Below are 72089 nucleotides of genomic sequence, written 5' to 3'. Positions count from 1 at the left end.
ACTCGGACTGCGGAGCTGGACCCTAAAAATAACCCCCCTCCCCCCGATCGGCCGTGTGCCCGACCCTGGCCGCTTGCACCAACATTGCCCGGCTGAGCTTAAGGCACCCCCTGCTCTCTGATTGGCCCACCCCTGACCAGGGTGGCCGCGGACTGAGTCCGCAGCCGCCGCACGAGTATCCCAAGCGGCTGAACCACATTAGATCCACACCGTCGGGGCTTTGGCCGCTTGGGGGCGGAGCGGGCCTCCATTAATGGCCCCAGACAGGTACTGGGCGGCGGAGAGTGAGCCGCTTTTCGGGGCCCGCAGAATCAGGGTACCGGCGCTGGTCCCGATTCCGTGCGGGGAAATGGATTCTCCGTCCCCGCTCCGGCCGCGTCGGGGTGCAGAGAATACAGCCCGTTATTTTATTTCGTAAATTGGTGCATGTGACATGAGATATTTGTGTCCAGGTTTTCAACGTGTTCCCTGTGGTTTAACCGAGGGAGCACGAATGTGGCAGATGGAATATAACATGGAGATGTGTAGTTATCCACTTTGATGATGCAGATTTTGATGGGTCTCTACGAAGAAAATGAACACTTACCTTCCCATCAACTCTATTTTTTGCAACAGCTGGACCTCAGAGATCAGTCCCTTAGACCACGATTTAATAATAATAATAATTTTATTATTGTCACAAGTAGGCTTACATAAACACTGCAATGAAGTTGCTGTGAAAAGCCCCTAGTCACCACATTCCGCCGCCTGTTCGGGTACACAGAGGGAGAATTCAGAATGTCCAATTGAAAATGAAAATCGCTTATTGTCACGAGTAGGCTTCAAATGAAGTTACTGTGGAAAGCCCCTAGTCGCCACATTCCAGCGCCTGTTCGGGGAGGCTGGTATGGGAATTGAACCCGTGCTGCTGACTTGCCTTGGTCTGCTTTCAAAGCCAGCGATTTAGCCCTGTGCTAAACAGCCCCTTTAAAATGACACGTAGTTGGCAGTATTTGAATCTGCGCGGGGAAACCCCAATGGATTTCTAGTCCATCACCTTAACCATTCGGCCACGACTACAATTCACCTAACAGCACATCTTTCGGGACTTGTGGGAGGAAACCGGAGCACCCAGAGGAAACCCACGCAGACACGGGGAGAACGTGCAGACTCCGCACAGACAGTGACCCAAGCCGGGAATCGAACCCGGGACCCTGGTGCTGTGAAGCAACAGTGCTAACCACTGTGACTTCCAACAAAAGAAAAAAAACGCGAGGGTTTAAAGGGACTTTGTACCTGTCAGTAACCAGTCCGAGCTCTACGACAGCCATTGATGTCTCTGAGTTTGTGACCCCAAAAGCACACCTCCTGACCCCACTGGGGTCATGACCCAAAGATTGGGTAAACCCTAATATAGATTGCAAATTGTTGACGCCCAAGTACTGATACACTTTTGCTAACGCGGAAGGGGCTCCCACATGTGACCCAGACCCCTTTTCCTGGGTTAAGGATCATTATCTGGTTGGAGGACAGTCCCTCAACATTTTCTCAGTTACGAGGATAAATTCTGCACCTGTCAGAGGTCAGCTAACATTTTTATTCCTGAGTGATTACTGTTCTATGTCTCTTGTGGTTTCACATATTGTAAAAGAAGCAGCCACCATTTCTGCTATTTTACTGTAATTTAGTCAAGTGCCAGATGTAGCAATTTTTCACACAAGTAAAGCTTATAAGAGCTTTATTTGTACCAAGCTATTTCCCCATTTCCTGCAGGCAAGTTTTTAGGGAACCAATTGAACCTTAAAACAGATTTTATTTGAAGATCCTCTTTGGGATTTACATCCTCATTTTAAACTTCTCCTTTAAGTACATTGGGTAAGAAATCTCTTCCTTAAAATTTGTTTTTCTTGACTGTGGAAAATTACCAAGAATTTTATCTTTTTTGACAGGTATCTATCCAAGTACAGCCCTCTCTCCCAAAATGGAATTATTGGTGTCTTCCTCTCTTAGCTTTCTTCAGAAACTTTTGCCAGTTCTCAGTGGCACAGTGATTAGCACGGCTGCCTCACAGCTCCAGGGTCCCAGTTTCGGTTCCCGGCTGGGTCACTGTCTGTGCGGAGTCTGCATGTTCTCCCAGTGTCTGCGTGGGTTTCCTCCGGGTGCTCCGGTTTCCTCCCACAGCCCAAAGATGGTTAGGTGGGGTTACGGGAATAGGGAGGGGGAGTGGGCCCTGGAGGGTCAGTGTCGACCCTAGAGGGTCAGTGTCGGCTCGATGGGCCAAATGGCCCCCTTCTGCACTGTAAGGATTCAATGGATGATCTGAACAGTAAAGACACATAGTGGAGCCAAAGGGGGTGTGGTGAATGTATTCACCCAAGTATGAACTGTCTGTATAATGCTGTGACCTATGACCTTGTACCCTGTGGGAGCCTCTGGCTCCGCCCTCCCCGGGGCGATATATAGACTGGCCACCTGTGGGTTGCGCTCCTTTGTACAGCAGACACTGGCAGGCGAGTTCCTGGATAATAAAGCCTTATATTCACTCATTCTCACAGTCTCACAGTGAATTGACGGTATAACAGGAGGGTTATAACCTGTCTAAACATTTTGCGATTGGTCACTGTAGGATAGCATCCATTTTGTTCCTTAGTGCCTCCATCTTGAGGCTCCAGATTCACCCTGCCGAACAGCACAGCTCTCCCGCTCCTAATTTGTATGTTCATATGTTCGTATGTCAACATTCCCCAGTTTCCCAGATCGATCGCCTTTCTGCCAAGTTGGCCAAATCTTAGGTTTAACCCTTGGACTGGTCAAACCTCAGACTGGTCAAAAATCAGACTGGCCACTGCTGCCTCTGGACGCTGAGGTCCCAGGTTCGATCCCGGCTCTGGGTCACTGTCCGTGTGGAGTTTGCGCATTCTCCCTGTGTCTGCGTGGGTCTCACCCCCACAACCCAAAGATGTGCAGGGTAGGTGGATTGCCCAGGTGGATTCCACTATGAACTAGCAGTGGCCAACATCCTTACCACAGCATGCTCTTGGGAAACTTCAGCTGTATTTTGCAAAATTATGTACAGATTTCCAAATGATGTCATTTTGTGTAGCTCGCGGCTTTAGACAAAGCTGAGATGATCGGGTCGGTGTGTAACTGGGACAAGAGAACCTTTCTTTGTGTGTTTAACTGTTAAAAACTCCGCAGCTAAGCGGGAAGGTTTGGGGTCTGTAACGCACCATGAATCATTTACCACATACTGCAGAACACAGATCTAATCAGCTAACTCTAATTAACTGACACTGAGGAGTTAAACAGGGAGCGAATCGAAATCTGGAGAAGGGGGAACAGCTGATTCCGCTGGAGCGATTCCGCTACTATTGATGGGCCAGCACCGGCCCCACGTGGAACACAATCGATTCCAATGAGAAATAGTGCGAGATTTGCCGGGTCCGTGATCGACACTTGGGAGGTTGGCAAGCTGCAGTCGCCCATACACATTACACTGACTCTAGAAGAAGCCCCTTGGCCAGCGGCACAACTGTCAGCAAATTATGGCGATGTTGGAGACTTTCCGTTCCCCTTCTCTCTCCCTCAGCAGCCACGGCGCCGGTTTCACTATTTATAAAAACACAAGTGAACCACGGCGTCGGGAACTCGGCCCATCGGAGGCGGAGAATCGCGGAGGCCCCGGAGAATACTGGGATCGTGCCCACTAATGATGTGCACACGGTGTTTCTGTATGTGTGTTGCGGAACGCAATGTCGAGTTGATGGAGAATTGCGATTTGGCGTCAAATCGGCGGCAGTCACAATTTTGGCATCGGAACCTATTCTCCGCCCAATTGCCTTTCCCGATTTCGGCAAACGGAGAATCCCACCCCAGACATTTGATTGGCCGATTATCCATCTCAATCCCCTCTCCAGATGCCTCACATCGGATCAGCCCACTGGAAATGGGATCTTGGCTGTTATTTAATTATTACAATGCCTTTAATTTTGTAAACATCCATGTTTTAACACAGCAAAATTCTTCGACATTTGCCAATTTTGAAAGCTGTGACTTGATTTAATAGATTTTAAAGATTCATCTCCTCTGCAATATTTTTAATGGGACAAAAGTCAAAGTTAGTGGTGAAACCACAAGCCTCAGATGAGTTTGGGTAAGAGTGCTAATCAAGGTTTACTTTTGTTTCCGGGAGTTTGGTGAATAAGCAATAATGAGCCAACATGTCATGGCTCTGTGGGTAATTTTGATTCACAAGGTTGCAGGTTCAATACCCAGTCCAGGGACTGAAGCACAAGATCAAGACTAATGGTCAGAGGGAGTGCTGGACTGGGCGATGCTGTCAGCTGCTTCCCCAGGTGGGATGGAGTGTCAGTGTCACTGGACCAGTAATCCAAGTCCCAGGGTAATGATCGGGGGGAGGAGGGTTCGAATCCCACCTTGGCAGATGGTGGAATTAGAATTCATTAAAATGAAACCATTGCTGAATGTCATTAAAAACTGATTCATCAATGCCCTTTATGGAAAGGAATCTGCCATCCTTAGCCGGTCTGGCCTACATGTGACTCCAGCAATGTGGTTGACTCTGCTGCCCTCCGAAATAGCCGAGCAATCAGTTCAGGGGCGATAAGGGGTGAACAACAATGCCAGTAATTTCCACATCCCATGAAAGAAAAAAGACGAAACAATAGAGAAGTTAAAAAATCCTGTGACACTGTGAAAAGGAGATTAATATTGATCCCTCAACCGACAACAGTGAACGAGATTATCTGGTCATTATCACGGTGCCGTGTAGGGGAGATGCAAACAGAAGCTATTTAACGCAGGACTTTGGGATGTGCCTTGTAGTGTGTTTACTGCAGCCACCATTTTTATTGGTTTACTAGCTGGTCTCCCGTGGCATTGCTTAAATTAAGCCAGAGAGTTTGGCATCTGGTAATGACTGAAGTATTGAGCTGTCCAACTTCAAATTTAATTAACAGTATGTTTCAAATTATAAGTGAAGTTCCTCTCTCAAGCTGCCTCAGACTGGAGGAACTTTCAAGCTAGTTACTATAAAACCTTTTTATGCAGTTCAATTCAAGTCAACTTAACCTAAATTCGGACTGTAGACAATGCAGGTGAGCTATCTTATGGTAACTTGCTTTGCTTTTAAGTATTTTGCATTTAATCTGTGCTGCCGACTCCAGTGTGTTGCTGATCCCAGTGATTTCTGTCAAAATAATAGGGGCAATGTTCAAAGGACACCATCTGACTCTGCGTGTTCTTCACTATTTATGAACTCAGATTGTCCCAGAACTGAAAGAAATGATCAGCAAAACTTAATTTAGATAGTTATGACTAACATTAGAGCAGTTACTGCAATTCAGAAGTGCTTGGTTGCCATAAAACTCTTTGACATGAAAACAGATCAACATTCAGACCATTCAGCACATTAGTCCTGTCCTCGGCCAAATATCTCTACTTTGATAAAAGTTCCATATGTTCTTGCTCAGAATGTCAGCTGTGACTCAGACTGGAGAAGCTCTGAGGCAGCAGGATATGGGTTTAGTCCGAATCCAGGAACTTGAGCACAAATGTCAATGCTGAGATGTTAATGTTATGGGCGGCGCGGCAGCACAGTGGTTAGCACTGTTGCTTCACGGCTCCAGGGTTCCAGGTTCGATTCCCAACTTGGGCTACTGTCTGTTTGGAGTCTGCACGTTCTCCCCGTGTCTGCGTGGGTTTCCTCCGGGTGCTCCGGTTTCCTCCCACAGTCCAAAGACGTACAGGTTAGGTGGATTGGCCATTGATAAATTGCCCTGAATGTCCAAAAATGTTGGGTGGGGCTACTGGGTTACAGGGATAGGGTGGAGCTGTGAGCTGAAGTAGGGTGCTCTTTCCAAAGGCCGGTGCACACTCGATGGGCTGATTGGCCTCCTTTTGCACTGTAAATTCTATGATTCTATGAGGCTCGCAGACGACCGTGTACGATATAGAGTATTACACCATACACTACACTGTACGGCAAGATCATAAGAAATAGCAGCAAAAGTAGGTCATTCAGCCCCTTCTGCCTGCTCCACCATTAAATTAGATCATGATTGATCAGAGTATGCTCCCTGGTTCTAGATGTCCAAGGTGGGAACATCCTCTGAGCATCTACCCTGTCGAGCCTCCTCAGAACCTTGTACGTTCCAATAAGTTCAGCTCTCATTCCGCTAAACTCCAATAAGTAAGGTCCAACCTGATCAACATTTCCTCAAAAGGCAAACCCGCTTCACCCCAGAAATCAGTCCAGTGGACCTTCTTTGAACTGCTTCCAATGCAAGTAAGGTAAAGTCGCCATAGTCCCAGGTGACCATAGGCTGCTTTCCCCTTTGAGGGGGGAGAGCTGACTGCTGGTGATTTAACCTGAGTATCACCCCACCTCAGGGGAGGGGCAAGGTTGAGAAGGTGGGGCATTCATGAATAACCTCAGCCGGTGCAGGAATTGAACCACCGCCACAGGCCTCGTTCAGCATCACAAAACGGCTGGGGCTGGTTTAGCACAGGGCTAAAGTACTAGCTTTTAAAGTAGACCAAGGCAGGCCAGTAGCATGGGTCAATTCCCGTACCAGCCTCCCCGAACAGGCGCCAGAATGTGGCGACTAGGGGCTTTTCACACTAACTTCATTTGATGCCTACTTGTGACAATAAGTGATTTTCATTTCATTTCATTTCATTTCAGCTGTCCAGCCAACTGAGCTGAACCAGTGGAATGCCCGGTGGCACAGTGATTAGCACTGCTGCCTCACGGCACTGACCCGGGTGTGGTGGTATGAATTGCATAGCTGTCTGCCATTGGTGCAGAACACTGGCTTACCATTGGCCCTGGTCGGTCATGTGCCTCTCGACCGATTGGTTGAGACCAGTCATGTGACGGCTCTCCGATTGGCCGAGAGGCTGAGTTAACTCCGCCTCCAGAGCGAGGTATAAATACCCAGAACGCCCGGCGGTCGTCCATTTACTGTAGTCGACCGCAGGGCTAACTTCTAGCTTATTAAAGCCTAACTTTTGTACAGCAACTCGTCTCGCGTTCGATTGATGGTTCATCACCGGGTTCAATCCCGGCCCCGGGTCACTGTCCGTGTGGAGTTTGCACATTCTCCCCGTGTCTGTGTGGGTCTCCCCACAACCCAAAAAGGTGTGTGGGGTAGGTGGATTGGCCACGCTAAATTGGCCCTTAATTGGAAAAAAAATAATTAGGTAATCTAAATTTATTTACTTTTTTTTTATTTTGACTCTCCAATCGCATATTCCTGACAACACTAACAATATCTATTTAACCTCCTTAACATTGTAGAACTCCAGCCATGTCTCAATTCATTCACTACTGACACCCTCAGCCATGCCTTTGTTGTCTCTAGACTTTGCTCTTCCAATGCAACCCTGGACTCCCTCCCACATCCTAACCCCCATAAACACGACACTGTTAGTCGTGTTTAATTATATGATGGGCATTAACTGGGGATTGACATGTGATCATAATAAATAGGAATAGGCTAGGGCAGGGTTGGGCAAACTACGGCCCGCGGGCCGCATGCGGCCCGCCAAAGGTATTTCTGCGGCCCACCAAGTCATTAAAAAAAAAAAAAAAAATTTATTTTTTAAAAAGAATTTATTTTTTTTTAAAATTTTTTTTTAAGGTTAATGGGGGGGGGGGGGGCGTTGGGTTACTTACTGGTATAGGGTGGATACGTTGACTTGAGTAGGGTGATCATTGCTCGGCACAACGTCGAGGGCCAAAGGGCCTGTTCTGTGCTGTACTGTTCTATGTTCTATATGAGGCGCCCAGAATCATAACCGGGTGAAGTAATTATTTTACTTAATATACTATGCGGCCCTTTGTGAATTGTGAATTTATGAATGTGGCCCTTGCACGGAAAAGTTTGCCCACCCCTGGGCTAGGGTTAGGAGGTAAAACCAGAGAATTCCTATGGTGCAGAAGAAAGCCATTTAGCCCACCGGGTTTCATTGACACTTGTAAAGAGCACCCTACCTGGGCCTACTACCCCACCCTATGTGCATAACCCCACCTAATTGTACATCTTTGGACACTAAGGGGCAATTTAGTGTGGCCAATCCACCTACCCTGCACATCTTTTGGGTTGTGGAGGGTGACACCCACGCAGACACGGAGAGAATGAGCAAACTCCACACGGACAGTGACCCGGGGCCAGGATCGAACCAGGGACCCCGGCTCCACGAGGCAGCAGTGCTAACCACTGTGCCACCGTGCCGGTATATATTTGTACTGCGAGGCTCTGTAAATAAATACAAGACTATAAAAGTGTGTAAAGATTGGGTCCAGTTGTATTCTTCACCATTCCGAAATCTTCCTGAGATGATTCAAGATTCTGCAATCCATGTCCTAATTCGCACCAGGTCCCTGTTCCCTCATCACCCCTGGGCCCACATTGATTCCCATTTTCATCGTACCTTGATTTTAAAATTCTTATCCTTGCTTTCAAATCCCTCTCTGGCCTCACCCCCCTTCCTATCTCTGTAACTTCCTCTTGCTACCCAACTCTCCAAGTTACCTGTGCCCTGACCTCCTGTGCATTCCCAATTTGAATCGCTCCAGCACAGGAGGCCATGGCTTCAGCTGGAATTTGGAATTCCCTGCCTAAAACTACAACTGTGGCCAGGTTTTTGGTAATTCAGCCTAAAGCTTCCTCAGGAGGCTTTGTGTTATATTTTGTTCTATAATGTTTCCGTGACATACCTTGGGATGTTTTATACATTTTTTTTTAAAAATAATTATTATTGAGATTTTCAAAAAATATCAAAAACAGAAAATAACAACAAGAAAACAGTATTAACAACAACAAAAAGAAAAACACAATAACCCCCAAAACCAACCCCCCCCCCCCCCCCCCCCCCCCCCCCACCGTAACTACAAAAAGAAGAAATAGATAAGCACCCGGCTTATTCAATAAACACATATTCTTCCCTCCCCCGAAACAACCCCCCCCCCCCAAAGAACACAGGCCTCTTTCGCCTCCTGCACTCCCGGCTCCACTGCAACCCCAAATATTGCGAGTCCCCATCCTGGCTTGACCCTGGATCCCACCACCCTAGACACTGTCCTTGCTAACCCCTTCCAAAATTCCCCCAGCGCTGGGCAAGCCCAAAACATATGGGCGTAGTTCGCTGGGCTCCCCGAGCACCTAGCACACCTGTCTTCGCCCCAGAAAAACCTACTCATCCTCGTCCCGGTCATGTGGGCCCTATGCAGCACCTTGAACTGTATGAGGCTAAGCCTCGCACAGGAAGAGGGGGAGTTCACCCTTTCCAGGGCATCCGCCCACGTCCCCTCCTCAATCTCCTCACCCAGCTCCTCTTCCCATTTACCCTTCAGCTCCTCCACCGAGGCCTCATCCACCTCCTGCATGACGTGGTACACGTCCAAAATCCTCCCTCCTCCAACCCACACCCCCGAGAGCACCCTGTCCTGTACCCCACGTGGGGGCAGCAGAGGGAACCCCTCCACCTGCCGCCTGGCAAACGCCCTAACCTGCATGTACCAAAACATGTTCCCCGGGGGAGCCCAAACTTCCCCTCTAACTCCCCCAGGCTCGCAAACCTCCCATCCACAAACAGGTCCCTCAACCTCCTAATACCTACCATGTGCCAGCCAAGAAACCCGCAATCGATGCTCCCTGGTACAAACCGGTGGTTCCCCCATATCGGGGACTCCATCGAGACCCCCACCTCCCCCCTATGCCGTCTCCATTGCCCCCAAATTTTGAGGGTAGCCGCTACCACCGGGCTCGTGGTATACCTCGTTGGAGAGAGCGGCAACGGCGCCGATACCAGCGCATCCAGGCTTGTGTCCACGCAGGACGCCATCTCCATCCTCTTCCATGCTGCCCCTGCCCCGTCCATTACCCACTTACGCACCATCACTGCATTGGCAGCCCAGTAATACCCACAAAGGTTGGGCAGCGCCAGCCCCCCCTATCCCTGCCCCGCTCCAAAAACACCCTTCTCACCCTCGGGGTCCCATGCGCCCATACAAATCCCGTAATACTCCTATTGACCCTCCTAAAAAAGGCCTTCGGGATAAGGATGGGGAGGCACTGGAACAGGAACAAAAACCTCGGGAGCACCGTCATCTTGACGGACTGCACCCTGCCCGCCAGCGACAGCGGCAACATGTCCCATCTTTTAAACTCCTCCTCCATTTGCTCCACCAGCCTAGTGAGGTTAAGTTTGTGAAGGGCCCCCCAGCTCCTAGCCACCTGGACTCCCAGGTACTGAAAGCTCCTCCCTGCCCTTTTCAGCGGGGGCCTACCAATCCCCTCTTCTTGATCCCCCGGGTGCACGACGAACAGCTCACTCTTACCCAGGTTGAGCTTGTACCCAGAAAAGCCCCCAAATTCCCTAAGAATCTTCATCACCTCTGGCATTCCCCCCACTGGATCCGCCACATATAGCAACAAGTCATCTGCGTATAATGACACTCGGTGCTCCTCCCCACCCCTCACCAGACCCCTCCAATTCCTCGACTCCCTCAACGCCATGGTGCAGGGGCTCAATTGCCAACGCAAAGAGCAAGGGGGACAGGGGACACCCCTGTCTCGTCCCCCGGTACAACCGAAAGTACTCCGATCTCCTCCTATTCGTGGCTACGCTTGCCATCGGGGCCTCATATAACAGCCTCACCCAATGGACAAACCCCTCCCCGAACCCAAACCTTTCCAGCACCTCCCACAAGTACCCCCACTCAACCCTATCAAAGGCCTTCTCCATGTCTAATGCTACCACTATCTCCGCCTCCCCTTCTACTGCCGGCATCATTATAACATTCAGAAGCCTACGTATATTGGTGTTTAACTGCCTTCCCTTCACAAACCCGGTCTGGTCCTCATGAATGACCCACGGCACACAGTCCTCTATCCTTGTGGCCAAGATCTTCACCAACAGCTTGGCATCCACATTTAACAACGAGATCGGCCTATATGATCCAGACTGCAGGGGGTCCTTGTCCCGTTTAAGGATCAAGGAAATCAGCGCCCGTGACATAGTTGGGGGCAAAGCCCCCCCCCCCCCCCCCCTCCCTTGCCTCGTTAAAGGTCCTAACCAACAGGGGGCCCAGCAGGTCTGCGTACATCCCTTTGACCAGCTCCTCCAGCTCAATCGGCGCCCTCCACCTGTCCCTCCTCCACCTTCGGAAATCTCAGCCTGTCCAAAAAGCGCCCCATTCCCCCCCCCCCCCCCTCCACCGGGGGCTCGGACCGGTAAAATTCCCCATAAAAGTCCCTGAAGACCCCATTAAAAAGTCCACCCCCCTTCGCACCACTTTGCCTCCCCTATCTGTCACTCCACCAATCTCCCTGGCCGGATCCCGCTTACGGAGCTGATGCGCCAGCATCCTACTCGCCTTCTCCCCATATTTGTACACCGCTCCCTGTGCCTTCCTCCACTGAGCTTCCGCCTTTCTGGTGGTCAGCAAGTCGAACTTGGCCTGAAGGTTACGTCGCTCCCTCAGCAATCCCCCCTCCGGAGTCTCCGCGTATCTCCTGTCCACCCTCACCATCTCCCCGTTTTATACATTTTAAATATGTTTATTCTCCATTTTCACATTTTCCTTCAAAATTTACACCCCACCCACAGACAGTAAACGGTAACAAATACAAAATCAATCCCCTTAACAATAACAACGATCCCATCCTCCCACCACCCCAAACAACGGCCCACCTGTCCATATACGCATCCAATAAAACAAACCCTCCCACGGTGGAAACAAATAACAAAGGAGAAAAAGAAAAAGGAGTCCGGGACCGCCCATGGTCACCATAGAGTCCACACCCCCCCCCCCCCCCCCCCCCACCGCCCCCGCCCCCACACTCAACGCCATCCAACCTCTGAAAGAGTACCATAAATGATACTCAAGAGTTGTAAACACCCCCCCCCCCCCCCCCCCCCCACCCCTGCGACTCCTCCCGCCCACTACCTTTTGTAAAACTCCTCCCCCCAGCCTCGGTTCCTTCCTCCCCCAACTTTCCACCCCGGCTAGACCACTCGGACCCTGTTCTGCCAGGCTCTGATGGCCACAGCCCCTCCTCCCATCTCACTCCCGTTCACTGGCCGGCTTAAACCGGCCAGCGCGGAGGCCCCCGCCCGGGTCCCTTTCCCCCTTGCCCGGCCCTAGGAAAGCCCAGAAATCCCCTTTTAGCACACACATCCCGCATATCCACCTACACCCCAAAGAGCCCTCACTTCGAGTGCAAGTCCCCCCACTTCCTTTGCCCAAATATATACAACATTGGCTCCTTTAGCCCATACACCCGCACGCAGTGAAACAATAACAAAGAAGAAAATACAGTCCTGAGGTTACATCGGCACATGGCCATTTCTCAATTTCTCAGTTCTGCCACAGTCCTTCTGCCTTCGCAAACTCTCCGCTGCTTCCGCCGATCCAAAATAAAAGGCCTTGAGCTTATAAGTCACCCTCAGCTTCGCTGGATATACAATGCCGCACTGCACCTTGCTAATGTACAGTGCCCTCTTCACCCGGTTGAAAGCAGCCCGCCTCCTCGCCAGCTCCACCGTAAAGTTCCGGTATACACGCATACCAGCTCCAGCCCATTGCACCACCCGCTTCTGCTTGGCCCAGCACAGGACCTTCTCCTTCACACTGTACCTACGGAAGCACAGAGTCACCACCCTTGGCACTCACTAGCCCTCCCCCAATAGTTTTGCCAGCATCGCAGCAAAACACTCAGTCGGCCTCGGCCCTTCACCTCCTTCGGGCAGCCCCACAATCCTCAAATTCTGTCGCCTGGATCTGTTTTCCATTTTTCCTCGCAGATCCTTGTTAATCTCCAGCACCTTCCGCATCTCTTTCCCCATCGAGGTAAGTTGATATTTCCTTGATCCTTAAACGGGACAATAACGTCTCCTCCACTTCCTTCAGCGCCTCCCCTTGCGCTCGCACCTCTGCCACTGTGCTCGCCACCGCCGTCGTCACCGGGGAAATCGCCTCCCCCACCAGCACACTCAAAACCCCCCTCATCTCCTTCCTCATTGTCTCCATGTATTTTGTAAACTGCCTTTCGAACTCTGCAGCCATCACCTTAGTTATTTCTTCAGCTGTAAGCAATGCGGCCTCCCCTGGAGCTCCAGCCTCCATTTTCCTTGGTGACCCCGCGGTGACCTTTCCACTGTTTTTCAGCTGTTTTTTTTGCGGCCGTTCTTTTGCTCACCCTCGACATTTTCCTTCACTGTGCCTCCTCTGTGCCTTCTCCCTGCTTTTGCTGCCTCCATGGACCCTGGGACCGGGGCTTGAAGCCCCGAAAATGCCGTTCCCGGACGGGGGCCCTCCATTGTGCGGCTTCCTCCCCCCCTGCCGTCACCGGAAGTCCCGGGATGTTTTATAATCTTTAAGGTGCTATCATCAATTTCAATTCTTGTTATTATTACTGCAGATTGGAGGGCTAAAGAGGAAAGGATGCTGTATGGAATACCAGCATCTCCGAGCTCCTTGGACACCCCTGAACACCAACGTGGCTGCTGTAAGCAGCGGAGACTGTAGTCCATCAGCTCCTGTCCATCCGAAAGTGTCTGCAGTGATTCACCACCAGAGGCAGTGTTGTCTACCAGATGTAACTCTTCCCAATGCGATACAAAATCTGCCTTTTCTGGGCCTTTTGTGCCCTCTGGTGTCTTTGAGCAGCACGACATGCCAATGATGCCTCTGAAAGGTAACGGCGATGTGGCCCGTTTATATTCTGCCTGGAACCATTTCTAGAAAATGCTGGCTCCTTCTAATTTTAAATTCTGCCATAAGCTAAGGGGGGGTTCACCATTTTATCCTTGGTCCCCAGAACAGCAGAATTATTCCAATCTTCCGGTACGTTCTACTCCTGACAAAGAATGTCACCCTTTAGAACAAAGAGACTTGCCTTTATCTACAGACTTTCACAACGCCTGAATATCTCAAAGCGCTTTACAGAGAATGAAGTACTTTTTGAAGTGTAGTCAATGTTGTAATGTAGGAATGCCCTGAAAGATGTAAATTATCCAATCATGTATATTAAACAATGCAACTAACAGCAATGTGGCAATTTGGTGCATTAAGTTACATTTTCAGAGATCCTGAATGCTGTTATTTATTATTCTTCCCTAACTGCCCTTGTGAAGCCGATGGACTGATGTCAATTATTGGAGATATGAGTGGGATAACTGTAACACGTTTATCTGGAAAAAGAAAGCCTTTCTGTAATTTCACCCCTACAAAATTAATAATTTGTCTTTTTGCCAAGACACTATGGACAAGGATAGCATGGCGACCAAGCATACCGGCATTTACACACGATAGCCTAGGGGCGTGATTCTCCGCTGCCCACGACGGGTCGGAGAATAGCGGGAGGGCCTTCCCGACATTTTTCCCGCCCTCCCGCTATTCTCCCCCCCCTCCCCACGGCCGCCCCGTTTTTTACGGCGAACAGCGATTCTCCCCAGGCCGATGGGCCGAGTTCCCAGGCCTTTACGGCCGTTTTCACAAACGCAATCACACCTGCTCTCACCGTTCATGAAAACAGCCGCAAAGTGCCGTCCCGGACAACCATGGCACCGATTGGGTGGCATGGGCCTGCGATCGGTGGGCACTGATTGCGGGCAGCGGGTCTGATACCTGCGCACTATTTGTTCCTCTGCCGCCCCGCAAGATCAGTCCGCGGAGCGGCTGAGGGGCATGACGGCCCGCGCATGTGCGGGTTTGACGCATCTGCGTGATGACGTCATCCGCGCATGCGCGGGTTGGAGCCGTCCAACCCGCGCATGCGCGGCTGACGTTATCGTGCGCGTCAGCCGCCGTGACGCTTGGCGCGCGGATTTAGCGACGGTCGCTAAGCCCGCAATGCCGTGCTTCACGGGGCTGCACTGCTAGCCCCGCCCGCGGGGGGAGAATCAGGTCCTGGGAGGGGGCGCGGAGGCTGCCGTGAAACACGGCCAGTTTCACGGCAGTCTTTACGACTCGCCGCATTTGCGGAGAATCGCGCCCTAGATTTTGCAGCTATTGCCTTTTTTCAATGGCAGCTTAAAGCTGGCACCAAGTCAAGGGGATCTCCAGCTCTTCAGCATGCTGGTAAACAACCAATCACATTGAAGTATTCCCACATGCAGCCAATCATGAAGTTCAAGGCATTTAATGGGCGGGATTCTCCGATCCCCCGGCAGGTCGGAGAATCCCCGGGGGGACAGCGTGTACCCCGCCGCTCCGATGCCAGGTGCTGTATTCTCCGTCGCTGGTTTTTGGGCGGGGGCGGGGTTTATGCCATGCCGGTCGGGGGCTGTTGGCAGCGCCCCCCCCCCCCCGGCAATTCTCCGGGCCCCGATGGGCCGAGTGGGCGTCGTTTCCTGGCCAGTCCCACCGGCATGAAATGGACATGGTCCAGCACGGCGGGATCTGGCTTGTGGGCCGGCTGGGTGAGTCCTCGGCGGAGGTCGTGGGGGGATCCGGCCCTGGGGGGGGGGGCGAGAGGGGCCACGTTGGCCTGGCCCGCGATCAGGGCCCACAGATCTGCGAGCAGGCCTGTGCCGTGGGGGCACTCTTTCCTTTTGGCATGAAAAATGCCCCAGCCACATTTCAACAGTTAACTAACAAAGTCGTTTGAGGATTACCCAATTGTGCGGTATACATCGAGGATCTGCTAATTTCCAGCCAGACATGGAAAGAACATTTAAAACATCTGATGGAGTTATTCGATCGACTTCAGGAGGCGGGTTTGGTGATAAACCTAGCCAAAGTGAATTTGGAAAAGCCCAAGTCACTCATCTTGGCCAAACACTCGAACATGGGAACTAGCACCGTTTCGACAAGGAGAACTCCTGTGCTACTCGGACACATCATACACATACACATCATACACATACACATCATACACATACATCATACACATACATCATACACATACATCATACACATACATCATACACATACATCATACACATACATCATACACATACATCATACACATCATACACATACACATCATACACATACATCATACACATACATCATACACATCATACACATATACATCATACACATACACATCATACACATACACATCATACACATACATCATACACATACATCATACACATCATACACATACACATCATACACATACACATCATACACATACATCATACACATACATCATACACATCATACACATATACATCATACACATACACATCATACACATACACATCATACACATACATCATACACATACATCATACACATACATCATACACATCATACACATACACATCATACATCATACACATCATACACATACATCATACACATACATCATACACATCATACACATACACATCATACACATACATCATACACATCATACGTATACATAATACACATCATACAAAGCTTGAACTCTGCTTTTCGATGTGTTGGTATTGATAAAGTTGATTGAGAGGGGCGGACATGACGTGACAAGGGTGGCATGGCAGCTGTTGGCGGAGGAAGAGGGTGTCAGAGTGAGGGGTGCAACAGCTGCTAGAATAAAAATTAGAAGAGATGGCTTCATACAAACCAGCTGTGATTTCAGCTACCCAAAATTTGGTAAAAAGGTCACTAGGGACACGGTATATTAGAAACATTATACGGCTCCAGTTCAAATAAAAGAGTTTGGTGCTGTGACAAATATAGATTTTTCTCCGATTGCTCCCTGCAACTAGGCGGTAACTGCTTCTACAATGATTCACATATATGGTCGATATTCTCTAAACCCTGGCCCATAACGTCTGTAGGCCGACGCGGAGAAGAACCCCGCTGCGCATGCGCAGGAAACACGCCGGCCGGTCTGCGCATGCGCGGAACCACACCGTTGGTTCTGCGCGACACCAACCCCTCCCCCAACGGCCTAGCCCCCGGAAGTGCAGATGATTCCTCACCTTCCGGCCAGATCCTCCCGTAACTGGCCGGTTGGCCCCACGCCGGCGCCAAGAGCGGTGCGACCACTCCGGCGTCGTGCCGACCGGCCAGTTGCGGGAGAATCCCGCCCAATGTCTTTCACTTTTTGATTTAAACTTTCAGATAATAAAATAAATGATCCTGACTGGGGATGTAATTATTATTACAATAAAGAAAGCATTGTAGGGGGGCGGTGGGCGGGAGGCAGCCGCGCATTGGAGGGCTCCCGTTCGGGAACGGCAATGTCGGGGATTGACGCCCGGTTCTAGGGGCAGTGAAGCCAGTGAAGGTCAGGAGAAAGCACAGGGAAGGGATATGTCGAGGATCAATAAAAAAAACGGCCGTGAAAAGAGCTGAAAGTCCGTCGGGGAGTAGAAAGGTCACCGCGGGGTCACTAAGGAAAATGGAGGCTGGAGCACCGGGGGAGGCCGCATTGCTTACGGCTGAAGAAATAACTAAGGTGATGGCTGCGGAATTCGAAAGGCAGTTTACAAAATACATGGAGACAATGAGGAAGGAGATGAGGGAGGTTTTGAGTGTGCTGGTGGAGGAGGCGATTTCCCCGGTGACGACGGCGGTGGCGAGCACAGTGGCGGAGGTGCGGGCGCAAGGGGAGGCGCTGAAGGAAGTGGAGGAGACGTTATTGCAGCACAGTGATCAACTTACCTCGATGGGGAAGGAGATGCGGAAGATGTTGGAGATTAACAAGGATCTGCGAGGAAAAATGGAAGACCTGGGAAACAGATCCAGGCGACAGAATTTGAGGATTGTGGGGCTGCCCGAAGGAGTTTAAGGGCCGAGGCCGACTGAGTATTTTGTCGCTATGCTGGCGAAGCTATTGGGGAAGGGGGAGGATCCCTCCCGATATGAACTGGATCGAGCTCATCAGTCGTGGAGGCCTGTACCAAAGGCGGGTGAGCCGCCAAGGGTAGTGACTCTGTGCTGCCGTAGGTACTGTGTGAAGGAGAAGGTCCTGTGCTGGGCCAAGCAGAAGCGGGTGGTGCAGTGGGCTGGAGCTGGTATACGTGTATTCCAGGACTTTACAGTGGAGCTGGCGAGGAGGCAGGCTGCCTTCAACCGGGTGAAGAGGGCACTGTACATTAGCAAGGTGCAGTGCGGCATTGTATATCCAGCGAAGCTGAGGGTGACTTACAAGCTCAAGGACTTTTATTTTGGAACAGCAGATACAGCGGAGGAGTTTGGGAAGGCAGAAGGACTGTGGCAGAACTGAGAAATTGAGAAATGGCCATGTGCCGATGTAACCTCAGGACTGTATTTTCTTCTTTTTTTGTTGTTTCACTGCGTGCGGGTGTGTGGGCTAAAGGGGCCAATGTTGTATATATTTGGACAAGGGAAGTGGGGGGACTTGCACTCGAAGTGAGGGCTCTTTGGGGTGTAGGTGGATATGCGGGGTCTGTGTGCTAAAAGGGGATTTATGGGCTTTCCTAGGGCCGGGCAAGGGGGAAAGGGACCCGGGTGGGGGCCTCCCCGCTGGCCGGTTTAAACCAGCCAGTGAATGGGAGTGAGGTGGGGAGAGGGGCTGCGGCCATCAGAGCCTGGCAGAACAGGGTCCGAGGGGTCTAGCCGGGGTAGAAAGTTGGGGGAGGAAGGAACCGAGGTTGGGAGGAGGGGTTTTACAAAAGGCAGTGGAGGGGAGGAGTTGGGGGGGGGGGGGGGGGGTTTAAAACCCTTGGGTATCATGTGCGGTACTCTTTCAGAGGGTGGACAGCGCTGAGTGTTGGGGGGGGGGGGGGGGGGGGGGGGAGTGGACTCTATGGTGACCATGGGCGGTCCCGGACTCCTTTTTTCTTTTTCTCCTTTGTTTTTTGTTTCCACCGAGGGAGGGTTTGTTTTATTGAATGCAGATATTGACAGGTGGGGTGGTGGCAGGATGGGATCGTTGTTATTGTTAAGGGGATTGATTTTGTATTTGTTACTGTTTACTGTCTGTGGGTGGGGTGTAAATTTTGAAGGAAAATGTGAAAATGGAGAATAAAAACATTTCTAAAAAAAAAGAAAGCATCGTAGCTAATTCATGCAGAACAAAATCCCACAAGCTGCAATGTGATACAGACCAGATTGTTTTTTGTTGAGGGTTTTTAAAAAATTCATTTATGAGATGTGAGCATCAGTGACTAGTCCAGCACTTATCGGCCATTCCTCGATGGCACCATCTACAAGATGCACTGCTGGATCTTAGCGAGGTTCCCTCTGCAGCACCTTCTAAATCCATGACCACTACCATCTGGGAGGACAAGGGCATCAGATACCTGGGCCCATCACCACCTGGAGGTTTCACGTGTCACCCTTGAGAAGGTGGTGGTGAACTTCCTTCTTGAACCACTGCAGTGCATAAGGTGTAGGTACACCCAGCGTGCTGTTAGGGAGGGAGTTCCAGGATTGTGACCCAGCGACAGTGAAGGAACAGATGGGCCCAGGTATCTGATGCCCTTGTCCTCCCAGATGGTAGTGGTCATGGATTTAGAAGGTGCTGCAGAGGGAACCTTGCTAAGTTTCTGCAGTGCCTCTTGTAGATGGTGCATACGGCTGCCACTGTTTGTCAGTGGTAAAGGGAGTGAATGTACTATGTATCTGGAAGGGGGAGCAATCAAGCGGGGCTGCTTTGTCCTGGTTGGTGTTGAGCTTCTTGAGTGTTGTTGGAGCTGCACTCATCCAGGCAAGTGGAGTGTACTCCATCACACTCCTGACTTGTGCCTTGTAGATGGTGGGCAGGCTTTGGGGAGTCAGGGGGTGAATTGCACACCGCAGGATTTCTAGCCTTCGCCCTCACCTTGTAGCCAAATATTTATATGTCTAGTCCAGTTCAGTTTCTGTCAATGGTAATGCTCACGATGTTGATAGTGGGGAATCCAGCGATGGTAATCCCAATGAATGTCAAGGGGCAAAGGGTAGATTGGCCAGAACACCGGAGATACCTCTCCTGCTGTTCTTTCAATGGTGCCAGGTCAACCCAAGAGAGAAGATGGGGGCCTTGGATTAACATCTCAGCATTGACCTTTGTGCTCAAGTTCCTGGATTCAGACTTGAACTCATATCTTGCTACCTCGGAGCTTCTCCAGGCTGAGTCAGAGTTGGCATTCTGAACAAGAACGTATGGAACTTTTATCAAAGTAGATTCCACAAATATATAATTAACATTTCAGGGCTTGTGATGGTATTCAGCGGTAATTATGAAGTTAATGAACTGATAAAACTCCAGTTACACCCCAGAGGTGTTGTTTTTTTTAAAGGTTTTACAGAAAGTCCAACAGCACTAGAATGGAAAAGCTCAGCAATTCAATTGATTTCCGTTGATTACAATCTGGGAGAACCTCAACCCCACATTCAGTCAAGACGATAAAATCACCGATAGCAACGTCTGGATTTCCACAGTTCCACAGTCCGCATATGAAGACTCCAGAAATTGCTGTCAATCGGAAATGCAATGGAAATGCAATGCAGCAAACACTGACTGACTCACACTCATCGCACAGCGAATTGCAGCGCGGTCGTTCCTCGGGTGATGGGTTGCAGGATTTCCCCACACGGGGAAACAGAGGGACAGTGATGGAGTAGACTCCACCTTGCTGAGGTTAGGTAGCTAGTACAGCCAATCGAAAAGCTGCCCTCTCATCACCACTCTGTCCCCCCCACTAACCTTGCTGTTTGGGCTCATCCTTTAAGCGAGAACCTTGTCCTTGAGCAAGATTGTGACGTAGAGGATTCTCAGGGAATTGGCAGCATAGATGCTGAGAGGTTATTTCCACTTGTGGGAGAGTCTAGGACCAGAGTAAGGGGGTCATGCATTTAAGACAGAGATGAGCAGGAATGTCTTCTCTCAGAGGGAAGTGAATCTGAGGCTTTACCGCAGAGAGCTGTAGAGATTGGACCGTTAAGTATGTTCAAGGCTGAGATACACAGATTTTCAATGAGTATGGGGAATCAAAGGTTATGGGGATAAGGTGGGAAAGTGGATTTTTTTTAATTTTAAAAAAAGAATAATTTTAGAGTACCCAATTAATTTTTCCAATTAAGGGGCAATTTAGCATGGCCAATCCACCTACCCTGCACATCTTTGGGTTGTGGGGGCGAAACCCACACAGACACGGGGAGAATGTGCAAACTCCACACGGACAGTGACCCAGAGCCGGGATTGAACCTGGGACCTTGGCGCCGTGAGGCATCAGGGCTAACCCACTGCGCCACTGTGCTGCCCGGGAAAGTGGATTTGAGGATCATATCAGATCAACCATGATCTCATTGAATGGCGGAGCAGACTCGATGGGCTGAGTGGCCTACTTGTGCTCCTCCGTCTTATGGTCTTTTTCATTGGGAAAAGGGTGCAACTCAACTTTGGCCCTGGCACAAGAGGAGGGGTCACCAACCATTGTACACCTCATCTAACTATCCTCACTGTTGAAGATAAATAAATATGGCTGTAGTACACCATGTATCCACTAGTTAGCGCTAAGTGAACACTCAATGGTGATGGATCACCTTCATTGAAGGAAAGAGTGTCAAATTGTTTGAAGGGATTTTCTGTCCTCTTTAAAAAAATAAATCAAGCTATCAATGTTTTTAAAACATTATTACAATCGGGATTCAGCTGTTATAATCATAAAATGTAAAATTTCTGAATTTTCACAGCAAGGTCTTCGCCGTGAAATGCGAAAATAATTGAAGAATCAGAACCTGTTTTCAGGGAGAGAATGTATCGTTTCTAGGTCTCTGCAACTGACACTATCAGGGTCTGTGTGAAGCTGTTGGAACTTCAGATGTGAATAACGTCAAACATAATTTCAAGACCATCATAAGGACGTTAACAAACTATAGCCCTGAAGCGTACCTGTATTGTAGCACCATGAAGATGTGGTGACATGATAACTGAGTCTATTTCTGAAACTCCCCCACTGTAAAACTGGTCTGCACAGTTCCCTCCTCTTCAAATCAAAGTGGTTTAACTTAAACAATCCCATAATTCAATTTTTAGAATAAAACCCTTACTTTACTACACTGCTTGCACTGTTTACTTTGAAATAGTGAATAACTCAAACCTTCTAAAAAATTAAAAATGATATGGGCAGCACGGTGGTGCAGTGGTTAGCACTGCTGCCTCACGGGGCCGAGGTCCCAGGTTCGATCCCAGGTCACTGTCCGTGTGGAGTTTGCACATTCTCCCCGTGTTTGCGTGGGTTTCGCCCCCACAACCCAAAGATGTGCAGGGTAGGTGAATTGACCACGCTAAATTGCCCCTTAATGGGAAAAAAAATAATTGGGTGCTCTAAATTTATTTTTTAAAAACATGGGTGTGATTCTCCGCTGCCTGACGGTAATATCGTAATCAGCGAACGGACGGAGAATCCCTTCCAATGCCCAAATCAAGGGGGGCGGCACAGGTTTGACGCCAGCTTTTGAGTCTCCGCCTCCTCCGAAATGGCATCATCGCGTCACACGCTGCACGCTGTTGGTACGGCGTTGGCTCATCATCGGCAGGCCCCCCCTACAAAACACCGCCCCGACCGCGGGCCGAGTTCCCGACCGTGCGGTTGACGTGTGGTCTGAGCGGTGGGGAACCCGGCCTGGCAGACTGTGTCCAGGGCTGCCACAGTCAGCCGGGAGCCTTGCCGTGAGGGCTGGGGGGCACTGGGTGGGCGGTGGCCAGTGGGTGGCCAGGGGCTGTTTAGTGGGACCGTATTTGGCACGTCGGGTCCACGCACTGCACGTGCCGTGTTGTACGGCATGACCGCTGCACGCCGTCACCGTGCGCATGCGCAGCCACGCGCCCGGCCATTCTCCAGACGTTATTGGCGCGGGAGCTGAGAGTTTTACCCGGCGACGCTGTTAGCCCCCCCACCGGTCCTAGAATCTGTGCGGGTCCTGCACCGATGGTAAAATGCCACAATTCCCACACCGGTGTCGGCAACGTGCCGCAGAATCAGAAAATCCAGCCCCAAATTATTACGTGCGAATTGTAAATTTTTTAAAAATAATTTTGCAGATCAATGGAGATTGTACGTTCCCCCAACATTTTGCTGTCATTCGCGCCGTAACTTATAAAGCAGGATGGCACAGAAGGAGGCCAATCGAGCCATCACCATGCGAGGCACTAAGGACATCTGGTGATCCCTGGAATCCAGTGTTGCCATGACAGCGGAGATGGGCCTCTCTCAGTACTGGCAAATCCACCAAGCAGGCTCCAAATTTTAACGAGAAATTTGCCTCATTTTCCTGGAAGTTTGGAGGTTGCTGGTAACTCTCTCCGGGTCACAGCGGAGCCTCAAAGGCTTGCTTCAGAACAAATCCCCCAAACCCCCCCCCCCCCCACACACACAATCCTGACTGACCCCTTAATGGAGGCGGCCTAATTGTACTCCAGGGTCACACATGACAGCGTTCAATTAAAATAAAAATTGGAGGGGCAGCACGGTGGCCTAGTGGTTAGCACAACCGCCTCACGGCGCCGAGGTCCCAGGTTCGATCCCGGCTCTGGGTCACTGTCCGTGTGGAGTTAGCACATTCTCCCCGTGTCTGCGTGGGTTTCGCCCCCACAACCCAAAAATGTGCAGAGTAGGTGGATTGGCCACGCTAAATTGCCCCTTAATTGGAAAAAATAATTGGGTAATCTAAATTTGTAAAACAAAAATTGGAAAGGGGGGTGTAAAACAGGCTGCTAATTCGCTACCACTTGTTTCACAGTGTCGAATAGAGTCAAGATGCACCTCGCAAACATCTCCTCTCCCCCCTCGCCCCCATCATGTTAGATTATGGTGTTGGGGTGAATTCATATAACTATATAAATTTACAGTCTGATAGGTGACGATGAGCTGAAGAATTGCCCCAATGTTGTGTAAATGGTGCACTGGTGTTTGCTTTTTGGTCACCGTTTTATGTTTGGAGGTGATAATAAGGGTCTGAAGCATTGGTGCACCCAGCCAGACTAATCACAGTGTACCTGGTACATCAGACATCAAGCTCTGTCTGTGAGAAATGTTTCCTAATCCACCTCTCATGCCTCTGATGTCTTTGAGCTCTGCTGTTTGCATTGTTTTATGCCTTGTGAGTAAATAATGTTTTGAAACAAAAGCATTAACAAAATCGGTGTGAACAAGGTGTAAAACCTGAGCCCCAGCCATCATAATGGTGTAGCTTTTCTACAGAAAGTTGTCATTTGCCAAACGGGAGACAACACTCAGAGAATTTGAGGAACCAAAACATTTAGGTTTCTGTGTCTGTTTTCCTTAAGTTTTTTAAAGGGGCATTCACTCCTCTCGCTCTCGCTACACCTCTTAATGGGGCATTCACTCCCCTGATCACACCCCTTCAAGGGTAAAGGAGCACTTGCTACCCTGGCCACACCCCTTAATGGTGCATTTGCTACCCTGACCAGACCCATTAAAGGGGCATTCACTCCCCTGGCCACACCCCTTAATGGGCCTTCACTCCCCTAGTCAGACCCATTAAAGGGGCATTCACTCCCCTGGCCACACCCCTTAATGGGCCTTCACTCCCCTAGTCAGACCCATTAAAGGGGCATTCACTCCCCTGGCCACACCCCTTAATGGGCCTTCACTCCCCTGGCTAGACCCCTTAATGGGCATTCACTCCCCTGGCCACACCCCTTCAAGGGTAAAGGAGCATTCGCTACCCTGGCCACACCCCTTAACGATGCATTGGCTACCCTGACCAGATCCCTTAAAGGGGCATTCACCCCCTGGCCACAGCACCTAAAGGGGCATTATGTACTCTGGCCAGATCCCTTAAAGGGGTAGTCACTTCGCTGGCCACATTCCTTAACAGAACATTCACTATTCACTCTACTGGCCAGACACCTTAAAGGGGCATTCACTACCCATTGCCACACCCCTTAGGGGCATTCACTTGTCCCACACACACCTTAAAGAGGCATTTACTCCTCCCTGACACACATCTTCCTAATTTCCTCCACCATTGTCGTTTTAAAAAATTGTTCCTGGGATGTCAGTGTCGCAGGTAAGCCAGCATTTATTGCCAATCCCTAATTGCCGCTTGAGAAGGTGATGAGCTGAATTCTTGGACCACCACAGTACATGTGGTGTAGGTACACCCACAGTGCTGTGAGGGAGTGGTTTCCAGGGTTTAGACCCAGCCACAGTGAACGAATGGCAGATATAGTTCCAGGTCAGGATGGTCTGTGGCAGATAGGATCTCCGTTTGACAGCCCATGCAGAAGATGGCACCTCGACAGGGCAGCACTCAATTCCCGCTGCTGCTGCCACGCACGGTACAGGACAGGCTGCTCTCGGAGGTGTGGGTTGGAGAGGGGAAGATTTCGGCAACATACCAGGTGATGCAGGAGGAGGAGGAGGCCTCGGTGGAGGAGCTGAAAGGTAAATGGGAGGAGGAGTTGGTGGGAGGAGATAGAGGAGGGGACGTGGGCAGATGCACTAGGGAGGGTGAACTCTTCCTCTTCTTACGCGAGGCTCAGCCTCATACAGTTTAAGGTGCTGCATAGGGCTCACATGACCGGGACAAGGATCAGCCGGTTTTTTGGGGGTGAGGACAGGTGTGTTAGGTGCTCAGGGAGCCCAGCAAACCACACCCATATGTTCTGGGCATGCCCAGCGCTGGAGGAATTTTGGAAGGGCATGGCGAGGATGGTGGTAGGATCCAGGATCAAACCGGGCTGGGGGCTCGCGATATTTGGTGTTGCAGAGGAGCCGGGAGTGCAGGAGGCGAAAGAGGCCGGTGTTCTGGCCTTTGCGTCCCTGGTAGCCCAGCGGAGGATTCTTCTTCAGTGGAAGGATGCGAGGCCCCCAAGCGTGGAGGCCTGGGCCAACGATATGGCGGGGTTTATTAAATTGGAAAGGGTGAAATTTGCTTTGAGAGGGTCGGTGCAAGGGTTTTTCAGGCGGTGGCAACCGTTCCTAGACTTCCTGGCAGAACGGTAGACAATGGTCAGCAGCAGCAGCAACCCGGGGGGGGGGGGGGGGGGGGGGGGGGGGGAGGGGGCGTCCTATTTTATTTTTGCTTTTCTATATTGGGGGATCTGAGGGGTGTATATATTTGCGATGTTTGCTATGTGTTTCGACGGGTGTTATTTTACTATTTGTGTGTAGGGGAAGGGGGGCATTGAGTTGTTTTGTTCTGTTTTGTATTTAATTCTCTTGGGTTCCTTCTACATTTTGTTGTTGATATTTTGTGAAAACTTTAATAAAAATTATTTTTTAAAAAAGACAGGGCAGCACTCACACGATACTGCACTGAAGTGTCATCAGTGAATTTGTAATCACATCTCTACAATGGGGTTTGAATCGCAAACATTCTGACATTCCGACTCAGATCGGTAGATTGCCAGCCAATGAGTCACAACAGACACTGGAATACAAAGTGGCACAGAGCTGGTCTGGCAAGTTTAGCTTGGCATTAATAGTTTGGCACAATAGTTAGCACTGCTGCCTCAAAGCTCCAGGGACCCGGGTTCAATTCCAACCTCAGGTGACTGCCTGCGTGCAGTTTGCACGTTCTCCCTGTGTCTGCATTGGTTTCCTCCGGGTGCTCCGGTTTCCCCCCACAGCCGAAAGATGTGCAGGTTAGGTGGATTGGCCGTGCTAAATTGCCCCTTAGTGTCTAAAAAAGGTTAGGTGGGGTGACTGAGTTACAGGGACAGGGTGGAGTCCTGGGCTTGGCTTGGGTGGGGTGCTCTTCTGAGGGCCAGTCCAGACTCGATGGGCTGAATGGCTTCTATGACTACCACCAACTACACAACACTCACACTTATGAGCCTCTTGTACCTTAGATCACTTTTCCAGACTTACTTTGAACGTTTTAGATAGGTAAAGGCACAGTAACGCAACTGAAATATCCCTATGCCCTCCCAAAGTCTGTTCCCAGCCTTCGATAAGTGGTGAGGCCATGGCCCTTGTTCTAATTTTAAACCATTCAGTAAATTTATTAAACAATAAACAGGCCAATGTGTACCATCTCATTACTATAAAGATCATATTCCTTTAAAGGGGGAAAGAATAACAGGTCACAAAATTTCCTTCATAAACAACTTTCATGTAAGCAGCTCCTCTCCTTCATATTGGAGTCAATCCAGCATCCATTACATAGAATATACAGCTCAAACACAGGCCATTCTGCCCAACTGTCCATCCTGGTATCCATGCTCCACCTCTCACCCATCTCCATCTAACTCTATCAGTCTAACCTTCTATCCAAGCCCCTGGTGTGTTTATATAGCTTCTTCCATTGGGCAGGAGATGCAAAAGTCTGAGAACATGCAGTAACAGATTCAAAAACAGCTTCTTCCCCGTTGTTACCAGACTCCTGAATGATCCTCTTATGGACTGAACTGATCTCTCCCCACATCTCTACTGTACTACACTCCGTATGCTTCACCCGATGCCTGTGTCTATATATTTACATTGTGTATTTATGTTTGCCCTATGTATTTTCTTTTCATGTACGGAATGATCTGTCTGGACTGTATGCAGAACAATACCTCGGTAAACGTGACAATAAACAAATCCAATCCAATCCCTTAATTGCATCAATGTTGTTGTGAAGGGAAACGCGCTAGGTGGGCACTAAACTTCTAATATAGATGCATTCTTACAGAATAACAAATTTGTGAGTCCTTTCCAGTTTGTCTTGGAGTTTAAAATCAAAGCAAAATGCAGCTGATGCTGGAGACCTGAAATTGAAACAGAAAGTTCTGGAAAAGCTCAGCAGGTCTGGCAGCATGTGTGGAGAGCGAAACCGAGTTAACATTTCAAACACAATCTGTTCTGAGTGCCAATGAAGAATCATGTTGTCGTGTTAATCACCCCGGGGTAACACGGACTGCAACTGGATGCAGTTTTACTTGAAAGTTGACTCCAAACTTTGATGTTTGTTTAATACATTTTATTGAACTTGTTAAGCAGTGCACACAGTTAGCTGTGGGTTTGACACTCTACTAATCTAAGCTTGCTTACCATAACTAACTAGACCAGACTAGCTCTGAGCCACGTGTAGAAGGTGCTAACTGATATATACACCCTGACTGTCACTACAGTTATCACCAGTGGAGAGAGTGCTGATGCCTCGTGTGTTTTATAGTGGGAAACCACCTTCTAGTGTTCTGCCTGGTGATTGGTTGTGTTCTGTCCTGTGTGTTGATTTGCTGTACTGGGTGTCTGTCACTGCCTGTCTGTATCTCATTATGTGCATCAGTGCATATCATGACACATGTCAGCCACCGTATCAAAACTGGGCCAAATGCTTCATCAGAGCGCTGTATGATTGGGAGATCGGTTCTGCAAAATATGTTTTCTATTGCCAACTGTGAGGCACATCATTTACAGGGAAATTTTATTTCCTTAAAACAGAGGCTCATCTCACCAAATTCCTTCACCGAATGTGATCAGTAATTATATCCAACTCAGGTTGGTGAGGGCAATGATGTTGATGAGGTGAACATAAACTTCTGAAAGGCATCTGGGCACAACAGAGCAAAGTGTAGCTCATGGGTGATAGCAACGTGTATGTGGAATTGGCTGAACGACAGGAAACAGAGAGCAGTGGCTAATGGTTTTTCAGGCAGGAGGGAGGTTTGCAGTGGAGGCCACCAGGGGTCAGTGTTGGCGCCTTTGCTTTTTCTGATATATATCAATGACCTGAACCTTGGTGGACAGGACACTGTCTCAAAACTTATGGATGCTGATAAACTTGGAGGCATTGTAAAATGTGAGGAGGATAGTGTAGAACTTAATAATGAACATTGCAAAGCTGGTGATTGATTACGGTAAGAGAACATCGAGGGACAATATAAAATAAAGGGCACAAATCTAAAGGAGGGGTAGGAGCATCCCTGGCTCTATATGGGCATCAGTCATCGAAACAGGGCAGTAACGGGTGAGAGAGGGGCAGACAGTACCAGAGGCGTTATTAATACGGACACAGAATGTATAAAGAAGGAGGTTACGGCCAACTTGTATCAGACACTAGTTGGCCCTCAGCTGCAATATTGTGTTGAGTTCTGGGCGTTGCACTTTGGGTAGGATGTGAAAGCAGTGGCGAGGGTGCAAAAATGGTTAACGAGAATGTTTCCCAGGATGAGGAACTTGAGTTATGAAGGTAGAACGAAGACTTCTCCTTGGAGGATGGAATGCTGAGAGGAGGTAGCGATGTTCAAAACCTTGAGGCATTTGGACAGCAGACGGGGAGAGTGTTTCTACTCCTGAAAGGATCAAGAAGAGGAGGGCACAGGTGTGAAGGGATTGGTCAAATAGGGATAAGCGACGGAGGAGAAAGAAACCTGATGGCAAAGTGGGTGGCTGGGGTCTGGAACCCACTGTCTGAGAGCGTGGTGGATCAGCTTCAAACCAGGCATTCACAGCGGGGGGCGAATTCACAGGGGCTGGTTTAGCACAGTGGGCTAAATAGCTGGCTTGCAATGCAGAACAATGCCAGCAGCGGGGGTTCAATTCCCGTACCGGTCTCCCGGATCAGGCGCCAGAATGTGGCGACTGGGGGCTTATCACAGTAGCTACTTATTATTGTGATTATTATTATTATTATTATTATTATTATTATTATTATTATTATTATTAATAAATTATTTCAAAAGGGAGAGAGTAGCACCAGGTGAAATGCTCATTCGGGGAGCAGGTGCAGACAGGACTGGCCGAATGGCCCCCTTGCTGGGTGCAACAATTCAGTGATTCTGTCATCCATCCGGTGATCAGGAGTTAACATCATTGTGAATCAAACCATTTAACCCTCACTGCACGGAGCACCCTCCCAGGGGTCTGGGTGGAGGGGAGACCGGGTGGGGGAGAGGTGGTGTCGGTAAGGCGAGTCGCAAAGGACCGCAGGAAAGGGAGAATGCATATATTTTTAAAATTGTTATTAATGTTTTTCCTCTGAAACCCAGCGGCTCTGACACATACTTGGAGCGTCAAATTGTTGCAGTTAATGAAAAGAATACTTGAAATCAGTTCCAAGGGAAACTCAATTGTTGCAAGTGTAAATAGCATCAAAGCTGTTGCTGCAGGATTGTTATAGTGCAGACCCCACACTGGCTCTCCCCATGTATAATTCACCTGGAACTATTGCCCCCCCCACCAGGAAACTTGCAGCACATTCTCCCTTTTTACACACATTCCCAATGCGTCAACTGGACCAACACTCCAGAGTGCATTTACTTTTCATCTATTCGTGTTCAGGGTGACAGTATTTTCACAACATGTCACTGTTGCTAACTGAACAGCATTGAGTTGTTAAATATTAACCGCATGCTCCTTTTAAAAAAAATTATTTGTGGCTTGTACCGTAAACATGTGTGTCTTTGTTGTGGTGTAACTTTGTTCACAACTGCAGAACAGGCCGGGGAACTTTCCCATCAGCTCGAGTTTGGTAACATTTCGGATGAAACCAAATGACTCCATTCCCTGTATTTTACTATTTCGAAATTAGGTGTGAATATTTCTTTTTTTTTAAAATAATTTTTATTCAAATTTTCCAACAACAAATTTTATCTCAACAATGAAAAGAGGAAATCAAAAACCCCTCTCCCCCCCCCCCCCCCCCCCCCCCCCCCCCCCCCCCCCCCCCCATACAAAGCAATATATTAACAGCAGGAAAAACTAATAAACATATAACTGTAAGAACAAACCCCCATAACCGACCCCCCCCCCCCCCCCCCCCCCGGGTTGCTGCTGAGACTGACCACCCTCTAACACTCCGCCAGGAAATCCAGAAAAGGCTGCCACCGCCGGAAGAACCCTCGTACCGACCCCCTCAGGGCAAACTTGACCCTCTCCAGTTTAATGAACCCGGCCATGTCGCTGATCCAGGATTCCGGACTCGGGGGCTTCGCGTCCCTCCACTGTAGAAAGATCCTGCGCCGGGCTACTAGGGACGCAAAGGCCAGAATGCCGGCCTCCCTCGCCTCCTGCACTCCCGGCTCCGATGCTACCCCAAAGATAGCGAGCCCCCAGCCCGGTTCCACCCTGAAACTGACCACCTTGGATAAGGTCTCCGCCACCCCCTCCCAGAACCCCTCCAGCGCCGGACACGCCCAGAACATGTGGGTGTGATTCGCTGGGCTTCCCGAACACCTCCCACACCTGTCCTCACCCCCAAAGAACCGGCTCAGCCTGGTCCCAGTCATATGTGCCTTATGCAGCACCTTCAGCTGAATTAAACTAAGCCATGCGCAAGAAGAGGACGAATTCACCCTCCCCAGGACATCCGCCCACATCCCCTGGTCAATCTCTTCCCCTAGCCCCTCCTCCCACTTCGCTTTCAGCTCCTCCACCGAGGCCTCCTCCTCCTCCTGCATCACCTGATAAATTGCAGAGATCCTCCCCTCACCGACCCACGCCCCCGAGAGCACCCTATCCTGCACCCCCCTAGGCGGCAATAGCGGAAACTCCGCTACATGCCGCTTGACAAACGCCCTAATCTGCATATACCTAAAGACCCCACTTCCCCTCCAACTCCTCTAAGGTCGCAAACTTCCCGTCTAGGAAGAGATCCCCATCCGCCTGATACCTGCCCTGTGCCAATTCAAAAACCCTCCATCTATCCTCCCTGATACAAACCGGTGGTTCCCCCGTATCGGGGACCAAACTGAGGCCTTCACTTCCCCCCTAGGCCTCCTCCACTGCCCCCAGATTTTGAGGGTAGCCACCACTACCGGACTCGAAGAGTACCTTGCCGGGGGGAGCGGCAACGGGGCCGACACCAGCGCCTCTAAACTCGTGCCCACACAGGATGCCGCCTCCAACCTCTTCCATGCCGCACCCTCCCCCTCCATCACCCACCTACGAATCATTGCCACATTCACAGCCCAGTAATACCCACACAGGTTGGGCAACGCCAGTCCACCCACCTCCCTGCCTCGCTCCAAGAATACCCTCCTCACCCTCGGGGTCTTCTGCACCCACACGAACCCCGAAATGCTCCTATTGACCCTCCTAAAGAAAGCCTTCAGAATCATAATGGGTAAACACTGGATGAGAAACAAAAACCTCGGGAGCACCGTCATCTTAACCGACTGGACCCTTCCCGCTAGGGAGAGTGGCAACACATCCCACCTCCTGAACTCCTCCTCCATCCTCTCCACCAGCCTCGTGAAGTTTAACCTATGCAGGGCCCCCCAGCTCCTGGCTATCTGGACTCCCAGGTATCTGAAGCTCCTCTCTGCCCTTTTCAGCGGGAGCTCCCCTATCTCTTTCTCCTGGTCCCTCATATGCACCACAAACAGCTCACACTTCCCCACATTGAGCTTATAGCCAGAGAAGTCTCCGAACTCCCCCAGGATCCTCATCACCTCTGGCATCCCCCCCCGCCGGATCCGCAATGTACAGCAGTAAATCGTCCGCGTACAGTGATAGCCGGTGCTCCTCCCCCCCCCCCCCCCTGCACAATCCCCCTGCAGTTCCTCGATTCCCTCAGCGCCATGGCCAAGGGCTCAATCGCCAGCGCGAAGAGCAGGGGAGACAAGGGGCACCCCTGCCTCGTCCCCCGGGACAGCCGAAAGTCCTCCGACCTCCTCCCATTCATCACCACACTCGCCACCGGAGCACTATACAGTAGCCTCACCCAGCTAATGAATCCCTCAACACCTCACACAGGTAGCTCCACTCCACCTGTCAAAAGCTTTCTCCGCGTACATCGATGCCACTATTTCCGCCTCCCCGTCCACCGACGCCATCATTATGACGTTAAGAAGCCGCCGCACATTGACATTCAGCTGCCTCCCCTTCACAAACCCCGATTGGTCCTCGTGGATAACCAGCGGGACCACATCCTCCACCCTCCTGGCCAGTATCTTGGCCAACAGCTTCGCGTCCACGTTGATGAGTGAGATCGGCCTGTAAGACCCACACTGGAGGGGGTCCTTATCCCGCTTCAAGATCAGAGAAATTAGTGCTCTGGACATCGTCGGGGGCAAAGCCCCCCTCGCCTCATTCAGGGTCCTCACTAACAACGGGCCCAGCAGGTCTGAGAACTTCTTATAAAACTCCACCGGGAACCCGTCAGGCCCCGGTGCTTTCCCTGTCTGCATGCTCCCCATCGCCTTGATCAGCTCCTCCAACTCGATTGGGGCCCCCAGACCCTCCACCCGCTCCTCCCCCACTCTTGGGAACTCCAGCCTATCCAGAAAGCGGTCCATCCCGCCCACCTCCCCAGGGGGCACTGACCGGTACAGCTCCTCGTAGAAGGACCTGAACACCCCATTAATGTCCCTAGCACTCCTGCATCTGTGACTCCCCCTATCTCTCTCGCTGCCTCCCGCTTCCGGAGCTGGTGGGCCAGCATCCGACTTGCCATCTCCCCGTACTCATATACCCCCCCTGCGCCCTCCTCCACTGCGCCTCCGCCTTCCGGGTGGTCAGTATATTGAACTCCGCTTGGAGACTGCGACGCTTCCTCAAAAGCCCCTCTTCCGGGACATCCGCATATCTCCTGTCCACCCTTACCATTTCTTCCACCAACCTCTCCCTCTCATTTGTCTCCCCCTCTCCCTGTGCGCCCTAATAGATATCAGCTCCCCTCTAACCACCGCCTTCAACGCCTCCCAGACCACCCCCACCGCCACCTCCCCATTGTCATTAGCTTCCAAATACCCCTCTATACACCTCCGGACCCGCCCACATACTTCCTCCTCCGACAGAAGCCCCACATCTAACCTCCACAGCGGGCGCTGATCCTTCCCCTCCCCCAGCTCCAGGTCCACCCAATGCGGAGCGTGGTCTGATATGACTATCGCCGAATACTCCGCCCCCACCACCCTCGGGATTAGCGCCCTGCTGAGGACAAAAAAATCAATCCGGGAATAAGCCTTGTGGAGGTGGGAGAAAAACGAGAACTCCCTACCTCCCGGCCTCAAAAACCTCCAAGGGTCTACCCCTCCCATCTGGTCCATGAACCCCCTCAGCACTGTGGCCACCGCCGGCCTCTTACCCGTCTTGGACCTCGAACGATCCAGGGCCGGGTCCAGCACTGTATTAAAATCTCCTCCCAGTATCAAGCCCCCCCCGTCTCCAGGTCTGGAATCCGGCTCAGCATACACCGCATGAAACCTGCATCGTCCCAATTAGGGGCGTACACATTGACCAGTACCACCCGCTCCCCCTGAAGTCTACCGCTCACCATTACATATCTGCCACTGCTATCCGCCACCACGCTCGACGCCACAAACGACAAGCTCTTTCCCAGCAAAATCGCCACCCCCCCCGGTTCCTCGCACCCAACCCCGAATGAAACACTTGTCCAACCCACCCTCTTCTCAGCCTCACCTGATCTGTCACCCTAGGGTGCGTCTCCTGGAGCAGAGCCACGTCCGCCCCTAGCCCCTTCAAGTGCGCCGTCACTCGGGCCCGCTTCACCGGACCATTCAGCCCCCTTACATTCCATGTGACCAGCCGAATCGGGGGGAGGGTCTTCCCCCTCCCTCTGCGCCGGTCAGCCACAGCTCTCCCTTGGCTCACCACGTGCCCCCAGTACCCCCCAGGCCCGTTCCCCACGATGGCAGATCCCCTTCCCAACCCCCCCATCACCAACAGTTCCCCTTCGGCCCTACCAGCAGCAACCCGGTACCTCCCACCTACTCCCCCCCCCCCCCAACCCCCCCCCCCCCCCCCCCCCCTCCCCAGCTAGGGGCCCCACCTAGCTGCGTTACCCCTCTTGTCGTACTTCCGTACGTCAGCTGACTCCTGCTGACCCCGGCTGCTCCCGCCACCCCAGAGAACCCCCCGGTGTGACACAACCGCCACTCCCCCTGCCCGGTGCCAGCCCCTCCCACTCCACCTCCAGCGCGGGAAAAAAGCGTTTCCAGCTTAAACCCCGCCCCCCCACCCCCCCCGACCCAAAACGCGAGAAAGAAACGTGCGCGCGGCCCAACGGGCCCTCAATACAGCTCCCCAGCCCTCCACCAGTGAACAAAGGCACCAAAATAACTAAGTGAAAAGCCCCAAAAAGCGAAAAAACAAAAAGGGACCAACGAAAGAAAGGAAAAAAAGGTACCAGGGAGGACAATGCCTCCGGACAATATACATCAGTCCTCAGCCCCCCCGGTCCTCAGTTCAAGTCCAGCTTCTCTGCCTGGACGAAGGCCCAGGCATCTTCCGGGGAGTCAAAATAGAGCTGGCGGTCTTTATAAGTGACCCAGAGGCGAGCCGGCTGTAGCAGGCCGAACTTCACCCCTTTCTTGTGGAGTACTGCCTTCGTCCGGTTAAAACCGGCCCTTCACTTCGCCACCTCCGTGCTCCAATCCTGATAAATCCGGATCTCTGCATTCTCCCACCTGCTGCTCCTCTCCTTCGCCCATCTCAGCACACATTCACGGTCAACGAAGCGGTGAATGCAAACCAGCACCGCCCGAGGCGGCTCGTTCGGCCTGGGCTTCCTCAGCAACACTCGATGGGCACCCTCCAGCTCCAAGGGCCCTTGGAAGGACCCCGCACCCATTAGCGAGTTCAACATCACGGCCACATAGGCCCCCAAGTCCGAACCTTCCAGCCCCTCCGGGAGGCCCAGGATCCGCAAGTTCTTCCGCCGCGAGCGGTTCTCCATCTCCTCCACCCTCGCTTGCCATTTCTTGTGGAACGCCTCTTGCGACTCCACCTTAACTGCCAGGCCTAGAATTTCATCCTCATTCTCCGAGGCCTTTTGCCGTAACACGCGGATCTCTGCACCCTGAGCCGTCTGGGTCGCCATGAGCTTATCCTGTGAGGCCTTAAGCGGTTCCAGCAGCTCAGCTTTCAGCTCTCTGAAACAGCGCTGAAGCAGCTCCTGCTGCTCCTGCACCCACTGCTGCCACACTGCCGGTTCCCCGCCCATCGCCATCTTGATCTTCCTGCCTCGCACCATTCTCTGCTCCAAAGCCGATTTTTTGACCGCTCCGCTCCTGGTCCAGTCCATCCACCGGCAGATGATCACAGCAGATGTGTTCCCCCACCGGGAAAAGTTCAGCCAGTGCCGCTGCGGGCCCTTAAAAGAGCCCAAAAGACCGAACATAGCGGGAGCCACTGAACGTGCGGCTTAGCTCCGCATCACGCAACCAGAAGTCAGGTGTGAATATTTCAAGCAGCAATTAACAAATAGTTCGAGGGTGGAAATGATTTTTTTTTCAGTGAAACGATCACAATGTTATTGATATCCATCTTCAGTTCTTTGGAGCTGGTACCGCTTTTATCACCAGAATTTTCACGAACCGACTGATATTTGAACAAATAAATTCAGGTGTAAATTCAAAGGGCAGGGAGAGAGATCCATGGGTTTAACTTTACTTTGATGAAAATAAATAAACCATTCGATTAAAATGCAACAAATAATTGGACTCTGACAAACTGTGTACATTCGCCCTTTTAATTTTTGTCAATTATTCACGCCGGATAGTTCCTGGTTCCTTGCTCAGGCAGCAGCCAGTTTCTGGTGTTGCTCCTTCCTCCACCTTGTCTCATAGCAGCAAAACTCAATTTGGGGGCCGGGGGCGGGGGGGGGGGGGGGGGGGGGGCGAAGGGAGGACATTCTCTGAAATTGATACAAAGTTCCGAGGAGGACAATCCCCCACACCCCCTCCCCCACCACCCTCCCCAGCAGCACCCCCAACAACACCATCCGAAGACAGGGACATCAATCGCTATTATTAATGCAATTACATTTTAAGACCAATTTGAAGGGATCAGAGTCATTCTGAAGGGTTTATTAGAGGGGGGGGGCTTGGATGAGTAGGTGTGGGACTGGGGGTGGGGGGGGACAAGATCAGTAAGAGGCCCATCGCTTACTTATAAGGGTTTCCACAATTCTCAAACCAGTCTTGCTGACCTTAGTTTACTGACGAGCTCATCAGAAACGATTTCACTTTCTTGGGTAAAGGCGTTGAAGAATGGATTGAGAACCTTACCTACTTAGCTTTGCCGGGGAAGAACAACTGGTCCCATTTTATTTTAAGGGTACAATTTTACACTTTGTCTTATTTTTGTAGGCTAACGTTAACAATTGGAATCCATCCAATTTTATTGAAGAAAATCATTTACTGTCACATTTTTTTAATTGTTCTTCGTAGGAAAAGTCACCTCTCTCTCTCCACAGGGGCTGCCGGGCCTGCTGAGTTTATCCAGCATTTTCGGTATTTGTTGCTAAAAGGAGACACTGCCAGGCCCATAAATGATCCCGAGTGGAGCAGACGGTAACCACACACCAGACTTTGCTTTGCCACAATAATATTGACTTTGCTGCAGGTCACATAGCAGTCAGCACAGAACGGCCAATACTTGCCATTAGTCTGGAGAAGATGGGTTGCAGCATAAGTTCTCCCGGTCGTTAATTTCCTCTGTTCGTAAAACGCATCGAAAAGGAAATACCTGAGAAACTCTTCAACAAAGCTGCCGAGAGCAATTTTCCCAAATGTAGTTCATTCACCGTGGGATTTGGGTAATAACACAAAACGAGAATGTAGGGAGTTTATTTTAATAGGATTGTTTTTTTTTAAAACTCACCTGTTTTGTAAAATGACTCTGAGATATGCAATGAAACTAATAAATATAGAAATGGAACAGGTGGTTCTCTGGGTTGTAACACGTTTCCTTAAGCTGAACACAAAAATGCCACCTGGGTGAGAAAATTAATTAAAAATAAGAATATATTAACACAACATAGACACCACATATTGAATCATTTTAACCAGTGTTAAGTGAATTTTTAAGATGACCCGTGGTTAGATATGATTATAATGCAGTAATAACCAGCAACTCAAAAGATTTCACAATGTATCTCCCCACATACACCACATTGATTCTGTCTATACTTCCCACTGCCTCAGGAAGGCAGACAGCATTATCAGAGACCCCCTCCCACCCAGGCATTGCCTTCTTCCAGACCCTTCCATCAGGCAGTAGGTACAGAAGTCTGAAGACCCACACATCCAGACAGGAACAGCTTCTTCCCCACAGCTACAAGACTCCTCAATGACTCCCCCTTGGACTAATCCCTGGAAGAACACTATTCACGATGCCCTGTGCTGCTCTTGCTCGTGTATTGCTTTGTTTAGCCCCTTGTTCCGTACTGTAACCAATTACTGTTTGTCGATGTACCATTTGTCAATGTTCTCTGTTGATTATTCTTTTTGTCTACTATGTGTGTACTGTGTACGTTCCCTCGGCCGCAGAAAAATACTTTTCACTGCACTTCTGTAATGTGACAATAAATCAAATCAAAATCAAAATACTGTTAAAGGGCAGCTGAGATTCATTGGTACGAGTACCAAAATCCAAGTATACCACATCTACTAAATTCCCTTCATCTACCTTGATTCTTGAAAGATTTTAATCAATTCGTCAAACACAATTTCTCTTTGGTAAAACTGCATTGACTTTGTCTGGTCATACTATAATTTTCTGAGAATATTGTTAGGACTTCCTTAGTGACAGATTCCACTATTTTCCCGATGACTGCCCAGTTTGCTCTCTCCCTCCTTTCTGGAATAGCATTTGCCAACTTCCGACCCTCAGGGACTGTTCTAGAATTTAGGGAATGTTTGAAACTCGTAACAAGTGCACCCCACTATCTCTGAGGCAACCTCTTTTCCAACCCTCGGGATTTTGGACATTTTTTGGCTTTTGGTCCCTTTAAGTTTCTTCAATACGTTTTTTTTTTCTGATGTAAAATCATGAGTGTGAAAGTTCACAGTAGTGAGTACAAACTACATCACAGAAATTATATGTTGTTAACATGCAGTATTATTAATATTTAGCACATAAATGACAAGTTTATATTCCTAATTTGTGGTTATCGCTGTTACTGAAAAGGCTCTTGATATAGGCATTGTCAGTGATTATATTTAACCAACTTTGAATTTGCACAGGCAATTACGTGTGTTTGCTGTTCTTCCTCGCTTGTAGGGTATCTGAGATAGATTGGTCCATTCAGTATGGGCTGCTGCATAAAGCAGATGCTCATTGGGCCAGGGGGGGGGGGGAGATTCCAGAACTTTGTGAACTTCTTTCATTTGTGTTCATGATTGTAACACATCGTCTAGCCCCATAGCTTTTAAATGCCACATGGAGCCGGAGGCTAATAAAGAAAGTTGCGGTTATTTGTGCAAGTAAGTTTTTTAAAATATATATATAATAATATACTTTTATTGTCACAAGTATGAAGTTACTGTGAAAAGCCCCTAGTCACCACATTCCGGCGCCTGTTCGGGTAAGCTGGAGTTGGTGGTGTGTTGCATCACTGAACACAATTGAGTGGCCCGCTTGGCCATTTCAATTGCTGTTGGGTCTGGAGTCAGGTGTATCATAGAATTTACAGTGCAGAAGGAGGCCATTCAGCCCATCGAGTCTGCACCGGCTCTTGGAAAGAGCACCCTACCCAAGGTCAACAACTCCACCCTATCCCCATAACCCAGTAACCCCACCCAACACTAAGGGCAATTTTGGACACTACGGGCAATTTATCATGGCCAATCCACCTAACCTGCACATCTTTGGACTGTGGGAGGAAACCGGAGCACCCGGAGGAAACCCATGCACAAACAGGGAGGATGTGCAGACTCCGCACAGACAGTGACCCAAGCCGGAATCGAACCTGGGACCCTGGAGCTGTGAAGCGATTGAGCTATCCACAATGCTACCGTGCTGCCCCAGAGCTGTAATCCCGAGCAGGTAAGGACAGCAGATGTCCTCCCCTAAAGGCACTGATGAAACAATTGTGTCTTGTTTTTAACAACCAACCACTAGTTTGCCGGTCAGGATTACAGATACTGTTTTTTTTTCATTCCAGATTTATTAAATGAATCAAATTAAGATTACCCAATTTTCTCCTTGATCCACTAAAATATCCACTCACGGCATCTCAGAACGTTGGTACGGTGTAGGTATGCTGTGGTGTAATGTGCAGGTGTAAGTATTTTGCTAAATCCATGCATGGGATGTGTGGGCAAAGTTGGCTTATTACACGTCCCTAACCACTGCAGTCCACATTGTGTAGGGGCACCCACAGTGTCTATATGTGTGTGTGTGTGTGTACTGGGGCTACAGTGTTTTTCTCATAACTTTCACAACTTTTCCGAGGTAAAAAACAACAGTTATCAATGTTGGAAATCTGAAGCAAGCTCGGGGCAGCACGGTAGCATTGTGGATAGCACGATTGCTTCACAGCTCCAGGGTACCAGGTTTGATTCTGGTTTGGGTCACTGTCTGTGCGGAGTCTGCACATCCTCCCTGTGTGTGCATGGGTTTCCTCCGGGTGCTCCGGTTTCCTCCCACAGCCCAAAGGTGTGCAGGTTAGGTGGATTGGCCGTGATAAATTGCCCTTGGTGTCCAAAATTGCCCTTAGTGTTGGGTGGGGTTACTGGGTTATGGGGATAGGGTGGAGGTGTTGACTTTGGGTAGGGTGCTCTTTCCAAGAGCCGGTGCAGACTCGATGGGCCGAATGGTCTCACACACATACAGGTTAACACCAGCACTGGTGACTCTGGGTGGAAATGGTGTGTTAAGAATTTGTGGGTAAACAGGGGGAAACAATTTTCCCTAGCCAGTGAGCTGTCAATACCAGTAAGGATCATGGCCAGAGGAAGGAAATGAGCGAGGGAGGCGTTTCTCCACGTAAAAGAATGTTAATATACGAAATGACTTAACAGAATTAATTGGGGAATCTGACTGCGCATAGGTTTATTATTTTTTTAAAAGGGGGATGAATAGTTAAGATTAAACAAAGGACAAGGGAAGTGCTACTAAATAGACAGCACACTCCCAGAGCGGCCACGGGGGTGGATGGGCCGAATGGTCTCCTTCTGTATTGTAAAATCCCACGATTCTGCAGGAGGTGGGGATGGAAGAATTCCTTCCAGCTCTGAAAACTCATTGCAACATGGAATAACGGTGCATCATGAATCGTTTCTATCTGTTATAGCTGCTGAAAATGAGCCGTGTGATTTCCCGTCTGTTTCTGTCCTGTGTTTCAATCAGATTGTGTGTGGAAATGATATTCTGGTCACAAAGTTACTGTACAGCTGGGATGTACATGGACATATATAAATCCAACCATGGGCTGTATAGATCCTGAACAGAGGGAGGACATCAATTAGTGCAGAGTTCAGCGGGGAAACTGAGTTACCACAAATGTAACATTCATGTAGCCCCTGTTTCCAATGTGCCACATTTTGAAATGACTCTTGTCGGTGCATATTTACGCTGCTGTATTCCCACAGTTAGGAAAGACATCAGAAATGTCCTGTTTGTTTTAGCGACAGATTCAACAGCCCGCGGTGGAAATGGTTGAACGGCATGAATTTGACCAATTTGCATCTCGCTCATTAATGTTAGGGACACTTTGTGAACGATAAACTCGCAGAGAGGGAGAAACCACATCTACCTTTCGTTTTAACAGTACGGCGTGCCTGCGATATTTAAAACTCACTTCGAAAACTTCGGGAAGGGTCGTGTTTCGATGTAACGGGTAGCTAAGCCGGCGAGATAACCACCGAGAAACCCGCCCAAGCTGTCAGAATTCTGCTCCAATTGTAAAACACTTTCAAGTGAAACAACGGGAAACTGAACTAAACGTGGGCCACCCTGCCTGAGAGGTCTACAGTGTACTTAGTGCCTGTGACCTTAATAGAATACGCTGTCAACGATATTTTAAGTGCATTGTGTATAATTCCGTTTATTAAATAGAACTGCTTCACAAGAAACCAATGTCCCTCCCTAACAGCACCGTGGGTATACCTACACCGCACAGACTGGAGCAGCTCATCCCCACCACCTTCTCAAGGGCAAAACATGCTGGCCAGGGACAGCCTCGTCCCGTTAAAGAATTTTTAAAAAAACTATGACAATGCAAAATCCGCAAGAATTAAAAAGTCGTTGTTTGGTAGGAACGCCATTTACTATTTTGCCTGAAATGTTCATTATTGAAACGAAATTTTAAAAAACTTCACTGACTGGGCAACGAGCAAACCGTGGATAGCTAGATGGCCGAAATCTTACTCTTGTTGTGAACGTTAACATTATGCATTGTAGGAATTGATCGCTTAGCTATTGTCTCTGTCCCCTTGTGCTAAATATTTGGAGAGCGCGAATTTTGTTATTTTTAACTGAATTACTTTTTTAAAAAATCAACAGCTAACTTTGAATTCAAGCGAAGACGTCAAGATCTCAGGAGAAAAGGGTGATGATCTTCCAACTTCAAAACTCGCCTCATACCTGATGTGGGAGATATTAATTTTGTCCCAACAATTTTTCCCAAGAACAACCTTCCACAAACCTCAATCTTCATGTCCTGTGAGGAGTCATTTAAGGGAAATCGATTTAACTTTTTTTTAAAATAGTGCGGCCAATGACTGAACTCGTTATTCAGCTCCTGTGAAATTCCCAGGTGGATATCCATCAGGAATGCTACCTGACCAAATACCAAGATATTGCCACGTCCAAGTGGGCTCCCAAAAATTATGTTTAATTTAATCTATGTTTATGTATTTACATGATGTATCCTCGTGTATTTATCGTATGCCCTATGTTTTCTCATAGAATCCTAGAATTTTCAGTGCAGAAGGAGGCCATTCAGCCCATCGAGTCTGCACCGGCCCTTGGAAAGAGCACCCTACTTAAACCCCACGCCTCCACCCTATCCCCTTTATCCCCGTAACCCCACATGATTGCTCACGTATGGAGCTATCTGTCTGGACTGTACTCAGAACAATACTTTTCACTGTACCTATGTACCCCGGCAATAAATCTAAATCTAATCTAAAATGAACTGCCACCTAAGCATTTTGAGCAATGGTTCACCGGATACACCTTCTACCCTCTGGTCGTCCACGATAATGGAGTCGTTGACTGATCATAGCAAACAATATCCAACAAATAGTCTACCACACACAAGGTGTTTGGTCGGTTTAATAACAGCGCACAGTGGGACAGCTTGGCCAGTTGGTTAGTAATCCAGATGTGAGTAATGGCAATAGCGGCCAGTGGAGATGTGTGAATGATAAGATACTGGCATTGGCCACTAGCGCCTCTCAGAACCGCACGTGTACTCGAAACTTCTGTGAGTTTGTTGCCCAAACTTCAAGGACGAAAACCAAACGGGGCAAGGAGCAACATTAGTGTTTTACCGCCCGATGTTTAAATAAAAATGAATTATTTGTACTTTCTGACTTCATTTAAGCTATCTTGTGCCAACGTGCGGCTAAAGTACAATCGCTGTAGCCGCAATCGGCTTGGTCGGCGATTTCTAAACACTGATGTGCAGCATGCACTCAAATTTGCAAATGAAACTTATTTTGAAACATACGCAGGACTGGGCTGGTAGGTGTGAAACGACACCTTAGCTTTGATTGATCAGTTTGTAAATCGAATTGCCACAGTTAACCCCACAAATATACAATATTTGTAAACCATCGAATAACTTTTACTGTCTGCAGCTAAACTATGTACCATTGGTAACCAGGCGGCCAATAGCTGCGTTCTGTGGCTTGGGTTCGCTACAATGTTCAGCCACCTGGTCTGCTGGCGTCTGTTTTGTCTGGAAGTGACTGACTGGTCAGGTGGGGACGGGTCAAACAGCCAAAACAAGATATCGGCACAGAGTGGAGTTGGGGGTCGAGTGGTTGGGAAGGGAAGAGAGGGAATTAGGGGAAAATTATTTACAATATTTGGCACAACAATTGTAACGCCGCCTGGGAGGAAGGTGCTGAGTAATTGAAGGAGTTACCGAGTCCAGTTCTTTGTTCAATCTGCTTAAAATGTGTTGTGTGTTGAGGGGGGGGGGGGTTAAATGGGCAGATACACGAGAGTTACTGTCCACCGAGGACTTAGATTCTGAATTGTGGTGCTTGAGGTCGGTTTTGTTTCTGAGGTTTTCTGCCTTGTAATTCATCCCGGTGAGTTTTTACCCCCCCCCCCCCCCCCCCCCAAACACCCCCCCCCCCCCCCCCCCCACACACACACACACAGATGAGAGGGTTTATCACCCAGGGTGACTGAGGCTGGCGGAATGTGACCTTTCTGAAAAACGCTTCGATGGTAACCGTGGGGAGAGAATCTGCCTATCCAATTTTCACTGGTCACAAAAAGGAAACTTACTTTCCAACTAGACCAGGTTTGAATGCACTGGGAGTTTAAATATTAGGCTCAATGTGCTGACTGCACAGATGAACGGATTCCAGGTATTAGTGTCACCCGGCACCTTACCGACCTCTCCAACACACTCACCGGGAAATGTCCGCACAGTTTGTGGGTAACGGCATTTTCCCCACTGATTCCTCCCAATGAGAGGATTCTCCGGTCAGTCATAGAACAGTACAGCACAGAACAGGCCCTTCGGCCCTCGATGTTGTGCAGAGCAATGATCACCCTACTCAAACCCACGTAACCCGTATACCCGTAACCCAACAATCCCCCCATTAACCTTACACTACGGGCAATTTATCATGGCCAATCCACCTAACCCGCACATCTTTGGACTGAGGGAGGAAACCGGAGCACCCGGAGGAAACCCACGCACACAGGGGGAGGACGTGCAGACTGCACACAGACAGTGACCCAACCGGGAACCGAACCTGGCACCCTGGAGCTGTGAAGCATTGATGCTAACCACCATGCTACCGTGAGGCCTAATGTTCCCTCCGCACCAAACTGCGGGTGAGAATTGATGCCTAGAATTCTAAATCACATGTCCCTTTTTTATCTGTTGATATTAACACCGTGTCACCCCCCCCCCCCCCCCCCCCCCCCCCCCCAGCGCATCTTGAACATTTCATATTTCTCCTTGTTAAGTTATCCACAAGTAGGTTGGCAAGGGTTTTGACATTGCATTTGAACTCCTTTATGCCAGGTTTAAGACAAGCAGTCGATGGCAATGCAGTCAAAACCGAATCTTCCTGGCCAAAGGGAATGTTTAATCCTGATTCCCCACGTGTCGCTGCTGTGAACACTTCCAGCATTTTCCAATTTTTTAAAGTTTCACATTTCCGACGTCCAGAATGTTTTGTGGCTAACGATTACCGTAAATTAGACGCAATGAACGAGATCCCAGTACACCCAGTTAATGGGAAAACAAATAAAACATACACTGAAAACAGACCGAAACTGTTTTCTTGCACCTTTCAAACACAGAACTTGTCTGTCACTGAATACCTGTCCTTCTGACAGCCGTTTAATTTCACCGCAGAACATAAAAGTTGCCTCTTTTCTTTGCCATTCAGTCAGATCTCCTGAAAACTGCCTTTGCTATGTAAAAAAAAAACAATCCCCCTTAGATGCTGTAAGTTGAAAGTTTATCGTGTCTCGTGTTTGGCGCATTAAAGCTTAATATGCAGCTAACTTTCCTGGTACGTGGTTTTATTACTCAGGAATAGAGATACGATGTAAATTAACGAGTCTTTCCCTTTCCAACTTGACATACCTGAAAACAAAACCCCCTTTCTTAAAAACTCGCTTAGTTTTTAAAAAATAATTTCGTGTGACCTGTTCACAGGTTGTCACTGGGCGCCTTTCTCAAATACCTTGATAGCTTGATCAAGGAACACTAAGTGACTAATAAAACTAAGTGTTATTTCAGGCTGCTGTAACAACTAATAAAACACGTAAGATCACAAATATATACAGAGGTGTTAGATGTTTAACTTATCGAGACTCCCTCTCATAATTTAATTTAAAAGAAGTGATCATTCTTTTCGAAATCACAAAATGCCGGGTCGTTTATGCAAGAACCTTGAAAATAAAATTGCATTTTATTGTCCTTTTTGCAATTTGAACCTTTGGCAAAGATATTGTTACATCGGTTGAGTTTTAATGTCGATTCACAATTTCTCACCATTTCTCAACATTAAGAATCAATAATGATCCCATTTGCATCAACCCTTTTGCGAGAACTCTGGCTGCTTCGACAAGTTAACACTTCAATTTGAGTTCTACTCCGATTTGCTGAGTTTTCTTTAATTTATTGAAATACAAGGACGGGCAAAGATATGGGGACAGAGACAGAAAGCCCGCTGCTGTGCAAGAAAATCAGCCCCGGATTATCTGAGGGTAAAATCGGACGTCAGAAATCTAGGGTTTCACATTTACTTTAACTTGAAGTTTGTCCTTGGCATTAGTGAACATAATGTTCAAATGTTGTTGCAGCAAAACTCCAAATGGTCGCTCGTTTTTAGATAGATCCACTGTTTTAACACAAGTAAATGAGCTGTACTCGGATTGTAAGATGCCTGTTGACACACTACCTTGGCTGTACGAATATAGTTATCAATAACGGGTAGCATCAAAGTTAATTACACTAAGACTCTAGGAAAAAAAACATTTATTTCGACATAAAAATACACAAAAGTGCTATGCATTGATTGACACACAGGTCATTGGGCCAAAACCTTCATCTGGTAGAACGTCGATAAAGTTTTTAACACGGGAACTTTTAACAAAAAAAAACATTTTGTCGAACATTTCCATTTACCAAATACGAACAGATCAAAACTCACAAAGTACAACAGACGGTCAAACAATTTAAGAACTTTTAAAGTAAATAAACCCTGTTAACAATCTCAAACAACAAACTCTCGCTTTTTGAATAGTTTAAAAACAAACAAACACACGTCTTCGAACCCCGTTTGGTACCAAAATTGTTTACAACCCAGGCTCAGTCAGCTTTTAACTAAACCCTTGTCTTGTCTGGCATCATGGTGTCCATTTGGTTTCCCAGCTAAGTCTTCAAACCAGCAAAAAACAAAACAATTCAAGCTTTTTTTTTTGTTTTGGCACTTTCAAAGAAGATGTCTTACCACCGTCAGTGATGATATGCACTTTAAAATGTCTTGGAAAGTTACATATCCATTCTGGTGGCCATAGGTCCATATTCCCAATACGAACAGTGTACCACCGGCACATCAGGCTGCCGGGCGCATGAGAGCTGGTATCCGACGCTGGCTGAATGTGCCCCCGGGCTGACCTGCTGCCCTATGCCAGAATAGGGGCTAGCGGGTCCCGGCACCAAAGGCATTCGGCTGTAAGGGCCGTAGGGGGACGCGAGTCCATTCATGGGCACCGGGCTGACGTTGCCATTGGCAGCCTGGCAGGACTGGTGGTAGGTCATGGAGGCAGGGGGCTGCCCTTGCCCCACGGGCCAAGAGCTGCCGGCGAAGGGGGGCTGCAGGTACTTGGGGCTCTGGTAGTAAAAGGGGTCCGAGTAATTGGCACACGGCTTGCCGGGCAGAAACGGGGACGATGATGGTCGGTACGGCCTCTTAACCCTCCTCCTCCTCCTGTAATTCCCTTTATCAAACATGTCTTCGAAAGCTGGGTCGAGAGTCCAGTAGTTGCCCTTTCTCTCTCCGCCACCTTCTCGGGGAACCTTGACAAAACACTCGTTGAGGCTCAGGTTGTGCCTGATGCTGTTTTGCCATCCCTTCTTGTTCCTCTCGTAGTAAGGAAACTTAGCCACGATGTACTGGTAGATGCCATTGAGAGTGAGCCTCTTGTCCTGACTCTCCTTTATCGCCATCGCTATTAAGGCCACATAGGAATAGGGTGGCTTCTGAGCACTGTCAGCTTTCTCCCTGGGCTCCCTGTCCCCAGCGATCGACTCGTCTCTCACAGAGGAATCGTCGCTGATTCCCTCTGGGTCATAGCTCTCCTTGTCCTGGAACATTTCCATCGCTCTCGCCCCAGATCAGAGATACTGGCTGGGATTGCAAGCATCCAAGAGAGATTGCAACGCCTTCCTGTGCGCGCTACACAGAAGCTGCCCTTCTCTGCAAACCCTAAACTCCCAGCCACAGGATCCTCGCCCCTCCCACCAAAACCTCACATTTAAATACAACCAATGGTACATTTTCTCTTGAGGGTGACTCCGAGGTCAAGTTAAGATTGCCTCACCTCCTCCTCCCGTAAATACAAGAGTTTAAACTGGATAAAGTTTAATAGCTCTTAAGTCATTTATTGTCTCTCTCTCTCTCTTGTCTGTCAACAACCTTGCTGGGGTGGACAGGAAACTTGCAGTTATTTTAACATGTTGGAAGAGAACATGACTGTATAATCCTCACACCAGCTTTCGATACGATTTACACACCCCTATGCAAATAAATTGTTAAAAGGAAAACCAACTTGTCCTGTTAGACATGCAGTGGTTACAGTAGATTCACATGAGGGTTTAAAGTAGTAAAACAAATAACAACAGACTGAGTTTTATTCTTCCAGGCACAAACTGGTTTCACTGTTCGATGTACAATTTACTAATTGGTGACAGTGGGGGGTGGGGGGGGGGGGGGGGGGGAGCTGAGACACAAGGAGGGTGTCACATATCTGTCACTTGCAGGGTGTCCTGTGGAAGGCAGGGAACAACCCAATTCTGGAGAATGCAGCTTTGGGAGGCGAATAGTGTGTGTGACAGAGCGCGGGAGAGTTGCTGCACATTTTAGAAGTGATCTCAGGCAGAATGGGGCCGATGAGTCACCGGCTGAGGCGCTCACAACCTTCCCTAATCCTTTAATTGGCGAGGGAAGGGGGGTTGGGGGGGGGGGGGGGGGGGGGGGGGAGTTGGCAGAGATTTCACCCTACAAGCAACCAGCCATCGGCGTCAACACACGTCCCCAACACGTCCCCACCTCCCCTGGACTGACTTGGCAATTCAGGATTAGAGCTGGCAAGGAAGCAATGCGCCCATCACGTCGAAAACTTTTGAAATTCAGCAAAGCTTTATTAAAATATTTATTGACTAAATAGTCTAACGTCTCCAGGAGGCGAGACTGCACCTGCCGTTAATGATAGTGCAGTGAAATCTAATGAATAGTCTTGTGTCCCCCCCACCCCCCCCCACCCCACTCTGCAGTTTCTTGGCTCAGTGTTGGGAATCCACTTCCTGGATTCCCCAATGATTAAACACAGTATACTGACAAAATAACAAACTTCTTCAATTCCAAGCTGTTAACTGTTGAAGCAAATGTATATATTTTTAAATCGCGTTCAGCACGGTAGCATGGTGGGGGGCAGCACGGTAGCATGGTGGTTAGCAGAATTGCTTCACAGCTCCAGGGTCCCAGGTTTGATTCCCGGCTGGGTCACTGTCTGTGCGGAGTCTGCACGTCCTCCCCGTGTGTGCGTGGGTTTCCTCCGGGTGCTCCGGTTTCCTCCCACAGTCCAAAGATGTGCGGGTTAGGTGGATTGGCCATGCTAAATTGCCCGTAGTGTCCTAAAAAGTAAGGGGGGGGGGGTTACGGGTATAGGGTGGATACGTGGGTTTGAGTAGGGTGATCATTGCTCGGCACAACATCGAGGGCCGAAGGGCCTGTTCTGTGCTGTACTGTTCTATATCTATATCTATATGTCTTTGCCACAGAGGAAACGACAAAATGAATCAGAGTGTGCTAAATCCTAATTAGACCAGAAGACAACTCACCAATTGTAACAATTGTAACCAACCCTGACAGCGCTGGGTCATATCACAGTGAATACAAATCTTGCATGATTTTAGGCTCTGGGAGGGGTCTGTTTTGCACGTTGGGGGCAAGGTTGTTTCAAGGGAAAGGGGGGGAAGGCCATTCAGCCCCTCACGCCTGTCGCACCCAGCCATCAGTGAGCACATGGCCCTATTTCCATCTTGGTTCTGACACCATACCTCTGGCCAACAGAAATCTACCAATCTTAGTTTTCAATTGGTTGCAATCAGCATAAGATGAGAGACGGGTGGCACGGTAGCACAGTGGTTAGCACTGTTGCTTCACAGCTTCAGGGTCCCAGGTTCAATTCCGGGCTTGGGTCACTGTCTGTGTGGAGTCTGCACGTTCTCCTCGTGTCTGCGTGGGTTTCTTCTGGGTGCTCTGGTTTCCTCCCACAAGTCCCCAAAGACGTGCTGTTAGGTGAATTGGACATTCTTAATTCTCCCTCTGTGTACACGAACGGGTGCTGGAATGTGGCGACTAGGGGCTTTTCACAGTAACTTCATTGCAGTGTTAATGTAAGCCTATTTGTGTCAATAAAGATTATTATTATGAAAGTTAAGGAAAGACAAGTTTTGGGTGTATTGTCATGTGTACCGAGGTACAGTGAAAAGTTTTGTTCTGCATACAGTCTAGACAGATCATTGATTCATGAACACCATACGATAGATACACAAAGTATACATAGACATCAGGTGAAGTATGCAGGAGTGTAGTGCTACTCAGTAGAGACGATGTGTGGAGAGATCAGTCCTTTAGAGGGTCATTCAGGACTCGGTTACGCGGGGAAGAATCTGTTTTTGAACCTGTTAGTGCGTGTTCTCAGACTTTTGTATCTCCTGCCTGATGGAAGAAGTTAGAAGAGCATTTAACCCGGGTGGGAGAGGTCTTTGATTATGCTGCCCGTTTTCCCAAGGCAGCGGGAGTGTAGACAGAGTCAATGGATGGGAGGCGGGTCCGCGTGATGGACTGGGCTGTGTTCACGACTCTCTGTATTTTCTTACGGTCGTGGGCCGAGCAGCTGCAATACCAGGCTGTGATGCAGCCAGATATCACAAATAAAAAATGGTGAAGTTTCATCTAAACCTCTGTCAATAGAGAGAGCGTTAGCCTTTTTTATTGTGGAGAAAAACGGAACAAAAAAATATATAGATTACCAAAAAGGTGATTGTCATTGATGAGCAAGTAAACATGGAGTTGGACTGAGGGAAAACTGAAATGTAATTCAATAAATACTGAAAAAAAATCCCATTATTTGTGCCTGTGCTGTAAAAATAGATTTTTGGCACAAATAAACAGAACATTTCCCTTTTTCAGTTTGATGTATTGTCTGAACATTTCCTTTACTGGGGAAGTGGTAGCAGGCATGAACATCAGTTTCCTTTTGCCAGTGTGACTGTTGAATGGGTCAAACCTCTCCTTGTTCTTAGACAATACGCAAGGGGTTTGGGGGATATTTAGTTCCCCTCATACCAGCATACATTTTGGGAACCAAAAAGTTTCGAGCCAAGGATTTTATACACGGTGAAAAGTTAGGAACAGTGATGACTTAGCGCTCCCTCTACACATTGTTAAAAAGTAATGGTCAGATTTTTTTTTTAAACTCAAAAAAGTTATTTGAATTTTAGCTTTAGATGTAGGGGGCTAGAATATAAATGGTGTACCAAGGTTTGAGTAACACATAATACACTCCGTAGTATATCAAGATTATACAGGAGCGCAATAAAAGAAATTGAATGGTGTTTTGCTACAGCCGTACAAAGCCCTTGGTTTAAACCAAATCTGGGGTATTGTGTGCAGTCTACCACACTGAAGAAAAGTCTTGAACTTGGAAGAAATAAAGTGTAGATAAACGAGAATATTAAAAGGGTTCCAAAGTTTACATTATGAGGAGAGATTCTAAATCAATATAAATGTAGATGATTACAGTGTGATTTGATTGAGGGTTTTAGGACTTTGAAATAAATTGATTGTATAGATAGACTTGGAAAAAAAACATTTTCTAGTCGCAGAGGTGACTGGGACTGTTTTGTTATGCTCTTGACGTAGCATAAGCTGCTTCCTTGATGTGCACTCTGACAAAGGAAGGTTCAGACTTGGAGATAGCTTTAACACATTTATTAAACTGTTAACGATTCTCCTATTTGGATTCGACTCTCCTGTTAATCCAGCTATAGCTGCTCAGACTGACGAACCAGTCTGCTACAATCCAGGTAGTGGGTGTAATGTGTTTCAAATCAACCCTGTGTACTCACTGAGTGTCTCCACTGGAAAGAGGAAGATCATGTGCGCTGTGTCCTTTTATATGGGTTGGTGTAATGGCCTCCTGAGGTAGTGACACCTCTGTGAGTGTTGTGAATGCCCATTGGTCATGTCCTATCTTACTGGCATATTGGTTGAATGATGTGTGTCATGTCTCTGGTGCTCCCTCTAGTGTCTAGCTAGTCTACGTGTATTTACATTAACACCTTGTGTAATTACAGTGATGCATATCCCCCTTTTTTCGTGTTACATATTTTCTGTACAGTGTTTAAAAAATTGAACAAAAACAGGTAGATAAGTGATGTTCTGTACAAGTTATGATAACAGTGATCATTAAACAAATCATATGCATGAGTCCAAAATTCATTAATTATTATGGTTGAGTGTCTTTCTTGTTTGGTTGGTGAGGTGGTGATGTTGATGGTGGCATTGCTTTGTAAACACCGTCAGTGTCCCTGTGTGTAAGGAACCAAGAAGTGGTCAAATCACTTTGTTGTCTGATTTGGAGTCTTTTTTTCTTCCGATGCTTGCGGTAGCGACGTTTGCAATCTGTCCTGAAAGCTGGGTTGCCTGTTGGTAGTGCAGCAAACGTGAATTGGTAAGATGCACCATCCTGCCATGGTATGTCATTGTACTGAGCTGAGCAGTAACAGTGACACGCAGTTGCAGAGTTGTACCATGTCGTACCAGTCGTTGTTCCATTGATGTTGTTTTTGTCATGCTTATTGTCGACGTTGTTGCCTTTGGTATGCTTCTTGTTATTGTCTTTGATGTTGTTGTTGTGTTGGTTGTTGTTGTTGTCGTGTTTGCTGCGCTCAAGGACCACACTCTGTGGATAATACGAGTCCTTCACACAGTTACTCGTGTCAGCGTCCTTTGCGGCATCTGCTGTTTCCTTGAGCGTGCCGTCACTGAGATTGCGGTGCTCCCCGTCTGGAGTCATGTCCGGCTTACTTGAATCAGCTTTGGCTGGTCGATTCTCCCCATCTTGAGTCTGGTCTGTTTCACCTGAGACAGTTTTGACTTGTCGATGCTCCCTGTCTGGAGCCTTTTCTGGTTCACCTGAATCAGATTTGGTTTCTTGCCGCTCCCCGTCCGGAGTCATTGCAGGTTCACTTGAGTCAGCTGAGGTTTCTTGATGCTCCACGTCCGGAGTCAAAATGTTCAGGAATGCATTTGCTTGTTGAGAAGCTCGAGCGAATGAGGTTTGAAGTAATGTGGTGTCACCGGAGTCACCAGTAGTCTCACTGTGATTGTCGTGTGCCTCTGTACACACTGGCTGAGGTCTGTCACGTTGCACATCTTGTACGGGAAGTGGGATGCCGTCGTCACTTGTCGCCCATACAGTGGGTAGAGCCTCAGTGTGTTCTTGTCGTTCACTTGAGCTGGGTAGACAGTCAGAGTCTTCTTCTTGTTCACTGGAGAATGGTAGACTGTCAAAGTCTTTCTGTTGTTCACTTGAGCGTGGCAGACTGCCATCGTCTGGTGCTGGTTGCTCAGAGGAGGTTGCTAGACCCTCATGGTCTTGTTCATGCAAGGACTGCGCTTTGGAGTCTTGCGTTGCTTCTATCGTGGAGTCTGTCCACGAGCTCGCTGCGGAGGCTTGTGTCACTGGAGTCACTTACTGTGTGGAGACGTGAAGTTGTCTCACTTTGGAGTCTTTCATCGCTTTCTGTGTGGAGGCTGGGACCCTTCGTGGTGCATCCACTCTCTGTGTGGAGTCGAGGACTCTTTGCGGTGCGTGGACCACTCTCTGTGTGGCAGCAGGCCGCTCTCTGTGGGCTTGTACTGCTCTCTGTCTCTTGGGGCCAGGCCGCAGCATAATCCTGCACTCACGAGTCAGGATGTCATATATGCTGGGCTGAAGATCCTCAAATCCAAAGAACACATCCGCGTCTGTGTCAGATTCTTCACTGTAGAACACATCTCGTTGCGGTTTGGATTTGGTACTGGGGTCGCCATCTCCAATGATGAAATCATCGTCTGAGTCGTAGTCTTTAAGGACTGTATCATCTCTTTGGGCAGTGCTAACTGCTTGTTGCAGGGTTCTGCGGAGGTTACTTTCAGCTACTGGTCGAATTTCAGGCATTGTGCTGTCGTTCCAGGTGAAAGAATCTTGTTATGAGGCTTTAAAATTTTTCTTTCTTGTTTTGTGACATTTCCCCTTTAAGTGGGCGTGGTCTAGGGCCTCTGATGTCACGGCACTTGTGACGTAGAGCGTAGGAAGCGATTGCGCATGCGTAGATCGCTGTTCCTTTACTTTGCGCATTTCTCTCAACTGCGAATGCGCGGCACCTTTTCCAAGATGGCCGTCGATCAAAATTGTCGTTCACTGCTCGCCCACCCCGGCCTCGTGGTTCATATTGGCGCCTCTTTTACCATTTTCTGTTGGTTTCTTTGTCTTTTCCTCGAATTTGTATCGTTCGAATATCGTTCGAATTTGTCCAGGACTGTCTGGAATTCCCTCTTGTCTTGCCCTTTGGAGAACTTGAATGTTTTGAAGATTTCTTCTGCTCTGGCACCCACGAAGGTGAGCAGAAGCTCTGTCTTTTCAGCATCGGCCACGTCTTATAGGTCGGCTGCTACCAGGAAGATCTCAAACCTTTGCCTGAATGCACGCCAGTTTGCACTGAGATTACCATGGCACCTGAACCGCTGTTGAACCGGAATCTCGATCATCTTGCCTGGGTGTTGTTGCTGGTTGTCACTGTTTTGTTGAGTTGAACTATATGGATTTAAGTAGGTCACTCCTGGGTACCATGTTTTGTTATGCTCTTGACATAGCATAAGCTGCTTCCTTGATGTGCACTCTGACAAAGGAAGGTTCAGACTTGGAGATAGGTTTACCACATTTGTTAAACTGTTAACAATTCTCCTACTTGGATTCGACTCTCCTGTTAATCCTTCTATAGCTACTCTGACTGACGAACCAGTCTGCTACAATCCAGGTGGTGGGTGTGATGTGTTTCAAATCAACCCTGTGTACTCATTGAGTGTCTCCACTGGAAAGAGGAAGATCATGTGTGCTGTGTCCTTATATATTGGTTGGTGTAATGCCCTCCTGTGGTAGTGTCACCTCTGTGTGTGTCGTGAATGCCCATTGGTCGTGTCCTATCTTACTGACCTATTGGTTGAGTGTCTGTGTGTCATGTCCCTGGTGCTCCCTCTAGTGTCTAGCTAGTCTAAGTGTATTTACATTAACCCCTCGATGCATATCACCACAGGGACAAGGGGATATAATCTTAAAATTAAAAGCAGGTCCTTCAGGAGCGAAGTGGCACGGTGGCACAGTGGGTAGCACTGCTGCCTCTCAGCTCCAGGGCCCCAAGTTCCGGCCTCGAGTGACTGTCTGTGCGGAGTCTGCACTTCCTCCCCGTGTCTGCGTGGGTTTCCTCCGGGTGCTCCGGTTTCCTCCCACAGTCCAAAGATGTGCAGGCTAGGCCATGCTAAATTGCCCCATAGTGTCCAAAAGGTGAGGTGGGGTTACTGGGTGACGGGGATAGAGTGGAGGTGTGGACTTAAGATGTGTGCTCTTTCCAAGTGCCGGTGCAGACTTGATGGGCTGAATGGCCTCCTTCTGTACTATAAATTCTATGAAATCCCGGCACACACAGGTTGGAAAAAATGTGGAACTTCCTCCCACAATGAGAAGGTTTTAGCTCAGTCAATATGTTTAAATCAGAGATAGCTTTTCACTTGCCAAGGGTATTAATGTGGGTGGCTCTATGATATATGTGCGTGGCACAGCCAATTGAAACACATATTTTAAACATTGTTGGACGTCAAAGCCAACATACAATTGGAAAGTTACTTATACTAATTCTGATAAAAGTTCTGAATGGTAAAAACTGTATCTCCAAATGAAAGCTGCTGTAACTTGCAAACAAATCAAACTCACACCGTCAAAACAATGAAAATGTGTTTTATTTTTGTTTCTTTCTTACACGCGTATAGTTTGTGAACGGCTTGTTCAGTTCTTTATTCTAAATAAATCTCTCTGAGACTCTTAACACTTTCATTCTGGCAATGACAGCAGGATAAAGGTGCCTTGTCATTTTTCAAGCTCTCTGCTCCTCTAATTGTTCATGTTTCCTGGGGCCACAAGGGTGAAAGTAGGAAAAGTGACAGCAAAGCTTGTGAATTGGAGTAATTTACATCCAATGGTGAGAGTTTCATTACCATTTTATTGCACTCTGATATTCATATAGGGCAGCACAGTAGCATTGTGGATAGCAGAATTGCTTCACAGCTCCAGGGTCCCAGGTTCGATTCCGGCTTGGGTCACTCTCTGTGCGGAGTCTGCACATCCTCCCCGTGTGTGCTTGGGTTTTCTCTGGGTGCTCCGGTTTCCTCCCACAGTCCAAAGAATGTGCAGGTTAGGTGGATTGGCCATGCTAAATTGCCCTTAGTGTCCAAAATTGCCCTTAGTGTTGGGTGGGGTTACTGGGTTATGGGGATAGGGTGGAGGTGTTGACCTTGGGTAGGGTGCTCTTTCCAAGAGCCGGTGCAGACTCGATGGGCCGAATGGCCTCCTTCTGCACTGTAAATTCTATGATAATCTATGATATTGGTCAATATGACTGTATTGACAAAAAAAAAACAAAATTACTATATAGCACCAATGGTCGCCCTCTCGTCTACTACAAGGAAAAGTCATGTCTAAACACCAACTGTAGCATCACTGTGAAGCATCTCTGACTTTGTAGAAATGTTAAAGATTGCAGCAACAACATGACTCATGGCCAGGTAGCAAAGAGGTACAAGGTAAAAGGGTAGCCAAATGCCTTTCCCATTGGTTTTCTGTCTCTATACTTCTGTACAGAACAAAGCCAGACAGGAAGCTCAACACTACCCAAAGCATCCCACTTACTGCGCACCCCATCCAACATTCACTCCTTTCAACAGCAATGCACAGAGTCAGTCATGTGTACCATCTACAGGCTGCAGTACAGCAACACACCAAGGCTCCTTTGACAGCGCTTCGCAAACCTACAACCTCTAATACCGAGAAGGACTAGGGCAGCACATGCAAGGGAACGCCACCACCACCTGCAACAAAACAGAAAATACTAGAAAGTTTCAGCAGGTCTGGCAGCTGAAAGAAAGCTGAGAGAGAAAACAGAGTTTACGTTGTGAGTTCATCTGACTCTTCTTCATAATTAAAGAGAGCTAATAAATCCTGACTGGGAACAATGTCACTTTTCTTTCACTGTCGCTGGGTGAAAATCCTGGATCCACCTCCCTAACAGCACTGTGGGTGTACCTGTACTGCATGGACTGCAGCGGTTCCTGAAGGAGGCTCACCATCACCTTTGCAAGGGGCAATTAGGATTGGGCAATCAATGCAAGTCTTGTTAATGGCACTCCTATTCCATGAAATAACAAAACAAATCACATGCATTCAAAACTGTTTGTTACAGGTGGAGGGCAGCATGGTAGCATTGTGGCTAGCACAACTGCTTCACAGCTCCAGGGTCCCAGGTTCGATTCCCGGCTTGGGTCACTGTCTGTGCAGAGTCTGCACATCCTCCGCATGTGTGTGTGGGTTTCCTCTGGGTGCTCCGGTTTCCTCCCACAGTCCAAAGATGTGCAGGTTAGGTGGATTGGCCATGATAAATTGCCCTTAGTGTCCAAAATTGCCCTTAGTGTTGGATGGGGCTACTGGGTTATGGGGATAGGGTGGAGGTGTTGACCTTGGGTAGGGTGCTCTTTCCAAGAGCCGGTGCAGACTTGATGGGCCGAATGGCCTCCTTCTACACTGTAAATTCTATGATAATTCTGTAATAGTCCAACTGTTTGTCGAAAGGGAATAGTGACTGAAAATGTAAAAATATTATGAGCTAAATACTTTGTAAAATAAAACATTAGTACTGCAAAGAGAAACCATGGGTGCATCATGATTAGTAACAGGAAAAGTCTCTGTTGCTAACTAAACAGTACCATTTGTGCTTTCTGTCTGAAACCGACGTCTTCTATCCAGAAGAGGTTTTCAGGTGATGCCTAAACATTTCTATTAAATGCAGGTAGGTTTGGAACCCTGAGGTTATGTTAAATGCAGTCTGACTCTGGAGTTATGTTTCATTGCAGTGTTAAACCGAAGTAGTGCGAGACTGCTTCATCCACAGACTGACCTCTGGATTCAACGCAGGCTGCGATTCCACTACTTTCCTTCCAGTTCCGCACTCTGCAAAGTCTGTGATGCTGAAGTTTCAGTACAAATGAAGTTTTATTCCCCCCCATGAGGATGAAGATCCTTGTTACACTACCTGCTCTACACCAGTGTAAATGCCAGAGTCCACCACAGTGGTGATGGTATGAAGCTAGCCTGGCAATTTATCGGAGATCCAAAGTTTCCTTCGCTAACCTTTATCGTCAGAGAAAGATTCTGGAATTCTGTCCTAATGATCAGCGCAGTATTTGTCAAAAGCAATGAGTTTGCAGCTTGGGGTAAGCAATAAGCATCATTCACCAGCGTCTATTTGAAACTTCCAATGCAAAATTAAAAAACACAGCATTTGCTCTAGTCTTGAACATATTTGCTATTTTGTCATGGAACCATAGACTTTACAGTGCAGGAGGCCATTCGGCCCATCGAGTCTGCACCAGCCTTGGAACCGGCACCCTACCCAAGCCCACACCTCCACCCTACCCTCGTAACCCAGTAACCCCACCCAACCTTTTTGGACACTAAGGACATTTTAGCATGGCCAATCCACCTAACCCACTCATCTTTGGATTGTGGGAGGAAACCGGGGCACCCGGAGGAAACCCACGCAGACACGGGGAGAACGTGCTGATTCACACAGACAGTGACCCAAGCCGGGAATCGAACCTGAGACCCTGGAGCTGTGAAGCAACTGTGCTAACCACTGTGCTATCGTGCCGTGTCAATGGGATGCTCTTATCAGTAATGTAAAGTGGGTAAAAATAACTCCTTTGCACATTATAATTTCAGAGAGAGCACGGTCGGATAAGCATCGCAATGTTTATTTGATGATTGTTGGGGACAAATACATCACTCATGAGTGGCAAAACTGTGAATGAGTTTATAAATTTTTCTTGCAAGGTTTGTATTCTAGGTGCTGCAGCTTCCTGTTATTTTATTAAAGCTTCTGAATTAACTAGACTTTGGCTCGATTATGTTAGTCAAATGTTTCCTGTTGTGCAGGACACAGTGCTGTGAATTAGGGGAGTTATTGACTGGCAGCTTTTTTTTAATGACAGAAACACTGAATGTTGCTGAACACAAGGAACAGCTGTTTGGTTGGAGCTATTGGTGTTTCAGAAGAAAGTTGTTCCAGCTGGTTCTGTTCCCTTGCGGGAAAGAGATAAGATTCCATCCCACGAATGTGAGAACGCAGCCATTTATTGCATAGCGTCACAGGTCACAATTATTAAGTCCTAATTAAAAAGTAAATACGTAAATAAATATAGTAATTAATTAGGTTAGGGAATAAAACTAAAATTATGCAGAAGGTACAAACAATAAATGCATTCAAGTTGTTCTGAATAAGGATCTGATACATAAGTCCGAGTAAGGAATAGTGAACTAAATCCATAGTTTGAATTATATACATTGGGCAGGATTCTCTAGTCCCCCTGTCACGTGTTTCTTTATGGCGCACCATTCGCTGGCGGTGGGATTTTATACTTGTCAATGGGATTTCCCACTGAAGCCAATCCATGTTGCCGAGGAACTTGCAGGTGGGATTGCCCTGCCGGCGGGAAAAGTGAACTGCAACAGCCGGAGAATTCCGACCATCATCTCAAATATACACGGACAGACTTTTAAGCAAAATTATGGGACAGTTGAGACCAGTTCTTTTCCTTTCATAGGACATGGCTGTCACTGGTAAGGCCAACATTTGCTGCCCACCACTAATTGCTCTTGAGAAGGTGGCGAGCTGCCTTCTTCAACCACAATAATCCCTGTGCCATGTGGCAACTCCAAGGTGTTGCAGATAACCATGACGGCAGTCTCTCCAGTTGCTCAAACGTAAGTTCAGGGTCCCTGAATCGGAGGAGTGACTGGAGTGGTTGCACGGCCCACAGGCGGCTGAGAGTTTCCTGGAGTGCACATCCCAGGAGGTGGCCACAGGCAAACGGAACATGTTTCAGTCGGAGAGCATTTGGGTAACAGTGATCACAACATCATTAGGTTTAGAGGAATTATGAATAAAGTAAAGGGGGAAATGGTAAAAATATTTAACTGGATGGAGATCATTTCAATGAGCTTGAAAAGGGATCTGGTGAATTGGAATCAGAGGTTGATAGGTAAAAAGGTAAATGAGCAATGGGTAGCCCGTTTGTTCTGGCACATTCCAAACTCATTCCGACAAGGGGGAAAGGAATGGCACCCAATGATGACTAAGCATACAGAAGTTACACTGAAATAGAAGGTCCATGATAAATGACAGATTTAGCATTTAGTAGAGAATGAAATAAGAAATGCAGAAATAATTGAGGCAAAGGGAATAGATTAGTGGGTGACATGAAAGGAAATCCAAATGCCTTTTGCAAACAAACAAAATACAAGATTATTGTCAATTGAAGGGTGGAACTAATTAGAGACTAAATAAGAGATTATCTTGTGAAGGCTCTGGACATGACTGAAACACTAAATCCTTGCCTTAGTGCTAATAACCCACTGATGTTACCTGGGAGAGTGCCTTAAAACCCCAAAGGATAACTTAAAATGTTGGTTCTTATTGGTGGATTTCTGTTTGGAACAATGTACAACCCAGTAAGGAATCATCCAGTGGTTATGTAAACAGTTAATAAAGAATATTTATTCAATAAAAGAACAGAAAAAAATGCAAAACAAAAGACATCCGACACTTGAGTATATGAATAACTTAACATACCGTTTTATTTGAAGTTACTTCTTGTTCTCAAAATATATCAATGTTCCCGAAACTCAGAGTCACCCCTTTTCCCAAGCATTTTAGTAACTCTGTAGGGCAAATGTAGTTAATAGTTAGCACACAATTCATAGGTGACCAAGCCTGGGAAACTTCCCAGTTTAGTGAAGGCACAAAACTCCATCTTTTAGAGGAGCTGATCTGCAATCTGCTGTGGCTCTAAGTATTAGATGGAACAGGCCTCCATCTTGGATTGTAGATGGAATTGGCCTGTCTGACTGTTGGATGGAGAATTAGCCTCCATCCCCAATGAGAGTGCTATTTTGTCCCTTTGATATTTCTCTCTGTGGATTCTGCAGTTTACCTCTTCCAAATCCCTTGCCTTTAGAAGTTTGCATCTGTATAGCCCCATTGATCTCTGGTAAACAATGTTTCTGAAATGGCCATTTGCACCCCAATGTCTCTGAACGCCTGCTAATCTTGTTACTGTGTAAATTACATCTCATTATGCCTCTAGATGTCTGTTAGTCTCCTTACTTGTCTTTTCTTTTATTCTCATCTCAAGTTCACTGGTAATCACATTAAATTCCCACATTCCTAACATTTAGGAATTAACGAAGAGGATGTTACCAATGTCACATGAAGGGACGAGGGAAGGGAGAAATTGGATAGGGTAAGAAAAGATAGCAAGGAAAGACTTAAAAGGTTGTCAGTTCTCAAAGTAGAAACATTATCCCTCTTTGAATAGGATACATCCTAGGTTGTGGAATGAAGTTGGGGTAGACAATGTGGATGATGTAACTGATTTTGCATCCCTTTAGGTATGAGGCTGGTGAAGGGCAGCACGGTGGCACAGTGGTTAGCACTGCTGCCTACAACACTGATCTTGGGGAATTTGAAACATTTTAGAGACACTAATCCAGCACAAACCTAATTGTCACTTAGAAAGATATGGGGCTGAATTCTCTGTACCCTTGCGCTGAAACTGCGTCTGGAGTGGGGGAAGAGAATCGATGTTCCCGCACGAAATCGGGACTGGCGCCGGGGTCACCGATTCTGCGGGCCCCAAAAAGCGGAGTCACCAGGGAGTACACTGCATCGCCGGGGAGTATGCTGCATCGCCGGGGAGTATGCTGTGCCGCCGGGGAGTACACTGTGCTGCCGGGGAGTACACTGCATCGCCAGGGAGTACGCTGCATCGCCGGGGAGTACGCTGTGCCGCCGGGGAGTACACTGTGCTGCCGGGGAGTACACTGCGCCGCCGGGGAGTACGCTGTGCCGCCGGGGAGTATGCTGTGCTGCCGGGGAGTACGCTGTGCCGCCGGGGAGTACACTGCGCCGCTGGGGAGTACGCTGTGCCGCCGGGGAGTATGCTGCATCGCCGGGGAGTACGCTGCATCGCCGGGGAGTACGCTGTGCCTGCCGGGGAGTACGCTGCATCGCCGGGGAGTACACTGCGCCACTGGGGAGTACGCTGTGCTGCCGGGAGTACGCTGTGCCGCCGGGGAGTATGCTGCATCGCCGGGGAGTACGCTGTGCTGCCGGGGAGTACGCTGCATCGCCGGGGAGTACGCTGCACTGCCGGGGAGTACGCTGCGCCGCCGGGGAGTACGCTGCATCGCCGGGGAGTACGCTGTGCTGCCGGGGAGTACGCTGCGCCGCCGGGGAGTACGCTGCATCGCCGGGGAGTACACTGCGCTGCCGGGGAGTATGCTGCACTGCCGGGGAGTACGCTGCATCGCCGGGGAGTATGCTGCACTGCCAGGGAGTACGCTGCATCGCCGGGGAGTACGCTGCACTGCCGGGGAGTATGCTGCACTGCCGGGGAGTACGCTGCACTGCCGGGGAGTACGCTGCATCGCTCGGGAGTACGCTGCACATCCGGGGAGTACGCTGCATCGCCGAGGAGTACGCTGTGCCACCGGGGAGTACGCTGCATCGCCGGGGAGTACGCTGTGCTGCCGGGGAGTACACTGCGCTGCCGGGGAGTACGCTGCATCGCCAGGGAGTACACTGCACTGCCGGGGAGTACGCTGCATCGCCAGGGAGTACACTGCGCCGCCGGGGAGTATGCTGTGCTGCCGGGGAGTACGCTGCATCGCCAGGGAGTACACTGCGCCGCCGGGGAGTATGCTGTGCTGCCGGGGAGTATGCTGTGCTGCCGGGGAGTACGCTGCGCCGCCGGGGAGTATGCTGTGCTGCCGGGGAGTACGCTGTGCTGCCGGGGAGTATGCTGTGCTGCCGGGGAGTACGCTGCATCGCCGGGGAGTACGCTGCATCGCTCGGGAGTACGCTGCACTGCCGGGGAGTACGCTGCACTGCCGGGGAGTACGCTGCATCGCCGGGGAGTACACTGCGCCGCCGGGGAGTACGCTGTGCCACCGGGGAGTACGCTGCATCGCCGGGGAGTACGCTGTGCCGCCGGGGAGTACGCTGCACTGCCGGGGAGTACGCTGTGCCGCCGGGGAGTACGCTGCGCTGCCTGGGAGTACGCTGCACTGCCGGGGTGTACACTGCACTGCCGGGGAGTACGCTGCGCCACCGGGGAGTACGCTGCACCGCCGAGGAGTACACTGCGCTGCCTGGGAGTACGCTGCACTGCCGGGGAGTACGCTGCGCTGCCTGGGAGTACGCTGCACTGCCGGGGTGTACACTGCGCTGCCTGGGAGTACGCTGCACCGCCGGGGAGTACGCTGCACTGCCGGGGTGTACACTGCGCTGCCTGGGAGTACGCTGCACTGCCGGGGTGTACACTGCGCTGCCGGGGAGTACACTGTGCTGCCGGGGAGTACGCTGCACTGCCTGGGACCATTGCCAGAGCCTCGTTCAAAAGTTCTCTGCCCCGACCGGCCAAAATCCCAATGGAGTGGAACAAATGTGCTCCAGCCGGTCGGGATACTTGCGTGGCGGCTGTGGACTGAGTCCGCAGCCGCCCTCGTCGGGGGCAGACGGATTGGAGGCTGGCGGGGGGGGGGGGGTCTTATAGGCATCTAGGGAGCGATTGTGTGGGGTTTGAGGGTCAGCACGCTGTTTCTTTATTGGGTGTGGCTCCGCGGTCCGACTCCACCTTAGAGCACGGTGCAGCCGCTGGAGGCCGCCGTGCGAATGTGCGGCTTCCGGCCCAGAGGTGCGGGGGCCGTACCTGCAGCAAAAGCTGCGAGATTTACGCCGGGTCCCTGCTACCCCCCAGCAGCGCTGGGAATTCGTGTCCCTTTGATCCAGAATTTTCAGGAGTAAAACTCCATCGTTTTGACGCCGGCGTGGGAACAATGTCCCAATAATGGAGAATCCAGCCCAGGAAGTTCATAAATGAAAACAAACACTGACTTATTAAAGGCAAATTATCTTTAATGAACATAATTGACATCCTTGAAGATGTAACTGAGTAAGGGCGATGGTGGAGAAGGGTGGTGTGGTTGATGGTGTGCAGATAGACTTTCAAAAGACCTTTAATATAGTTCCCTGTAATAGGCTTGTTAGTCCATGGAATTAAACATGCAGTGCCTGAATGGATAGAAAACGGTTGAGCGAAAGGAAGCAGAGGAAGGTTGAACAGCACACCATTAACCACACTACCCTTCTCTACCATCGCCATTACTCTGCTACATCTTCAGGGATACAAATTATGTTCGTCAAAGATGATTTTAACAAATCAGTGCTTGTTTTCATTTACAAACGCATGGGGCAAAAAAATCCAAGTTTGCAGGTGACACAAAACTCAGAAACACAGTAAATAATGAGAAGGATGTTAACGTACTACAGAAAGACATAGACAAACTGGTGAAATGGGAAACACATGTGGATGGCGAGGGGGGGGGAAAGTCCTCCAATCTCAGTAGGAAGAATGAGGAGAGGCCATATAAATATTAAATGCTGCAATTCTAAGGGAGCGCAGGACGAGAGATACCCAGGAAATGGATGGACACATCTTTTGACGGTAACAGCAAAAGTTGAGAAGGTTTTTCAAAAATGTACGTGGGATTCTGGACCTTATGAGGAGAGATACAGAGTGCAAAAGCAAAGCAGATATGCTAAACTTTCATAAATCATTGTTTGTTCCCAGCTAAAGTATTCTGTTCACTCCTGTGCCCCACAGTTTAGGAAGTCTGTCAAGGCATGAGAGAGGATGCAGAGGGGATTTACGAGGTTGACACCAGGGATGCAGGACTTCGATCATGTGGAGAGACTTGAGAGGCCAGGGCTGCTCTCCTTAGAGCAGGGAAGGAGAAGAAGGGGAGACGCAATACAGGGTTTGACGGACTTAAGATCGAGAAACTGTTTCCAGTCTGTGGTGAATGTAACTCCGTAATTCACACTGTATTGTATGTACATGAGACCATGCATTTGTAAGCGCAGTTGCGTTGCCCGACCACTAGGGGGAGTAGCGCTGGGAATGCTTAGGAGTTTGTACAGGGCTCCTCCCTTGGCTCCGCCCACAACTCCTCCCCCTGGACTGCTGCATAAATACCAATGCTCAGAGCCAGTCGTTCAGTTCATCAAGAGTTCAACGCGGAACAGGCTGGCTCTGTTGTAAGTAGATTAAAACCACTGTTCATATCTTAAAGCACGTGTCTAGTGAATTGATGGTTCCATCACAGACACAGAAGGCTCAGTAAACAAAGGATACAGACAGAAGGTAAGAGGCAAAAAACCAGGGGTGTGATGTGGAGCACATTTTTATTTTTAAGGCAACATGTTTTTCTCAGCTGGAATACACTGCCTGAATGGCGATGGGAAAAGACTGAATCCGAGCTACCAAAAGGCAATTGGATAAATACTTGACAAGGAGAAGATATATTCAGCCCTAAGGGGAAAAGGCCACGGGAATGGGACTCAGTGAATAGTTTTTTCGAAGGACATAAGGGCCTCTGTCCAATGCTGCATCATTCTATAATTCTATGATTATCATTTTAGTGCCATCTTTCCAACAAATTATATCAAATACATTGCATGTTATTTAAAATTTACTCCAAGAACTGTAAATCGCTTAATGGGAAATGTCGCTCAATTTAAACATCCTTTGGCATAATCATTTGAGAAGTAAATTAATCTACTAATCGTATAAATATTGAAAGCACAATTACAATATTGTGACACACGATAGGGATTAGTGCAACTTAATTCCAACTAAACTCCAGTTATGTTGACGTGTTATTTTTAAAAGATTATACGCACATTAAAAATGCATCAATAAGCTGTAACTTTGTGTTCCAAATGCATCTCTCAGCTGAGACCCGCCACCTGCTGTGAAGACGAGTGTAAGTTTTACAAGGTGTTTCGAATTGGTCTCCGGAAACAAACTAATTTATCCATGCTGCTCAGTATTCGCTGCTAACTCTGTTCACTCCCTGGCTGAGAATCATCACGTCCACAAATTATGAAATAACGAGAGCCCAAGGATTTTGCCGATAATTGGGATGAATTGTGTGTTCCCTATTCCCCATTGTACAACCTCTAAAGTCTCTTCAAAATTAGAGGACACAAAATAAATTTACAATTACTGAGTTCTTTTTACATCACTTTGAGATAGAGAATGGTTAAACTGACGGCATTGATTTCTCCATACTGACCCAAGAAAAGATTAAAAGAAATTCCCTATACAACTGAACAATATCTGGGAAAATAAATAGGACATAATAGAACCTTACAAAATTGAACTGTACATCGCAGGCTGTAGGTCTAAAAATACAAATACAAGATCTGACTTGTTTTAATACATATTTTCATCTGTTTAAGAATGATTTGTTCAAACATTATGCAATTAAAGAGTATTTGCGACAATAATAAATTATACAGATTTATTTTGACAGAGAAAAATCGAGAACCAATTACTTCTATCTAGGGAAGCAGGTGTGAAGAGACTCTCCAAGAATGTACAGCACCGTAGCACAGATTGTCTATAAATGTGTTGACATTGTTAGTAAAATGTCAACGTGACGAAAACCTGCCTGGCCCAAATATATTTTTCTGAATGGTTGCTGATGTGATTATCTAAGTGTTCTGTCTTGAAAATTGGACATTCTAATGAGTGAGGGAGCTTCATCATAATGCCCAAATATTGCATAAAACATGTGGAGCAGCCGATCTGTGGATTTTTGTGATGCTGATGGAGGTATATTAGCCGGGAATTCGGAGAATTTTCTTCCTCTTCTTCTGTGATGCTTTTAATAAAAGTTCACAAATATTGAAGGCGGAGAACACACTAGGGAGGGTTCAGTTCAGTCTAAGGCTAATTCATTAAACTATTTAAGATTCCTCTTGCAGATTGCAGACGATTTTGCATAATATCAATAATATCAACTGTTCTCCGAATCACAAAGTGCTAAAAACCATGGGCGGGGTTCTCCGTTCCTGAAACTAAGTGTTGACGCCAGGGCAGAATTTGAGGACTTTTTTTTTAGAACAGTACAGCACAGAACAGGCTCTTCGGCCCTCGATGTTGTGCCGAGCAATGATCACCCTACTCAAACCCACGTATCCACCCTATACCCGTAACCCAACAACTCCCCCCTTAACCTTACTATTAGGACACTACGGGCAATTAGCATGGCCAATCCACCTAACCCGCACATCTTTGGACTGTGGGAGGAAACCGGAGCATCCGGAGGAAATCCACGCACACACGGGGAGGACGTGCAGACTCCACACAGACAGTGACCCAGCCGGGAATCGAACCTGGGACCCTGGAGCTGTGAAGCATTTATGCTAACCACCATGCTACCGTGCTGCCCCATGCTACCGTGCTGCCCCGTACTTTCACGACAGCAAAACTGGTGCCGACACTGGATCGATTCAGCGACTGTGGAGGGGCTAGCACCGGTTCCACATGGAACACAATCGATTCCAATGAGAATCGGTGCGGGATTCGCCGAGTCCTTGATTGACATTCGGGAGGCTGACAAACTGCAGCCGCAGATAGACATTACACTCCCCACACACACTCATCCCAGCCACACATACACATTACACTCCCCACACACACTCATCCCAGCCGCACACACACATTACACTCCCCACACACACTCATCCCAGCCTCACACACACATTACACTCCCCACACACACTCATCCCAGCCGCACATACACATTACACTCCCCACACACACTCATCCCAGCCGCACAGACACATTACACTCCCCACACACACTCAACCCAGCCGCACACGCACATTACACTCCCCACCCACACTCATCCCAGCCGCACACACATTACACCCCCCCCACACACACTCATCCCAGCCACACACACACATTACACTCCCCACACACACTCATCCCAGCCACACACACACATTACACTACCCACACACACTCATCCCAGCCACACATACACACGGCACTCCCCACACACACTCATCCCAGCCACACACACACATTACACTCCCCACACACACTCATCCCAGCCACACACACATTACACCCCCCCCCACACACACTCATCCCAGCCACACACACACATTACACTCCCCACACACACTCATCCCAGCCACACACACACATTACACTCCCCACACACACTCATCCCAGCCACACATACACACGGCACTCCCCACACACACTCATCCCAGCCACACACACATTACACTCCCCCCACACACTCATCCCAGCCGCACACACATTACACTCCCCACCCACACTCAACCCAGCCGCACACACACATTACACTCCCCACACACACTCATCCCAGCCGCACACACACGTTACACTCCCCACACACACTCATCCTAGCCGCACATACACATTACACTCCCCAGCCGCACATACACACGGCACTCCCCACACACACTCATCCCAGCTGCACACACACATTACACTCCCCACACACACTCATCCCAGCCGCACATACACACGGCACTCCCCACACACACTCATCCCAGCCGCCCACACACATTACACTCCCCGCACACACTCATCCCAGCCGCACACACACATTACACTCCCCACACACACTCATCCCAGCCTCACACACATTACACTCCTCACACACACTCATCCCAGCCGCACATACACACGGCAATCCCCACACACACTCATCCCAGCCGCACACACACATTACACTCCCCACACACACTCATCCCAGCCGCACACACACATTACACTCCCCACACACACTCATCCCAGCCGCATACACACATTACACTCCCCACACACACTCACCCCAGCCGCACACACACATTACACTCCCCACACACACTCATCCCAGCCAACACACACACATTACACTCCCCACACACACTCATCCCAGTCGCACGCACACATTACACTCCCCACACACACTCATCCCAGCCGCACACACACATTACACTCCCCACACACACCCATCCCAGCCGCACATACACACGGCACTCCCCACACACACTCATCCCAGCCGCACATACACATGGCACTCCCCACACACACTCATCCCAGCCACACACACACATTACACTCCCCACACGCACTCATCCCAGCCGCACACACACATTACACTCCCCACACACACTCATCACAGCCGCACGCACATTACACTCCCCACACACACTCATCCCAGCCTCACACACACATTACACTCCCCACACACACTCATCCCAGCCACACACACACATTACACTCCCCACACACACTCATCACAGCCGCACGCACATTACACTCCCCACACACACTCATCCCAGCCTCACACACACATTACACTCCCCACACACACTCATCCCAGCCCCACACACACATTACACTCCCCACACACACTCATCCCAGACTCACACACATTACACTCCCCACACACACTCACCCCAGCCGTACACACACACTACACTCCCCACACACACTCATCCCAGCCGCACACACACGTTACACTCCCCACACACACTCATCCTAGCCGCACATACACATTACACTCCCCACACACACTCATCCCAGCCACACATACACACGGCACTCCCCACACACACTCATCCCAGCTGCCGACACACATTACACTCCCCACACACACTCATCCCAGCCCCACACACACATTACACTCCCCACACACACTCATCCCAGCCGCACACACACATTACACTCCCCACACACACTCATCCCAGCCGCACATACACATTACACTCCCCACACACACTCATCCCAGCCGCACACACACATTACACTCCCCACACACACTCATCCCAGCCGCACATACACACGGCACTCCCCACACACACTCATCCCAGCCGCCCATACACATTACACTCCCCGCACACACTCATCCCAGCCGCACACACACATTACACTCCCCACACACACTCATCCCAGCCTCACACACATTACACTCCTCACACACACTCATCCCAGCCGCACACACACATTACACTCCCCACACACACTCATCCCAGCCGCATACACACATTACACTCCCCACACACACTCACCCCAGCCGCACACACACATTACACTCCCCACACACACTCATCCCAGCCAACACACACACATTACACTCCCCACACACACTCATCCCAGCCGCACGCACACATTACACTCCCCACACACACTCATCCCAGCCGCACACACACATTACACTCCCCACACACACCCATCCCAGCCGCACATACACACGGCACTCCCCACACACACTCATCCCAGCCGCACATACACATGGCACTCCCTACACACACTCATCCCAGCAACACACACACATTACACTCCCCACACGCACTCATCCCAGCCGCACACACACATTACACTCCCCACACACACTCATCACAGCCGCACGCACATTACACTCCCCACACACACTCATCCCAGCCTCACACACACATTACACTCCCCACACACACTCATCCCAGCCCCACACACACATTACACTCCCCACACACACTCATCCCAGACTCACACACATTACACTCCCCACACAAACTCACCGCAGCCGTACACACACACTACACTCCCCACACACACTCGTCCCAGCCACACACACATTACACTCCCCACACACACTCATCCCAGCCGCACACACACTCATCCCAGCCGCATATACACATTGCACTCCCTACACACACTCATTCCAGCCTCACACACACATTACACTCCCCACACACACTCATCCCAGCCAACACACACACATTACACTCCCCACACACACTCATCCCAGCCAACACACACACATTACACTCCCCACACACACTCATCCCAGCCGCACACACACATTACACTCCCCACACACACTCATCCCAGCCCCACACACACATTACACTCCCCACACACACTCATCCCAGCCGCACACACACATTACACTCCCCCCACACACTCATCCCAGCCGCACACACACATTACACTCCCCACGCACACTCATCCCAGCCGCACACACACATTACCCTCCCCACACACACTCATCCCAACCGCACACACACATTACACTCCCCGCACACACTCATCCCAGCCGCACATACACATTACACTCCCCACGCACACTCATCCCAGCCGCACACACACATTACACTCCCCACACACACTCATCCCAGCCGCACACACACATTACACTCCCCCCACACACTCATCCCAGCCGCACACACACATTACACTCCCCACGCACACTCATCCCAGCCGCACACACACATTACCCTCCCCACACACACTCATCCCAGCCGCACACACACATTACACTCCCCACACACACTCATCCCAGCCGCACATACACATTACACTCCCCACACACACTCATCCCAGCCGCACACACACATTACACTCCCCCCACACACTCATCCCAGCCGCACACACACATTACCCTCCCCACACACACTCATCCCAGCCGCACACACACATTACACTCCCCACACACACTCATCCCAGCCGCACACACACATTACCCTCCCCACACACACTCATCCCAGCCGCACACACACATTACACTCCCCACACACACTCATCCCAGCCGCACACACACATTACACTCCCCACACACACTCATCCCAGCCCCACACACACACATTACACTCCCCACACACACTCATCCCAGCCAACAAGATGGCAGTGGTTGTGCTAGAGCGTGCCCATGCAGCTGATGAGTCAGCTGGGACCAGCTGGCACCTGGGGGGGGCGGGGGGGGGGGGGTGACCTGGGAGGACACCTATATGACCTGTGGCACTAAGTTCAAAGCGGGCTGTTAGCGGTGTGCACAGCTGCATGGCTGGCTTGCCGGCTGCAGCAATGGTGTTCCATGTCCGTCCATCCCACCCCCATAGCCCACCTCCTGGCCACCCCCCGCTGCTCCCCCCGGCCCTGGCAGAAGCTCCCCGACCAGCGGCACGACTGTCAGCAAACTATGGCGATGTTGGGCACTTTCCGTACCCCCCCCCCGCTCCCTCAGCAGCCACCAGGCTGGTTTCACCATTTTTAAAAGAGCAAGCGAACTGCGTTGTCGTAACTCGGCCCATCGGAGGCGGAGAATCACGGAGGCCCCGGAAAGTGCTCACGAATGACATGCAAACGGAGTTTACTGCACGTGTGCTCTGGACCGCATTGATGCCGCAGTCGAGGTGACGGAGAATTGCGATTTGGCGTCAAATCGTCGCCCGCTGCGATTTTGGCGTCGGAACCAATTCTCCGCCCAATCGTGTTTCGCCGTTAGCCAACAGGGAATCCCGCCTTGTAGCTTCATCC

At 49.1% G+C, this 72089-nt stretch overlaps 1 protein-coding gene and 1 non-coding gene across 2 annotated transcripts; both read right to left on the bottom strand.

Annotated features, from left to right (window-relative positions):
- Positions 1-977: 977 nt before the first annotated feature.
- trnas-aga lies at positions 978-1059 on the bottom strand. The gene has a single exon. It is a non-coding gene; the product is annotated as a tRNA-Ser (tRNA).
- A 45158-nt stretch (positions 1060-46217) lies between these two features.
- On the bottom strand, positions 46218-47700 carry foxl2l (forkhead box L2-like). Its single transcript, XM_038773363.1, has one exon. It carries the CDS (start codon positions 47579-47581, stop codon positions 46751-46753), a length of 831 nt encoding a protein of 276 aa, XP_038629291.1. The 5' UTR covers positions 47582-47700; the 3' UTR covers positions 46218-46750.
- Between the last annotated feature and the right edge of the window lie 24389 nt (positions 47701-72089).

Source organism: Scyliorhinus canicula, chromosome 16 (assembly GCF_902713615.1).
Source record: "Scyliorhinus canicula chromosome 16, sScyCan1.1, whole genome shotgun sequence".
Lineage (NCBI taxonomy): Eukaryota > Metazoa > Chordata > Chondrichthyes > Carcharhiniformes > Scyliorhinidae > Scyliorhinus > Scyliorhinus canicula.
This window is presented reverse-complemented; position numbering and strand designations above follow the sequence as displayed.

Bases quoted from the DNA above. Each gene is read 5' to 3' on its own strand.
- foxl2l (XM_038773363.1), bottom strand. From the start codon at position 47,581: ATGGAAATGTTCCAGGACAAGGAGAGCTATGACCCAGAGGGAATCAGC.